At 42.7% G+C, this 59,481-nt stretch overlaps 1 protein-coding gene across 1 annotated transcript; it reads right to left on the bottom strand.

The window, feature by feature from the left end:
- Window positions 1-9,272: 9,272 nt before the first annotated feature.
- Window positions 9,273-55,231, bottom strand: MSH2 (mutS homolog 2). The gene is made up of 16 exons (XM_068186529.1): window positions 54,974-55,231; window positions 52,729-52,883; window positions 52,051-52,329; window positions 51,599-51,745; window positions 50,443-50,592; window positions 47,454-47,587; window positions 30,215-30,414; window positions 25,101-25,210; window positions 22,947-23,070; window positions 21,745-21,895; window positions 19,446-19,543; window positions 18,162-18,407; window positions 16,468-16,672; window positions 15,892-16,139; window positions 11,673-11,845; window positions 9,273-9,671 (listed from the first exon to the last, which is right to left on the bottom strand). The coding sequence occupies exons 1-16, from the start codon at window positions 55,191-55,193 to the stop codon at window positions 9,501-9,503; spliced, it is 2,811 nt and encodes a 936-aa protein (XP_068042630.1). The 5' UTR covers window positions 55,194-55,231; the 3' UTR covers window positions 9,273-9,500.
- Window positions 55,232-59,481: the final 4,250 nt, after the last annotated feature.

Below are 59,481 nucleotides of genomic sequence, written 5' to 3'. Positions count from 1 at the left end.
TAAACCATGTCCCTGAGTGCCATATCTACATCACTTTTAAATACCTCCAGGGATGGGGACTCCACCACTTCCCTGGACAGCCTGTTCCAATAGCTGACAACCTTTTCCATGAAAAATCATTTCCTAATATCCATCCTAACCATCTCCTCTCATCCTGTTTACCTGGCACATTTCCTCTCTGCCCATCAGCCCTTTGGCTCAGCAGTGGCACCATTCCCACATCTCCCACTTCTGATGAAAATGCAGCGCTGACATGGAGGATCTGCGCGCACAACCTGCCAGAAGAGAAACAACCCCCATAAAGAAAACCATTCCAAGACACTGCTGGTACCCACAGATGCACAGGGCTGAGAGGAAGATTTCTCAGGGCAAGAGATGATTTTAATATGCTCAAGTCAGCACCAGTAGCACCCCATAGAGTCAGGAGGGGATGCATTCACTGCATCATTCAGCACTGTCAGTCATCTTTGCTCTAAAATATTTTAAATCTCCAGAAACAGCAGCTGGGTGTTATTAGAATCAGTCCTATACCCTCCAGTATTTTTCTAGTACCCCATAAGTGTTTAATACACCATACTGGCCTCTCTGGGAGCCTGGGAGCATCATCCTTCAGAGAGATTGCTCCTGCTTGGTTCAGTGCTTTCTTGCACAGGCAGGAAATTTGTTGTGGGTGGTATTTAAAGCACCTGCAAGGGGGATGTTGAGACCATGAGGAGAGCTCTGAGTAGGCAATATTTGCCTTGGGGGTGGTGTGGTGTTCAGTTCAAACTGCAAAGTTTTCCTCTGCTCTGATTAAATGACATGGGCCATGGAGACACCCCAGGGAGAGAGAAGTGACAGGTCCCCACATGGATTTTCTTCCCCCACTGCTGAACAAATTTAGTCATTCAAATCCCAATATATTATCAATGGACATTTCCATCTGGACAGGCTATAGAGTTGCAAGCCACTAAAAATATGTGCTAGAATAAATGCTGCTCTCCCCAGAGAGGGGCTGAGTGGGGAGGCGAGGGTGACACAAAAGTGGTGATTTATTTAGGGTCCAGCTTCAGGGGGGAAGCAAAGAGCTTGTCTCCTTTCAGGACATCCATGAGGATGCCTGTCCCTCTGCTTTTCCACTCTGAACTGGATAAAGACCAACATCTTTCTATACAGTTTTTCCAGCAACCATTTTTGGCCACTCAGTCCATTTTAAGACAGGAACTGCTGACTTTCAGGGCACATTGAAGCTGAGAACTTACTGCTGTTAGGCTGGTTTCTAGCTGGTCTCCCTGAAACTGCTACAAGCAGAGCCCAGCCAGGGTTTTTCCACAGCTCACACTCTGACATAGTCACATCCTACTCACCACAGCCTGTCTGCTCTCATGGATGTTTTTAACATGGCCTGACAGAGGGTGCAGATCAGTGGGAAAAAGCATTTCTAGAAAGGTGAGTTTCCAGCAGGCACAAGACCACCTGGTGGCCTCAAGCTTTCTGCCATCCAGTTCCTGGAGCTGTTCTGCCTGTACACGTTCAGGAGCATCAATCTCAGCAGCCACTTTCCTCCTCAGCTGGAATTGAAAGAATTTGCTAGTGTATACATTTTTTTAAAAGAAGAAATAGGAGTACTTTCTGTGTGCAGACAGCTTTTGTTGGTTTGTTTGTTTGTGTGGCTTTTTTAGAGCAGCATGTGGAGGGCACCCAAAAATTACAGCCTCTCCCACCTGCCCCACACTTCAGGTTCAGCACCCCATTCAGTTTCAAAGGGCTCAGGGCTTGTTTTCACTACCCAAGGAAGTGAGAAGTGAAACACCACACACAGACTCACAGTGAGCTCATCCTGCTCTATTCAAACTGGTGCAAATTTTGTCACTAACTCACATAACAGCAAAATCAAGCAGCCTGTGGTACGTGAAGTGAAAACCCTGTGGTTCTCCCTTTGTACCACCTCAGTTTAAGCACATGCTCCTCGTGGCTGGGCTCCTCCTCTCCTCCCTGTTTGCCTATCCAATTCCACAGCACTAAAAACAGAGGAATTGGCATCGAGCATTTGCACTGTGCTGGCTGCAGTGCAGAGCAGGACTGTGTTTGGGCACAGACTAAACTGCAGGAGAGGCACAGAAGAGCATCCCTCCTTCAGCAACCAAAGGTGTCCAACACCATCCTAAAGGTGTACAAGGCACTTGGCCACCACAGCCATGGGAGGGCTTTCCAAAACCCTCCTGACTGATGGTTATGGAGGTTTCTTTGAGCTCCCTGTGAAATGCATCCTTGGCTGCCTGCTCCCTGTAGACCAGATGCATTGCAATCTATTTTCTGGACTAAAATTTCCCATTTGGATAAAGGCACTGGCCCAAAGCAGGCACAGCAGCTCAGGATTTCACACCAGGCATCCCTCCCATGCTCCTGTGTCCTCCTGGAAGGGCCAAAGAGCAAGCTCTCAGGCATTATCTGCAAATGTCAGATTACTGCACCGGTTACCATAGTCCCCCAAAAAAACTCCTTGTTCACATTAAACGCCTTCAAGCAGCCTGATGCCTTGCATGATATCCTTTGATAAGGGTAATAGGGGGACAAAAATCCTAAGTGCATGCCTCAGGATGCATGGGAGGTGCAGCAAAGCCTTGGATGGTTTCATTTCCTCTCGTGTGCACAGGATAAATATGTGTCTAGTCACTGATGGAGATCAGTTCTCATTCTTAAAAAAAAAAAAAAAAAAAAAACAGTAAAACTGAACTTTGTAATACTAATGGGTAAGATACACATCAGCTTTCAAAGTTTTCCAGTAAGAAAATTACACTTTTATCTACAAACTACACTCCAGAGAGAAAATAAACCATTGAGAACTACTGAGAGCACAACAGCATTAGCGTGGATTCATGGGCCAAATCAACCAGCCAGCCAGTCTAATCTCAGGGTAAAAAAAACATCTATTTCATGCAGCTCCTGATTCACACTGAATGAGCACATCTCTTACAAGAGAGATGACAGATTTGATCCTGTGTCTCTCTACAACAGGAAGATAAACAGCACTGCAGCTTTCTCATAACCAGTGTTGTATCATACTACATGATGCTTGATATGCAGCCACAGCAGCACAGAAAGAGGGGCTTCTGCAAGGTTTCCCTCTCAGAAATTTATTTTCTTCCCGGAGTTCAAAAAAAAAGAAAAATATAAAATAAAATAAAATAAAATAAAATAAAATAAATAAAATAAAATAAAATAAAATAAAATAAAATAAAATAAAATAAAATAAATAAAATAGAAAAGGAGCTGGTAAAACGCCGCTGTAGGGGAAATTGGAATATGACTCAGGTCTGCTAGAGCCAGGTTAGCTCTGCTCCAGGGCTGTGTCACGGCACTGCAAGGCAGGTCCAAGCTGGAGTCTCACAGGAGATTCCCCCTCAGAACATCAAATATTTTAAGCAATCCAGCCAGCCATGCAAGTGTTCCAGAGTGCTGGTGGCCCCCTGCCTGCTTAGCAAGTGCTGCTCATCTTCTGGGGCAACCTCAATCAAGTGGTTTTGGTCTCAGATGACTTCCTTTAAGTTAAAGGCAATAACCAGAGCAGAACAGCAGTGGCCAAACGAGTGCTGAAATAGCACCTTCCAGAGAAAGGTGCTATTTTTTTTTTTTTTTTTTTACCTTTTAATGTCATTGACTGCCACCAAGGTGGGAGTGAATTGCTACAGTGCATCCCAGTGTCCCTGAATGGAATGATAATGCCACGGCAGAATGAAGACATGAAAGATGATTTCCTGCAAGCAGAAAGGGAGTGTGAACTTGAAACATCTGTTACTGCCCAAGGTGAAAAGAGTCAGTAGGAACAGCAACCAAAACTCCCACACTGCCCTCCCAGGTCATGGCAAAAAAAGACTGCAGCCAGAGCATCTGCACTAAAACAAGCATCAGAATCATCTTGCTGGTAAATTGGATATTGAACATTGACATGAAGCTTGCTTTTTATTTTTACCTTCTTCATTACTACAGGAAAGCATAAGGAAACTATCTGCCATTATGTTGAGACCCTGAAAACCAAGAAAGGGACAGTCAGGTCAGCAAAAACCTCCAGCAGAAAGGCACAAGGAAGAATTGCAAATATCCAGGCAGGAGGGAACTGCTCCTGAACGGCATTTCCCCAGTCACCCAAAACCCGCAAGGCTTGCACCATGGTAACACATCCTGTCATTCCTTGCAAGGCTTGGGACCACACGTTCTGACAGCTACATTTCTGATCCTCTGTAGAGTGTTTTTTGTTGAACCGCAGGCCCTGGGGAAGAGGTGCAGCACGTGCAGCAAACGTGGCACTGTTTAGTGGCTCTGTCCCCCTGCAGTGCCACTCTGGCTGCACCTGCACAGGGAGAGCAGGTGCCCAGGCAGCTCTGGATGGGCTCAGGTGGCTGCAGAGAGGTTTAAAAGCTGGGACTGTCTGCTGTCAGAGGCATCTGGGAACAGCCACACAAGGGAAACCAGCAGGCATGCTGGAAAGACTGACAATCTCTGGTCTGAAGTCCACAGCGGTGGATGCTCTCCTGAACTTTTGTGCACAAAAAGAAAGGGGCAGGACAGAAGATATTTCAAAAGCTCAGTATGAGACAAATTCTTGTTCCTCAGGATACAAAGCAGCATCTTCAGGCAGGCACAAACACACTTTAGGAGTGCTGCCCAGCTTCCTGCCTCCCCCGCAGCACGGTCCAGGAGATGGGACCAGACTGCCAGAGTGACGTGCAGCTGCCATCCCTGGGCAGGTCTGCCCTTTGCCATGGCAGCTGGGCCCATTGCCAGAGCCCACAGCAACTCACAGGGCAACAGCTGCCTAATTTTTGGAGAAAGAGCGAGCATATTGAAGGCACCCACTGTGCCTCGCCCTGACAAGCCGTGCCTTTGCAGCGTGCAGGACGGGAGTGGATCAGCAGGGGAAATGTTCTCATGAGCACAGGCTATTTATTCACAGCTTCTCCTTGTTTAGCACAGCTGTTTTCAGTTTTCCAACCGTCCCCATAAAGGCAGAACCATTACATCCTTAAGGAAACTGCCACAGAAATCAAGCGGCTCGAAGCAGGTGCCAAGGCACCTTTTTCCCACAAGGGCAAAAAAAGCAAACACATTCTCTCACCTCTAGGAAGGCACTACTCGCTGCAGCTGGAGGAGCAAACGCAACCTGTCATCAGCTACAGGCACTGCTCGGGTGACAGGGGACACCGAGTCAGGAGGGCAAGTCCCAGCTGCCACTAAAAGGGATCAGAAATTGTCACTTCCCTCTTTAAGGGCAGAGGTTGGTCCCTCTCAATTTGACTGGCAAAGCAGCACATGCAGGGATGTATTTGGCCCTGTCCCACCCCATGCAAATCAAAATCTCCGCTGGCAGCTGAGAGAGACACACGTCCAGAAATGAAGCACTGCATGGTGCTCCCCTGTGTGCAGGAACAGCGCAGGAGCTTGGCAGGAACGGAGAGGAGAAAGGCAACAGGCTGGGAAAGGAACAGGAATGTCTGAGAGACAACTGCTAGCATGGCTTTTCCAGCAAACAGCATCAAGAGCCAAGTTACACCTGCAAGGGTTGCAGCCATCTCAGGAAGATGACAGCACCCCTCCCCATGTATTTTAAGGCTTCAGGCTCCTGAGACCACTTCTTTTCCCTCTTCCCATGTCAGCAAGAGGCAAAGAATTCAATGCATGACCTCACACTTCTTCAGATGCACAGCAGCAGCTGCTCTCCCTTGATTTTTCAAATAAAGCTGCCCCAGTGCAGAACAGCAAGAGCAATTGTCTCACTGCTTTGTAGCCAGAGAAATTGCTCAGCCTGTGTAGTGGCTGGGTGTTCGAAAACTCATTAAATTAATGCCACGAAAACCAGTTTAAACCATCATCATAATCTCACACCAAACCAGATGAAACTGCTCACACAATCCCAGACCTCAGCAATGAGCTCTCCCCCAGGCTTCCCTGGATCTGGAAAAGTCAGACCACGAGCACTCCCAGTCACTTACAGGGTGCTTGTCAGCCCAGAACAGCTACATGCACTAAGAGCTGATGCTAAGTCTTTCTGCTCTGCAAAGCCAGGCCACCAGCAGGGATCCAAAGCTCTCCAAGGACTGGAAGTCTCCTCAGGGCAGTGTCAGTGCAGCTGCCAGTGGGCAAGGACTCACCTCAGCCCTGTTCTGCCATTTCTGATTCCAGAACCACCTCAGCTCCAGGGGAGGAAAGAGACACAGAGCCGCTTGGTGACTGCATTATTGTTTGAGATGAACAGGCACAGCTGCAAGCTGGAAGCAGAGACGAGTCCAGACGTGACAGGCAGCATTCCCTGGAGATATCCAACCCTACCTGGAGCCTTTGACCACAGCCCAAGAGGTAAACCCAACACTTTCTCATCAGGCTGGCTACCGGGTGCTCCTGATCCCTAAAAGGGCAGTGAAATCACCAAAGGAAAATGAATTCCTTCAGTGTTTGCTCATGTCCCCTCTTTTGTTTTACCCCATCTAATGCAGTTGTCTTCATTAAGAGCCTTCTGGACGAACAGTAAGAGCAGAGACCAAAAAGACCACTTGCCTGCAGCATTCAGTGCCAAGTTTTCTCAGGTGAATGAGCAAAGAGACCCCTGCATCTTTACTGAAGGCTAACAGTGCATGGCCCCACCGCTCCTCAACAGCCTCGTTCCTTTCTTCTGGAACTCTGATCCTCTCTGCATCCCTGGCACAGCTCTGTAATAAGCAGACAAGTTGTGGAATTGCTGCTGCCCCATAGGTACATTTCTGAACAAAAAGCTAAATTGGAACCAGCAAAAATAGCCACCCCGCCTGCTCACATGAAATCACAGTACCTGTAACCCAGTTTGCAAGCAGCACTGACATATGGAGACTTAACCCTGCCTGATCTCCTCTTGCCTATATCCAGCAGCAGAGGGAGGGGGAAGTGTAGGGTAGAAGAGAAAAACAGTTCAAAAGATTAGCTTTAAAATCTTGTTAATTTGCACCTTCCTTCCTTGTGAGTGTTGAAGGGCATGAGAAAAACTGAACCTTCCTTGCTGCAGACACACGAGACCCTTTCTGAAGCGCACAGAAGGTGCTGCCCAAAGCTGGCCCATCACTCCTGAGCAGCACCTTTCACCCTCGGGCAGGCAAATCTGGCCACGGAGGTGTTCACACCTCTATCAGCCTCCAAGTGCAATACAAACATGAAAGCAGCCTGTCCTCAGCACACTGCACACACACAGAACTGAGGCGCTGCACCCAGCGAGGAAAGAGTGGACACAAAGAACACAGAGGCGACTGAGGGAAGCACAGAAGTGGCCCCTCTTGCTGGTGGCAGCTCAGCGAGGAGCTCCTTGGCCAAGCAGACACTTAAAGTGCACACCGGGTCAAAGGGAAAGCAGAGAAAGTCCTGGAAGAGATGACCTCTGGTGGTTTTATGCCTGTTCTCCTGGCCACATGGACACGACACTGAGCAAGGGGCACCTTTGCTCAGACCACAGGGATCTCAGCATGCCCAGGAAGAGGCTGCCAGCACCACCCTTCCAGTCTCACAGGAACTGCCCCTTTCCAGCAATACCTAAAGCAGTTTGAGCCAACATTTAAGGATACTTTGGAGGTTGAAACAATCAAAACTGCAAAAACTTACACTGTTACTTTATGCAACGTTATTTTTTTCATGAGCACACTTTTCCAGACCATGCATCAACTGTGCTGTTTGTAAATGCAAATCTGTTTTTGCCTTTGTGAGCAAAATGCATTCTAATTTAATGGCCAGAAAGGTGTTATGCAGCACCCCAACCTCTCAAACAAGCCTTTAGTGCTTCTGGTAAGCAGATCTAGTATGTCCCAGTCCTGACCTAAGTACAAGCATTATCCAACAGCAAATTGAACATCACACCTCTTTTAGGACTACTTAAATGTTTAAACGCAGACCACTGCAACACATTAATCCCTGACACAGCACTACAGCACAGCCTTAACAGCAGCACTGCTGTCCCCAGCACACACCCACCGATGCAATCTCTGAACACAGCAAGAGTTTGCCTAACATCTTCAGTATGACTTTATTTCTATCATCTCCTGCGATAAACAACTTTTCCCATTAGTCTTTCAACGCTGACAGTTTTAAATATAGGTAGTATTCTTCAGTTACAATTTAAAAAGCTACATTTCAAGGAGAAAAATAAACTTGTACCAGCATGCTTTCAAACTGTCTCAATGTGAGAAGCACATCAGATAAAAATCAATGTATTCTTATTTTGTAGACAGCCTTCACTAATCATGATCAGCTCAGACGTTCCAGTTAAAATGTAACTTCACCCCAGCCTCTACTTCCATTACAAAACCACAGCTCGGGCAGGAGGAGCAGGCCTGTAGTGAGCATTTCCATTCACAATAGCAAACAAAAAATTCCCTCCCACCCACCCACCCACCTCACCCCTCCCACGCCCTGTGCAGGTACACATGCAAAAAATTTCTGCCGAACCGCAGAGACATCTGGTTGGAAAAGACCAAAGATTATGGAATCCAGCCACTAACCCAGCACTGCCAGGGCCACCACGGAGCCACGTCCCTGAGAGCCACATCCACGTCTATCGTCAGTACCAGGGTGGTGATTCCAACACTCCTCTGGGTGACCTGTTCCATGGCTTGACAACCCTTCTTCTGGGGAAGAAGTTTTTCCTAATACCCAATCTAAAACTCCTCTGGTGCAACCTGAGGCTGTTTCTTCTCGTCCTATCACTCGTTATTTGGGACAAGAGACCGATCCCCCGCTGGCTACACCCTCCTTCCAGGGACTTGTAGAGAGGGATAAGGTCTCCCTTGAGTCTGCTTTGGTCCAGGCTGAGCCCCGCTGCTGCTCCTCCTCAGACTTGTGCTCCAGACCCTTCTCCAGCCCCCCTGCCCTTCTCTGGAGTCTCTCCAGCACCTCAATGTCTTTCCTGTCGTGACAGATACAGAACTGGACACAGCACTTGAGGTGCACCAGTGCCAAGTACAGGGGGACAATCACTGCTCTGGTCCTGCTGGCCACGCTGGCTGACAGAGGCCAGGATGCCACTGGACACACTTAGATATTTTTATTTTTTTTTTTCCTAATGGAGCACTAATACAGCATTACTAAATCTTCAGTGAATTAATTATTATAGTTGCATCACACAAAAAGGAATCATGGCCTAGGACAAAGATTCTGTGCATGCACTGCTGCTTTCCAAGGCTCTGGCAACTGTTTGACACCTCAGCTGTTAAGACTTTCTAGCACACTCCTGGTAAAGTATTACACATTCTGTTTGTGCAGTCAATAACTCTCAATATTAAAAAAAACCATTTTATTGCAAACTTCTAAAGGGACAAAATGATCCCAACTACAGCAGGAATCTGGCACGTAATGTGTTCAGAATTTTTTACAAAACAATTACAATCCAAGAAAAAATGCCTAAAAAAATGAGCACAAGTATCATAAAGTATAAAAGCTACAAGACAAGAAAATTACAGTTCTTGCAATACAAAATATGCTTCAGGAGCTGTATCCTGTTCTCGCACATTTCATGATGTAACTTTCGTTCGAGAAATTATTTCATTCACAAAACTGTTGTTCTTTGCCAGCACATCATTTCTCAGCTGTTTCAACTTGACTTTAATGTCTTCTTCTGACATATCTGTCAGGGGCAATGCTTTCACTTGACAAAGAAAATCCTGAATCATCTTTTCACCTTCCTGAAATGGAGAGAAGGGAAGGAAAAGGTGTTTAGACTGCAAGCAGGAATTTTCCAAATTCCCTGTAGACACAAAGTATTGTTCATCAGCAGAAACTCAGTGCAGGCAAAAATCATGGTTATTTTTGTCCTTCCTACCAAGTTCTGAACACCAGAACAAACCACTTATGCTGGTACCAGAAGCTCTTTTTCAACGCATGAGCAAAGAGCACCATTGATCAGCAAAAATACAGTATTTAACACTGTAATCTCCTCTACGTGTTCCTAATTTAATCCCAGTGTGCAGCAACACCAGGTGAGGACTGCCAGCACTAATAGCACCAGAATGGTCATATTACCCAAACTAGTTACTTTTAGGAGGGACTGTCAATCAAAAGCAATGCTTCAATATGCAAAAGGAAAGGACAAATTGTAACCAGGCAACTGCAGAGTGGCCGTCACCAAGGAGAACAGATGATAATTAAGCTTTATGCATATGCTTTTACACCAACAGGCAAAGTGGAAGTTCTAAACAATCTGACTTGAATAGCAAGAACAAACATTGCAATGAACAGTATTCAGAATCCCTGTATCGGAAACAACTGGTCCAGAATGCAGAGGTTTGTCCAGTCCTCTGCATTGTAGAATTCTACTGAAAAGTTCACTTCGTTTTCCTCTTATCGTTTAAAACTGATGCAGTAGTTTTCAGTGCAGAGGTTTCCAAAAATAATAGCACCCCTTTCCCTATACACACGATGTTAACCATGGCAGACAAATTCTCTAGGTGTGACATCTAAAGCTCTGCCATTCTATTGCTGAGAGGGTTTATGGGTTACTTTGTATTACTGAAACACCCAAGAATAAAACACGATGCTGTAGTTGTCACAAGTGTTTGCTATGTCCATTTAATTTACACCCACTTAGGACCATGCAGCCAGGTCCAGCTAATCTAAAAATCCCTTCACCATGATGCCTGACCCAGGAAAGGGAATAGTGGAGCAACTGAGATAGCTGAAGGGAAAGCCTTCTGGCAGTAGAAAGCGGAACAAACCACAGATTGCTCATCTAAAGCATCAGATCCACTTACTGAGCCAGGAACAACAAATGCAGTTGACCTCTGAAACTGAAAATAAAGTAACAGGTAACAGCCTCTGCCTAGAGCAAAGGCCTTTCAAATGTAGGAAGTGGTTTGGATGTGGACTAACACTGGAGTAGTCCGGAGGCTGCCAGAAGGAGATCAAGGTGGTGCAAGGCTGTGGAGTTTCAGGCTGACTGCTGGAACGCAGACCTAAGCTCTGTTTGTATGCACGCAGCAAGGAAGTCCCAGCTACACTGGACAAAAACCAGTGCAAGCCACAAAGCAGCAGCACTGGATTTCCCAGGAGGCTGCCACAGATGCCACTGTCAGGACTCTTCATCCAGCACCAAGACTACACAGGATATTCTGTAAAAGCTTCCTGCAGCCTTTGTTTTCCTCTACACTACCTGCAAAGGAAGCTTCTCTAAAGAAACTGTGTTTTGTGACACCCGTAAATCAGGTGTAAATCAGACGCTCCAGGTACTGATTGCTGTGTTCTTTGGTAGGATCAGCTTCTGAGATGTGACAGGTCTGATGGGACATGGAAGGGCACAAGGGAGAAGGCTGGGTATTCAGCTTTTCTCTGGTGTGAACAGATCTGATCACACTGGTCTCTAAGAATTTGGCACCAATGAACACTCAAATAAGGGGGAACAAAACCAGGTGTGACCCAACTGCAGAGCCAAGAATATTCTACACAATGGTAACAAAAGCTGTATCTTAAATCTACATTTTTAGATAAAATTCTTGCCTGTGTTAACCTGAAATTACTCTAAATCAAACCCCTGAACATCTCTTCAACCCCTAATGAACATCGTAGCCAAGCCATTTTGTTACGGAAAAATACATTACAGGGTAATTATCCTCATGCTTTGGGGGAATCTGAATCCTTAAATGATTTTGCTTCAGCAATTCAAAGTTAAAAAAATATTTCTGACAGCAAACCTCTCTTTCTCTGTATAATTTCTTGGCTGGTGGTTCTCCTTCAGATTCCTTGGACTTGCCAATGTTTTGAAACTCCTCCAGCTCCAATGCTTTCTCTCTTGCACTTTCTATCACATGTTTTGGGAAAGCCGCCAACTCTGCTACATGTATTCCAAAACTCTGGTCACAAACACCTGGATGCAGAGAAAAAAAAAAAAAAAAACCCAGTTAAGAATTCTCAGAAGATAATATGGCTACACAGAGATTATATGGGCATGCGTGTAATAGTTCTGTGTTCCGAAGAATTAAGTGTGTGACATTATTTGGTTCTCCTCAACATTTTCTGATTTACCTTTTCTACTGAAAACAATAACACAAAGCATATGCTCTTATTTAATTAAGCTCTATTAGAGCAGTAATTGCAGAGCTCCAAAGTGCTTCAAGAAGAAATGGAAAACTCTTCAGGCAGAGAGAATTTCCCTCTAGTACTTAAATCAAACAATCATGTTTATTAATGTATTTTGGCACAGTCTGTAGAATATAATAATTTGCATGTTTTTAATAGGTATCTCTGACATTTACTCTATACCTATATAAATATATGTGTGGGTATAGATAAATATTAGAAATGTTGTATTCTCAATTATCCCTCTCCTCCTTTGCATCTGTACCGCATAATTCCTCAGTCTCCAGGAGTCATCTTTAATTATACCAAAATCTCTCAACTGTAACTTCACCCTTATTTCAATTAATACACTCTTTATAACATGTTCGAGAAAAGTCCTCATAATTGCTCAGAATATGTAAATTATACACAGTTACATAAAAATTTTCACTTCGGTATCAAAAGCTTTCTGATAAAATCTATCAACTCTTACTTGTTTACATTATCATAATTCCATTTGTCCTCCCACAGATATTACTACATCCTTTTAATTCTGGTCTCCAGCAAGGAGTTAAGAATAAATTAATTACACTTGCAAAATGACGGTTGTTTTTTTGTTAAATATTCATCTATTAAATACCAGGTAACCAAAGAATAGGTGAAGGAAAACTCAGCGTTTAGACTTCTTCTATTTTATTAACCCTGTAATCTCTCAAGTTTCTTAAAGGAAATGAACCCATTTAAGCAGGAATTAGTCTTCTTGACCTTGTTTTAAAAAGACACACCTCCCCAGACCCAGAGCTAACTCAGTTCTCAGCTCAGAGAATCCTGAGCAGAGGCCTGGAGAACAGTACTTCATGTGTCTCCTCTTCCAGTGATTTTGTCACTCTTGAAGCCCAAAAACATGGTTGAAAATACTGTATGCATGCTTTTCAGGTTTGGTTATACATTTCAAACAACATCAAACCTGCTATTTGCTTCAAAACACAGCTGTATCCGAGCTGGTATATGCACATCCCTGAAGGAGCAATATAACAATCCCAAAAGGGAAAGAGCACAACACTAAATGCAAAAACTTAGGGGAGAGATGGATATCTGACTGGAGACCAGGTATTTAAAGATGAAGATTTCATAGTGTTGCATCTCCTCTGACAGAGGTTTAAGTAGATAAAAATACTGTGTCTCCATGCTCAATAGCACTTCCAAGAAAATGGATGGAAGGAAAAGACATCACGTGTACAAAGAAAAGATGTGCATGACTAAAAATGGCAAAACTGATTGAAGAAAAATATGGAACGGGGCCTCTACAGTTCTTATCCCAACCAGAACGGCTGAATTAATACATGTTTTAAAAACAAAAGAGTGGGTTGAAGAAAGAGAACTCACCCAACTGTCTGGGGAATAGGGGGCTTCATTGTATGAGCTGCTGTTCCAAAATTGATTCCCTCCTCAACCAACATGCTCAAACGAAGGCACCTGCAGATGGCTTGTCTGCAGATTCTGTACATCACCATCTCTTGCTGCACCAAAACCACTTGGTTTCCATGTACACTTGCAGCAGTTTGTGACTATTTTTATTCAATTCCAATGCTACACCACATCACCTTTTAAGCACCAATTTGAGCATGAACCTTCACTTTGTGGAAGGAGCTCAACATATGCTGGAGAAGATGGGGAACAGCAAACTAGGAAAGAACCACAGACACCTCCTCTCCAGCGGGCCTGGCTGGGAATCAGGGCCACAGCAATTTGGAGTAACATTCAGGCAAAAACTGGGCGTTGTTTTAGGAAAAGTGCACCCACAGAACCCATTTCTAAGGAATAAAGATCCCAAAAGACAAGGACACGGAGTTTAAAGGTACAAGGCTGTGGCAGATAGAGCTAATGCACCCAGCTTTGAGCAGACTCTCAGCAAAGGCAGAGGAGAGCTTCTGCTCCTGCTGTGACTCCCCTTGCTCAGAGCAGTCTCCCAAGCTTCACAGAAAAGTACCCAAAGCCTAACTGCAAGATCACAGCCAGAGGGGAACACAAAATTAGAAGTGGTCATACATGTAGTCTAAGGGCAAGAAATGAAGTAATACCATGGATTTAAAAGCAGAAGAAGCCAGTAAGAAATAGGCAGTTAGTGATGTCACAGGACTAAAACCAGCAAGGTGTCAGATGCAGGATAGCCAGGGTTCCCCAGTAACCCCGTTCTACCATTCCAGTGTTACCTAACTCACTCCTCTGCTGTTGGAAGAGGAAAATTAAGAGGTACACAGAGTAATGAGTACTCTGCCCACATTTTAAATCAAAACCTCAGCCCAGAGGTTGCCAACTGGACTGAAATACTCCAGTGAGAACAATCCAAAATCACTGTTGAGCTCACAACTAAATTAGAATGTCATAAATGGGCACACCTTGCAAGCCACACTTACAGCTCTGCTTTATTTAGCAATAAATACAGGCTCCTGGTGAAGGGAGCAAAAACAAATGATGGGGATATAGGGAAGCAGGAGGAATAGATGAAATTTATACCTAATTAAAAATTGTTTCATTTAATACTGAAAGGAATAAGTGGATCCACTAAAAAACTTTAATGAAATACATCTAACTGATAATATACTAACAAAACAGGCTGCTTGTTTCACTGTGATGCCACTTGCTAAAAATCACCCACACGATTTTTCCTACATCAAACTGGTGTATAAATTGGGCAACATAAGACTAAGTCTTATTTCATTGTAATAAGACTTATTACAATGAAATAGACATTATTAAAAAATGTCAGCAAATAAAAGGTGCACTCATTTCTTTTAAAAGAACAGTTCAAGAAATGTAAGTCTCTTCCATCAGCAGGTTAAAATAGCTGTTTTAGGAAACAGAAAATAACCTCCTGGAACCCTTCTCTCTGTCTTTAAAAAAGAGAAAGGGAGCAACTCAAAAGCATCAACCTGAGTGGCAGAAATAGCCTAGAAAGCTTAAGAAATAATCACTAACATTATCACCTACTGTGCTCACACATGGACAGAGCTCCAGTCACACACACTGTCCGTGGACAGAGAAGAATATATGGATTAAAAACCCCAAGCCTGGAGCATGACATGAATTTTGGGGTGAATTTTTTTTTCCATTCATGTTGGAACCCTGCTTATTGAGAATTTTAGAGTTTCTGTTGCTGAAAAGCACCGACCCCCAAGAGAACACTACATTTAATCTGAAGCCATGGAGAAAGCTTCCAAAATTGAATAATAGAACTAAGAATATAAGCATGAAGTTTGAATAGAAATGTATAATATCACATGGTAAAAAACTTGGAGTTTAAAGTTTTTGAATACAGCAATATATATAAAACAAAATAGAAGTTTTAAAGCAGAAGCTAGTCCTTTTTCTTCATGAGGTTAAGTAATGTTGTGTAATTAGATAAAGTCCATATTGAGGGTCACAAGTAGTTAGTTATTAAGCTAAAAATAAAAATAATTTAAGTGCCATTTCTTAATTAAACCATTTATCCTTAAAAGACATTATAGAAAAATAAATACGGCTCCATTTTTTAATTTTCTAGTAAAGTACTGTAGAACTCCCAACTTTTAAGACTGCAGTATAAATAAAAACTAATAAACATCTAAATCCAAACAAAAAATACTATCTCACACATTTAATCCCAACCTTAACAAAAAACGAAAAAAAACCAAAAAAATCCACTTTTTTAAAAAAACAAAATTTTTTCAAGAAAAATCTTTAATTTTTTTTTTTTAATTTAAAAAAAATTAAAAAATTAAAATCTTAAAAAAGCAGAATTTTTTTAAGAAAAATCTTTAAAAAATAAAAGATTTTTCTCTCTCAGGACAACACGAAGTCGAGACACAGCCTTACCTTCCTTGACACGATAAAGCATCGTCAGTGTGTCATCGCTGGTCAGAGCAGTGACATGGAGGTTGTTTACTGTTGGCACTTGGTCAGCAAGAGCTGTGAGCTCATGGAAGTGTGTAGCAAACATGGCAAAGCCACAGATTTTGCTGGCAATGTACTCTGAGATAGCCCAGGCTAAGCCAAAGCCGTCGTAGGTAGAAGTTCCTCTTCCCAGCTCATCAATGATGATCAGGGAGTTTTCAGTTGCTGTCCTAAAAGCACAAGAGCATTTGTTAACGTTCGACACAGCAAGTTGTGCTGTGGATGCAGAGCATGGAAGAGGCAAAAGATCCTTCTTATTTACAAATATAGTGCAGACACAGCATCACACAGATCATTCCACACCAGGTTCCTTGTGCCATTTTAGACTTTGGCCTCTTGGTAGCAACTCTGTATTGACCACAGGAATAAAGAGAAGGCTACTTCCATAACCATGCACTTGAGACTCTCCACTAAGATTCCTCACAAAAGAAAAACCCCAAATGCATCTCTTTCCCATCAACCCCAACCAAGACAATCAAACAAAAGCCCAGGACTTGCCTAAGGATTGAAGCAGTTTCCAGCATTTCAGCCATGAAAGTAGACACTCCTTTCAGCTGGCTGTCTCCTGCTCCCACCCGAGCCAGGATACAATCCACAATGGTTATTTCTGCAGACTCACACGGCACAAAACACCCAATTTGGGCCATGAGGACAATCACCCCTGTCTGTCGGATGTACGTTGATTTTCCCCCCATGTTAGGGCCTAAAGAAGAAATTTTCCAAAAATTAATTTAAAAAGCATCATCTTTTCACAGTTCAACAGCTCTTTTAAAGCAGAGCAGGCTCTAAACTAAAATAAAGAGTGTTTAACTGTATGACTCTCTTGCCAGAAAAGAGCAGCAAACTTGTCTAGCAGGTACAACGAGTGGCTCCAGGGCTAACAGGGCTTGTTTGCCTTACTGAATGCTCCTTTTTCAAAAGAAAGGTGATCACAGAAAATCAGGGACCTTCCTAAGTTTTGGGACTTTTGAAAAGTATAAGCAGTCATCTAAAACATGTGTTCATACCTAAAACTAAAAAGCTTTAAATTAAAACATCACCGGTATTTATTTCTGCTTAAGAATTGTAATAATTTGTTTTCACCTCAAGCAACTATTAAAATTTCTCTGTAAAAATGAAGCAGCTTAGTTACACACCGGGTACAAGCTAATGGGTCACTCAGAATCAGCAAACCCAGATATTAAGCAGTCAATTGTAACTGAAATACAAATTAAATAAAAAGTATTATCCAGAAAACTGATAATTAAAACCAATTTTACACTTTTGCTAAACAGAAAAAGAAGCGTGTTACCATGCATTTATTCAGATTTTCGATTTTTCTTTTTGATTATGTTAGAAGTGCTCATTAATCATTCTCTAATTTCAGATCTTTGCTACTCAGAACGTATGTTAAGGACATCTGGATGGAAATTACGATTCAATTAAATCTATAAACACTAAAAATGTTTTCGTGTGTAGTAAAATTATCTTAATTACACCAGAGAAAAGGGTAAAAAATGGTACAGTCATTGAAGCATGTTTTGCATTTAAAATCAACTTTAATACTTCACAAAGAAAACACTAACAAAGTACAATTGATGGATGCCTAGTGGAATTTTCCAAATCACTTTAGCAGGGTCAGGCTTTCCAGTTCCTGAGGTTGCCTGGCTTGTGCAGTCACATTCACTAAGGTCTTACTTTAAGGAAGGAATAATTTCTTTTTTTTCCTACTGTCCAGCAGCTTCTATTTTCTTCACAAATGACTTTTTGTAAATTAGTGATCACCTTCTCCAAAGAGTGCACTACAACTAAAATTACAATAACCAATTCCATGACTGATAGTTTGGATGATGAGAAATATTGCCTGTATGCACAGAAACATGTAGAATATCCACAGTCAAAGGCAACATTTCACATGAACACTGTGGACACTTTGGAAAAAAATATAATCAAAAATAACAATAAATAATAGCTTACAAGTACCCTCCCTTCTTTTCCAGAGCCAAATCTTATTCCCCTTGCAGAAAGATGAGTAACTCAGTAGCTGCTCGCCCTTGATGAGAGAAATTGTTTTGACAGGATTTTATTAGGTTGCTGATTTGTTTTGCTTGTTGTTGGTTTGGTTTTTTCTTTCTAAAAAGGCATCATTATTGGAAATACTCGAGACATTTATAAAGCAAACAACAAGCAAAGAAGAGAACAGAGATATTTACCAGTAATAATGTGGAACATCTGCTTGCCCTTCTCAAAGGTGATGTCATTGGGGATGAAGGCCACCTCGTCCTGCACTTCGATGCAGGGGTGCCTGGCACCTTTCAGCACAATCCTGCCCTGTCCCTTCTCCAGGACGACGGGCCGGACGTAGGGCACGGGGGCTCCGTTGGACACGTGGGCAAAGCTGACAATGGCATCCAGCTGAGCTATCACATCATTCATGGTCTGTATGGGCTCTGCATAACCTGGTTTGCACAGAGGAGATGGAAATTCAATGCCACTAGCTATTCTTTCGCTCCTGCTGAGAAGGTACCTTGAAGCCTACACCGAGTCCATCAAGTTAATTCATCTGCAGTAACAATTTTCTCCAAGATGAAAGTCACCTCCTGGGAGAGTCTAGGAGGCAATCCTGAAGTTTCCGTGCCTTGAATACCAAGGAGACTTCTTCAGACTAAGAAAAGGAGGAGGTGAGGCCGTGATGATTATTTTCCCTCACCTGGAAATCCAGTAATTTCCCTTCATGAATAATACACTGCATTCTGATGCTCATGCAAGCAAAGACAGGAGAGACACAGCACAGACACTTCAGACACAGCAGCCATCTGTGTCTGTGTGAATGACGGGAGGGAGAAGTCGGTCAGATACACCGCCTGTGACATCAGGCTAGGTGGCCCAGCACCCCTAGTACCAGCTTTTGAAGTTTTGGTGTTTGGTTTTCTTCTGTGAAAGGGATGAGGAACTGGAGTCCACAGCCCAAATTCCCCAGTGTCTCTTCTGCTTTTGGTGAAGGACAGTAAAGGAATGCCCTGTAAGTAGGCAATCTTGGAGCAAAATATATGGAAATAACTTAGGAAACCAATAATTTTTATTGCCATATAAGCAGTGTCCAACTTGATCTTATATTGCTTATCAATGTTCTTAGACCTCCTTCAGTTCTCTGTTGTCCTTCACCTCTCCTGGTGTCTGGGTGAAGATGCCCAGAGTCAGGGAGGAGTCAGGCGGAGGACAGACGTGGCCCTTATGGCCTTAATTTTGTTCCTGTTATGGGATTAGCATTTGCACACACCTCATCACTGCACATCTGCAGCAATGCCAGGAAAGGGGCTGGTGACGGAAGACAATTCGTATTTCGAACTTTCAACAGCTGTCTGAAAGCCACACTTCACTTTTCACACCAACTCTTTGGGCAATATTACAGTTTGTCTCTGTAAAACACCCTCAAAAAACCAGCAAGTCCTCCCAGCACTCCAGACTGTGACACACATCAACAGTGGCATATTCACCTGAGGCAATGTTAATGATTTCCTTAACGATTGCATCCTGAGCCTCTTCATACTCTTCCCTGTTCCTTATATATTCCTCGTTGATGGTGCTCAGTTTGCTGTGAACAAAACAAGAGTATTTAGAAGCTGTGATGTTCTGCCTTCACCTACAATGCCAAACTTTTGGCCTCCTCATCTGAGTCTATACCAAGTGCCCCCACCTGTTTTGACAGCAAGGTTCAGCACAAAGACCACAAAGCAACTGAGCCACACCAAGGGAGCCTCAAGATTACTTCCAAGTTTAGGATCACCCATAAGGGCCAAAGCAGAAATTGTAGCATCGACACATGGCATCACCTATGTTTGTTATAGAGCTGCTATGTGATAAGGACTAGCTCTTCACATTGAATTTCTGGCTATTTTGCTGCTAAGCAACTGTGTAATTAGCCCAGAGTCCTACAACAGGCTCCTCAGATCTGAAGGCATCGACTTATTTCATTTAGTAAAAACCAAAGTTAATTACTGCCACTATGAACAGGTTCTGGTCTTCAAACTAAGGTAAGCTGAAATAAAGACAAGAGTTTAAACAGGTTTTTATTCTTCTCAAGCTTGTCTCCTAAACAAAGAACAAGAGTCTGCAAGACTGAATAAGAAACACACCCAAGTAGTGTGCCCACACTATAGGCAGAAGTCAGTCTTGTGCTTCCAGTACCACCTACAGAAGCAACTATCACTTAACTAAGCACAGAGAAGTCTTTTTTATTAGCGATGCATGGGCTGCCTCACTAAGGGAAAGTAACAGATGACAAAGTACAGGTTCTAAGTACATCTTCTCAGTTACAGAAAAGCCTAACTTCATCATACATTCAGATTCACAGCACATTTAGAACCAGAAAAAGCTGTTTTGCATTTCAGGGATGTTTTTAAAAAATATCCTCCGAGTAAATGTTAAAACAAAATGCAATTAAGGTTTACACTTTGTTCATTTAAGTAAATTGGTGTGAAATACACCAACATATTGGTTGGTGTGAACCAATATGTTTGCCCTCCTTTTCAAAGATAAGGATTTATAACTATGGAAGTGAGTGATTAACAGAAAGCAGTCACTACACCGCCAAGAAGCTGAACACAAGCCAGCAGCGTGGCCCTGAGGCAGAGAAGGCCAAGCCCATGCTGGCTGCTCTAGCTAGAGTGGACCCAGCATGTTGAAGGAAGTCATTCTTCCTCTCTATTCAGCACTCCTGAGATGACATCTCTGGTTTTGGGCTCTGTCTTCCCAGCACTGTCACCACAAAGGCACAGAGGACAAGGCTCGGAGAGATGCCTGCCCAGGCTGAGAGAATCTGAGCTCAGCCTGGAGGGAAGAGGCAACAGGCTCTCCTTGGAGGTGCAGAGCAAAAGAATGAGATCCTAAGATCTCAAGTTTCTGCGAGGATAATTCTCATTAGATCCGATTAGGAAAGTTTTCAGAAATAGTAATTCAGCGCTGGAACTTGTGCCCCACGAGGCTGTGAAGGAATACTTAGAGGATGGGCTAGCCTTGGACTACCCCACCCAAGCTTGAGATAGGATTTAATTTCCAAGGTGCATCAGCTTTGAGTGAGGGATAAGAAGAAGCCTTCAACCTCAGTTATTACCCAGTTGTGCACATGCAACTTTCTACTTCGTCTGCTCTGTGTAAAAACACGGAAGAACAGAGGAACATGTGATGACTGATGCAGCCCTTGCTCCTGCTAAAATGCTCTAAAAGAGCTAAAATTCAACAACAACAAAAAAAATACAGACTTTTCAGCTGATCTGTGTCAGAACTGCTGTCCAGACAAGAGCACACTGAAACAGCCTCAATTCAGCAATTAGGCTGAAGACTTAAATTTAACAGCTCAATCAAAAGAAGCACAGAATTGAAGTTCAATGCACAGGACTAACAGAAATTAGAGAGGGTTTGGAACAAAGGGAAGAAAAAGGTAATCAGCAGCAAAACTCTGCATGTCACATTTGGTGATAAACATAAATAGCTCTTTCCCTACTGCAGCTTGTGTCTGTATAAACACTCACAGTAAAAGCAATTATGATACTTGCTGCAGCTAAAACAGAGAAATTAGCCCAAGTCAAAGGACCAAAAATAGATAACAGTTGGCAAAATAAATGGAGAACGTAACTTTTAACATAAACTGTATGCGAGTCCTGCTCAATGTTTCAATCTGTGAGCCAATTAAAAAGGTGACAATTTATATGGAATGCAGTTTATCACCATAATTATAAAGGAACAATTCCATTACTTTCAGAACAGGCTTTAAAAACTACCAATATAATTTCATACCTGTTAGTAAATTTCACACCATTCTTCTGTGTATCAATGATTCCATATTTTGAATTGTTACGGAGAGCTTTTTCCTCCTTACAAGTTACCCTAAAGTGATGCCCAAACTGTGAGTTTGTCTCCAGTTTGATACTTTTGCCAGCTTCCAAACCTTTCAGATGAAAACAAAAACAAACAAACAAAAAAAAAGAAACCAGTTGTATCATCACAAATCCTGCAGCCTGTGCTATTCCTGCTCACTAGCCCTCAGTTCCCATGATTTAGCCTCTCTTACATGACCTAACTGAGTAGACTTGCTTTGGTTCTGTACAGGTATGAGAAATACCCAGACCAAAAACAAATATATGGATTCATTCTCTGCTCTTACTTTGAAATGCTCTCAAGCTGCATATTCAAATCAGGCTCACAATCATTGCTAAGAATTCTCCAGGAAGGTAAAAATTGCAAGGACATTCTGCATTGCTGCTGTTAGCACAGCACCTGTACTCTTGTGATCCTTCTGCTAACAAATAGCTCTCTTACAAGATTTCTCATTCCATCCCTACAGAATCTTGGCTTCCCTTCTTCTCATCCAGGTATCATCTTTACATTGAAAAAAAAAATAAATCAAGACAAAAAAGAAATGCAAGCTCTTAAAGGTGCAACCCAAGGCCAATTCTCCTTGCCATATTTGCATTAAAAGTTGGTGGCTTTTTCTTTTTCTTAAAGTTGCTCTTTCAATGCCTGATTCATCACCTGCACATGGAATTTTCTGCATAGGATGATCAACTCTTTAAATGTCTAATTTGCTTATGAATTACATTTTGCAAGGAACATCAAAAGAAAGCTGAATGGACAATCGGGATAATGCACGGGGAGGGGGGGAAAAAATCTCAGTGAAGGTCCTCAGAAATGTAAAACAGAACTAAACCTAGCCAAGAGTGTGATGAGTTACAGCCCTGCAAAATGGATTCCGCAACATATACGGTATTTTCTGAAACAATTTGGAGTGTTGTTTAAAAAAAAAAAATTAAGGCAAAGTTATAAACCAAAAATCTCTCTGTTTTCAACAGCTTGTACTGCGACAACAAAGTCAGTCCAACTCAACAATATAAGAATGCAAACATCCCTTAACCCTTTAACTTCTTTATACCAGTTTTTATCACCTGATTGCAAAGCATTTCACAAAGGAGACACAAATCAAAGGCGATTCCAAACCCTACCTAGTTCTTTGGCAGCAGTCTTTAGTAAGGACTGCATTTTTTCTTCCAGTTCATTCATCTTCTCTCTTAATTCTGTTAAATTAGGATCAAAAGAAGCCTTGACAAGAAATTCATGATTCTCCACCTAGAGGAAAATAACAAGAAAAAAATTATATGAACATAAGCAATAATAAAAAAATCATCTTCCTGATGATACACAGTGAAATGAAGTTACTTAACAATTCACACTCAATTTTTTATACACACATAATGGTGTCATGCAATGTTGTTTGTGATAGTTGGTGTCTGGTTCAACTGCAAAACAAGCACATCTCAAACACTTGTTTTCTCACATAATGTACTTCATACATGCAAAATATACCAATTTAACAGACTCCTTCCTGCTGAAATGGAGTTGTCTGCACATTTATTGGCAAATAAATGACTGAGCAGCAGGCAGGGCAAAAAGGGAAGTCAGAGGGAATGAAATTGTCATGTACATGATCTGTCTGCCACCCTGGACTTAGGCAGCTAATCAAGACAGAGCATGGGGCGTTTCAAAACAAGAAGCCTTTGGAAACTCAAGTTTCTGAATCAGTAATTTCTGCCCCAAAAGAGACCCTAGAGGTTTAGGAAGGAACCTACAAAGCGCCACAAGAAATCCTACCAATTTCAAGCTCTTGAGTTGAAAAGCAGATACAGTTCCTTCTAAGCTGAACATTTTCAGAGGCAAGGATGAAGCACTCCATCATTTCCGTTGTATTTCATCTTTTTTCTCTCCCTTCCCTGTGCTTCCACTGCCAGGTGGCTATGTACCAAAAGCACCACCAAACTTTGAAGCTGCCCTGACTTGAGGAGGAGGTTGGAGTAGATGGTTTTTCAAAGGCCCCTTATGATTCTATGATACATAGGAATGGAAGTGACAGTTTCTCAACTTTTATTACAGCTAGGTAAATGAATAACCGTGTCCCACGCTTTTTGAACTTAAATGTTTCTTTTTATATTAGAATGGATTATTGACATAATGTAGTTGCTATGACAACCTATCCTTCAATTGCACTCAGAATAGAACGGCGTTTTTTATTTGAACTCCCTCAAAATCCAAGAGGAATTTCAAGTCAAAGTTCAAATTGTAATGTTCACAGGGACAAGGTTTATTCTTCTGGTAAAACCAGTGCTGGCTTATCTACAGACATTTTCCAGTACCTTGAAGGGGAGGAAAAACCAAATCCAACGTGCCAGATTCTATGGGATTTGACTAAAAATAACTGACTTGTTATTCTGTTTAGAAGGACAACAAAACACTTTTAAAGTAGAACCTGAAAAGAAATTTGAAGAGCTGGACTATGAAGGGTGAAGGCTTAAACAGATGTTACTTTTGAAGAAAACAGAGTCCCAGGGCACACAAACTGCATCAACAGATGGTCTGTCACTGGTATAAAGCTATAAATTTCTTCATTACCATACATCACAAATTACAGCAACATGTCAATCAAACAAGTCCTTCCATAAACAGTAAAATGCAGTTGATAGATGCACAACACAATAGAAAGAAAGAAAACACAGTGCTCCTGCCTTTGGAGAAAAGTCTGCATGTTCAAAATTTTAAACCCACTGCAGTTCTCACAAGTTCAACAGATGGCCCTTACTACCATGTCTGGCACAAGTTTAGGTAGTTTTCTTATTTCTACAGTAACCTGAGACCTTCACTTAGGATAAACCTAACCCCTGGTTAATCAAAAAAAAAAAAAAAGAAAATCCTAAAAGACTCCCCAAGTAATAAACATACCCTGGGCTACATTCTAGGTTTGACACACATCACTGTAACTTTAAAAATACAAAGAAGTAGAGAAATGACAAAACTACTTCTCCACTTTTAATACTGATGAAATCTTTAAAAAATAGTTTCAGGTCCACAGCATCAATGCACCCACAGCATTTTTTCACTGGCTAGATAATTTCAGATAATGGGTGAATATCCTGTTGAGTACCCTGATATACTAATAACAGCCTTCATGTATTTCTAAATGCAGCATATATTTCTATATGCAGCTAAATTATCACTAGCTACTTAATACAGAAGATCAATTAAATTTAGTTCACATAGAGCAGATTGCAAAGCTCAGTAAGAAACTTTAATTGCTGAGTAAACCCAGCCCACAGAACATTTCATACCTTTTCCATGTCCAGAGTTGTTTCTATCATCTCCAGAAACTTTGAAAAGTCAGAGCAGATATCATTAAGTGGTGTTATAAATACAGCCAACAACAACATCTGGTGAGCTCCTATTACAAACAAACAAGAAAAATTATCATTCAGAAACCCCCAAGGATTTACCAGAATTCACTTACCCAAGATCAACAACACAACTGCTTAGCTGGTTAATTTTACAAAGACGGGCTATGACTATTTCACTCAAACACATGTACCTTTTTCTAAAATTGGCATTATCCCATCTACATTATGATTAAGCTTGTACCTATTCTGTCACCTTTGTTCATAACTGGGGGTATTAATTCCCTTCTACTATGAGTAAAACAACAAACAACAGTATAAAAGCAAACCTGCTGTCTGAATATTACCAATTCTTGCACATAAAAAGCTGACATGCCTTCTGCAAAGAACGCAGGCCTTGTCTTCCACACTCACAGCTTTTAATTCTTCTTAAAAAATACTACATAATACTGGGAATATTTGGTAATTATAACACGGACATAGCAACTGAAGTGTATGTTGAGAAAGACCACAAAAAAAGACCACATATTATAATCAGGTCTTTACAGCCACTTCTTCCCACTAGAGAGGAAGGCATCAAAATTAACAGAGATACTCTGCAGCACCAAGTCAAACTGCATAGAGCACATATTGGCTGAAAGCACTGAACACCAAGAGCAGTTCACAGCCAACTTAACATGCACAGATATTGCCAAATTTGTGAAGGAAGTATTTTCTCCAGGTACACATAAGCTACAAATAAGCACCTATATCCAGCAGCCAGCTGTGGAAACATTCTGTCAGTAAATGCATGTTTACATCTTTGCAGCCACTCCAAATTATGATTTAATCACAGAAAGATTAGCATTATTGACTACATGATTTACAAAAAAATGCCTCAAAATGAATCCAATACTATGAGCTTAGACTCACTGAATTACGTAGAGAATTAGGTTGCTTGCCTCTAATGTCTACAGGCAGGGCTTTGCACATTAACAGAGAAACACAGAATTAAGCTCTGGATATTCCAGAGCCTCCCAATTTCTTACCAAACTAAGAAAAAAGCCCTAACCTCTCCTAAGAAAAAGTGCCATAGAAATTTATAGAAAAAATTGCCACAGAAATTTGCAGGAGTTACACAGTGAGGACCCAAGTGAATCTCTCGTCTCTCAGCTGAAGTAGAAAGAAAAAGTTTGGTTTGATTTCTTTTTCTACCATGCTTTTTTGCTTCCCCAGTCCCTCAAACTTTTTAAGTGAAAGCTCTAAACTGACTAATTGCTATTACTAGAGAAAAAAAATTACATATTGTTGAGAGATTACTGGAGTTGCAAAATGGAGTTTTCTGCTGACTAAAAACCTTCAAAAGCAAGAGATATGAAATAAAGATTGTTTTCAATTCCAAATTCCTTGCTTGCTCTCTTAATATCTTCGTTTTTTCCCCCTCCTGTAAGAAGACACATCTAAACCAACCTATAAAATAAAAGCATTCAACAAAGAAGAAAGAGACTGAAGAGCAGAAAAAGTTTCGTGTCCATTCTTCAGAGTGGGCTTAGCAGTTCTCAGGGCTCCAGCTGACAGAAGACATGGCACACACAATGAAATCATCTTCAGTACTCTTGAAGCAATGAAAAACAATTGTGCTTGAACTTAAAATAGTATTACAATTTGTCTTCTTGAGCAGGGAAGTTTCATGATGCCATTTCATTATTTAAGCTTGAAGGGTCCATCTCGGACACCATAGGAAATGTCACATTCAAAAGTTAGAATATATTAGATTTAGAATATATTAATTTATGAAGTAAATAAAATACTGATGCATTTACATACATTCATTTATATGGATCCAACTGATACACTGCAAAATTTATTTTCACTTTTAATCCAACTTCAAACTCTGTATCCAGCACTTGAAGGAAGTAAAACAGTGGATTCAGTGAATAATGAGGGTTTACAAAAGTTATTTGCATATGCTTTTCTTAAAACACCTGGCATTATGAGAATATGAGCAAGAAACACCACTGAAAAATTCTAAATTAAACTCCAACATACCTTGCACCTGTATTCATAAACTCATAGAAAAGGTGCATAATAAGAAAAAAATCCTCTTTTCACCCACTCAACATTATCAGGATGGAAACTAACCACTGAGAGAAAGACTAACAGAGCTATGCACCATCAAAAGCTGAGATGCACATTGATCACAAAGCCCATCTGTGCCCAGGTGCAGTTTTTAATTTAAACCATAATTTACTCACTGAAGCACAGACAAGTGTTTATAATACATGTTAAAGACTTCACTATTAATACTGTTTTAACATGTTGCCTGGCAATTAAAACAAAACACTAATCTTCAGACTTGGAACACACAGTTAGTCTGGCAGCAAAATGACACTGCTCTACCCAGGCAAAACAGACAAATCCCCATGGCTAATTGCACCAGTCATTTTGATAGTGCAATGGAAAGTGGGGCAAAAGGACAAGAAAAAGGAAATTGGGGTAAAATATAGTATAGGTTTACTACAGGCAGATAATATCCATGTAGTACAATATCTGTCTGAATTACTGAATGCCTGAGACAAAGGGGACTCTGCAGACCTAATTTAGGCTCTTCTAAAGCATTCAGCACGGTGTCACAGGAGGTGCCAGGGTGCAAGAGCTATGATTTATGCCATGACCAGAGTGCAGATAAAGAGGACATCACCACTTGCAAAAGACAAGCTGAAAGGACATCAGCTCCTCCAGAGCTCACAGAAGGATTTATCTTTTTAAGATGTGTGAATTCATAATGCAGAAAAGAAGGCTACTTATAAATTCACTAAAATATGGAAGCTATCAGTAGCTTATATTGGAATAAGATAAATCAGAAATAGATCAACACCTTGAAAACTGGGCTAACAGAAATGAAGTAAAGTCTAACACTGAGTAAGATGACACATTGATAGATAAATGTGTTTCCACTATGAGTAAAGGAATAATCAGTTGGATATGACAAAGGATGGGAAACAGCCAAGTTTGATCACAACGGGCTGTAACACACCAGTGCAACAGTCTGGGAAAGAACAGGACTGAAACAAGCAGTAAGGGGTATTCAGTTACTGTATACAGCATGGCAAAAATACACCTGACACCCAGCACACAATTCCTGTAGCCTGCATGTTTACAGACTTAAAGAGCGTTTGTTTGAGATGGGAAGGAAGATGCTTCAGCAGCTTCTTGAAGACAGAAATCTTGTAAGGACCCAAATTTCATGCCCCAGCAGACAGAGTAATGAACAACTGCTCTCTTTCGCCAGCTAGAGCAAAATGATTTGATGACTCAGAGTCCTTTCCCACCTTATGCAGACTTCTTATGGCCAAACCAGAAAAAAGCCATCCTCACTCGTCACCCGCCTCCTCAGGTTTCACCATCCATAAAAACAAGGATTTCAACAAAACAATGCTTCATTTTGAGGGAAAGGCAGTCACAGCTGATGGCTTTGTGGTTGCTCTATATCCCCATAGCTGCTCTATATCCCCCCAGCCATTCATAGGCAAGGGAGTTCTGAAACTGGCACATACTCAGAATCGTCAAAAATCTTTCTGACTTTCCACCCCTTGATGAGTTACAACATTCTGTACAGTCAGAAACAGAGAAATTATCAGATCCAGTCTGAATCACTCATGTACATTGAAAATTACCAGGCCATTCATATACTTTGAAAAGGTGGTACAAGTACAAAGAAAAATAAAAATAACATGCCACCTATTTTAAACTATCTTTAATACACTGCTGGTGACTGCCCTACTAAGTCCAACTGATTCATGTGTAGAACAAGAAGAACCTTTTGCAGTCTATTATCTTTTCCATATGGTGAGCTTAGCAGCTTGCCTTACACAGCTTGCTCCTCAAAACTCTAAAAATGGAATTGTTTTCCTGCCCCAGTGTTATGCCAGAGGAACTCTGTGGATCCAAATGGCAACTAATATAAAAAAGAAGTAAATACAGGAAGCCAGCATTCTGAACAAACACCTCAGTACAGGATGGGAATCCAAGAGCTCCATGTCAAAGCTAAAACAAGCAGAGTCTTTTTGGAAAAGCCAAATGGACACAACTGACACAGCTGAAGAGAGACACAGCTCTTTAAAAACAAAAACAAACAGAGTTACATCTGTCAGTTCCTTCAGAGTTTCAGATCTTAAGTGCTCTTGGAAATAACACAGCCAATAACAAAAAATTGATTTATTTTTAGATTAATATTGTAGAGGTTTCATTACTTGAAGTTGTAAAACTGTAGTACAGAAAAGTATAAGACACTGGGTAGCTTTATTTTCTACTGAAATAGAGGAAAGAAATGTTTGTAGCCATACAATTTCTAACAACGTTTGTTTTTCAGGCTTTGGTGCTTGCTTTACACAAAGGGCATTTCTAACAAATTAATGGGCTTCTACAGAAATGAGCTTTCTGGTAGGTTAGAACTGCTATTGCTAAATTGAATGCTGATCTTATCCTGCATTTTCTTGGTAATACACAGAAAAGGGGAAAAAATAGCACCTTTTTACTTTCTAGACTTGCCTGTCACAGCATTGTGCTTCCTACTAATGAGGACGGGAAGAAATCCTGCCATGTTACTTGTATCAAATACAGGAGCATTATGATTAAAGAAACCCAAACATTTGAGTCATACCACTAATACTTAAACTGGGGGGATTTTGTGTTTAATTACAACACGAGGTGGACGACAACACCGTTGTATGAATGGTATCTTCTTTGTAAGATCACAGTGCACACACAGCTGGTCAGGAATTCCTAGAGACAAGTCGGTGTCAAAGATTCCCACACCACCACCCAACAGTTCAAACATCCCAGCTACACACTAATTGGAGCACATTTTCCTGCAAAGATTTGGCTACGAATATTTTTAAGTATCTGACTGGTATTTTGGAATTTCAGCTCATGTAAAATTCAAATGTGCTTAAGCTTTATTCCTGCAACAAAAGCACACAGGGGAAAAAAAGTCATCTTGGGAAATCTACCCTCTATTTCTTCGCATCATCAGAATAGCACAAAACACTGAGAATAGATGGGGGTAGCAATACCTTCATGTTTTTCTAGTGCTTGTACAACATTAGGCAGTTGATTGATAGCCTGGAACATTCGGTAACAGTCTTGTAAGTTTGCTGCTTGTCTCTGAAATTTCTTTGCCAGCCGGTTGAGGTCTGGAAAGCGACGTAACAGATCTTCTTGAAGGCACTGACGTAGCTCTGGATCCATCACAAAAGCTTCAACCAAATTCAACCTACATAAGAAATTCATAACCACGATTAGCATGGCATGATCTGTAATTCTTTTACGTCACCAGTTATCTGACAGTTTCTATTTGTAGTTTCTCCATGGCTGTATCCACTGGCCAACTTCCCTGGTTAAAAAAAAATAAAAAATAAATGAAAACAGGACAACATATGAGCTGAGAAAGCAAGGAGATTTAACCCATGTCAAGCTTCTGTAGCTTTGAACAGTTAGGGTTTCTAATGAACAGCATTGGAGTGCAATTGTTCCAAGTGCAAATACCAACATCTGTCCTGTAGGTAAAGCTGACTCAGAATTGACTTTGAGATTAATCCTTTCCCTTCACTACCAAAAAAGTCTTCCAGTAGTCTATGGAAGAAGAGGTATTAAGCAGGAAAAACCCCACTGCTGGCCGAGTTCAGCTCCCGGTGGTCAAGGCCAGCATGGACACTGGGCAGCAGTGCAAGGACCACAGGATGGGAATCCTCGCGGCTGGAAGGCACCGACTCCTCCAACCCCTGCTCAAAGCAGAGTCACAGCTAAAGCCAGCTGCACATGCTGGGGATCCCCAAGGTCGGGCCCAGCGTCAAGCCCTGGAACACAGCCCTAGTGACTGACCTCCATGGGGACTTCATGCCCCTGAGCCCGGCAGCTGAGGCAGTTTTCAGGGCACCACTAGTCCCTGCCCCGAGAGATGGCACAGGAGACAGTGACAGCTCAACCCACAAAAAGCAACATTTCCTGCTCTTCCTTTAGCCAACCGCCTAGTCTATTTACTGGAGCAGGTTACGGGGTTGGCCAGCCACAATTTTCCCTCTGTAAATCCATGCCAACTACTTCCAAACTACTGTTTGCCTAATGGCAGGCACTGGGGGACTGCATTCTTCTCACTGAGGGTACTGCCTGCCAGCCTTGCCACCGCTGATTTCCAGCTTGCCTTCCCTTGCTGTGGCTCCCTGACATTTTGGTTTGGTATTTTGTTGCTTGTTTTCTTCTTTAATTTCTTTTTTTTTTTTTAATTTTAGGTATGGGGGCTTTAAAATAGTGAAATAAATATTCAGCACTCAAGTGCTGAAAGCAAGCATAAAATCTCAATAAGAAGTGACAGAGCATTAAGTTGTATTTCTCCACTAGAATGCAAGCACATTTTCATACAATTTTTGGGTTTTTGCATCAGTTAGTATTGCCATCTCTACACATTTTGCATTTGCAGTTAAAAGAAGAAGTCGGATATTGTTAATTTTGGAACGCCAGGGAGGTCAGGGTTCTTTGATCACACTTTCAGAACACCAAGGAAGAGCTCTGCCTCCTTCAGAGACCTCCCCATATTACGTACTGTGCCGATTTCTGGTTAATAATATCTATCAATATCTTTGCTCCAGCAGAGAAGTTATTTTTATCTAGAGACATGCAAGCAAGGAAAGGACAGCTTGCACCACATTATTCCTGCTGGTTTGCTTACTGGCAGAAAAATGCATTTGTTTCAATTACAGTAACATCTGCACTTGCAAACTGCATTGGAAATGGCAATTTTTTTTTGTCATTCTGACAGCAGTAATCTCTACATTGCACACTGCAGTGCTGTGCAGAGTGCCAGGCACTGGCAGCACCACACAGGGGTTAACGCGGTCCACTGCCGCAGGTAATTAGCAAAGCCAGGAAACAAAGGCTTTGGCCAAAGACACGCAAGAGGTAGAGAGCCCTGGACAGGTAGTGGCAAACTTCTGTCAACAAAAATTCCTTCTGTTTCAAAAAGTATTCTACTCCCACACTCCAGGGAATCTTCTGTATTATACCCCCCAAAAAAAATCAATGAAAAAGATGAGAGAAGGATCCTTTCTCTACATTTATCCATTCAACTGCAGTCTTAATACATAATTGGAGAAATTGACATTACTGACACCTAAGGGTGCTTTACTTCCAAAAGAAACACTAAAGTTTCAGCACGTACACAGAGCTTGTCAGAAAGAGAGAGGAAAATACCAAAGACACCTACTGCAAGAACACAGAACAAGACTTTTATGAGAAACATCATAAAAGCCAAGCAATTTTCCATTCTGATCCCTGTTGGTGTTTCTGAGCACGATTTCTAGCTTTCAGATTTCTGTCAAATGGTTTGGAGGAACAACAAGAGCACACGATCTCTTCACAGCAGATACATTGCCATGTTTATCACAAAGCCCTTCAATTTACCCAGCAGACCTCACTTAGGGCTCACATCACAAACTCTTCTCTCAGAAGTGCCAGCAGCAACCAGTGACCAAAAAAAGCTTTTAAAGACCAGATATTGTTTAAATATTGAGGGGAAAAAAGCATTGAGAACTAAACCAAACTAGAGACGCCTGATACAACTGCTTAACAGCCTAAATAACCAGATGTGCTCCTTCCCCACTAAGGGATTAGAGAAAGAACCAACCTGCCAACGTGAACCTCCCCACAGGAACCAAGCAGCTTGGTCATTTTTAGTCCTGTAATCTGGAAACAATTCCTTTGGCAAAAACAAAGCAGGATTTATCCGTCTGGCATACCCATTTCTCCCACTGTTACCTTCCCTGGCCTTGTGCAGTTCTAGTCATGGCAAACACACAAGAGGTTGTGCTATCCTGGTGCGATGTCCTCTCACTTCCCAGCTATTATGCAACAACTGTAAACTTATTTATTATTTCTCCGTTATCAAAATATCACCACACCATCGACCCATAAAGAGGAACTCGTTGCAAATACCTTCAAGTTTCATTATGAGGAAAATTGCATTCATTTCTTGTTTAAAACCACCTTACTGCACTTCAAAAAATCCCAATATTTCTCCACTTTAAGAAAGCACCACGAAGAAAGCAAGACACATTTAGAATGTTTATCCATTATCAAAGTGAATATTAACCCAGAGAAATGCTATTCCTGCCTGCAGCAGGAAACAAAGAGTTTGAGTTTTCTGGGTTTATCCAACCTGCTTAAACTACTGACTACTCCATGATTTCAACTATGAAATTTCACATATAGAAACTATTTTTCTCATTTTGGTGACCAATTTCACACATGCAAGAATGTGCAAAATTCTAGTTCACCATCAACATCAGATGCTATCTTGCCCTCTCATGGCTTATGTTTAAAGTCAGAGAACTTAGATTCTCTTCCAAGAGGTCCTTAGAAAATCAATAATCCTAGCATGCAGATATATGCACAGAATCACTTCTGAAAACTTCCTAAATTCTGCACAGCTGCTGTAAGTCATTCAAGAACATCTCAAGCACAGCTTCTGCAGTCTTGAGCTTTTCTTTACCAGGATCTAGTGTTTTTTTTTTCCCCCCGTTTGTGCCCTTTGCACAAACAAACCCTTCACTTTCATCCCACGACTCCCTCAGCTTGTTCAACAGCCTCTTGGATAAGACCTGTCAAAGGCATTTTGAAAGCTCTAATTTATTTTTTTTTTCCCTCCTCTTTTGTCCACAATGACAAGTTCAAAGAGTTCTCAGATCAGCACAAACAATTTTCCTCTGCCAAAACCATGATAATTAGACTAACATTTCATGACCTTCCTGGTGGTGTTCTATCTTCCCCCTTACATTTGCCAGCCACAAAGATACATCTGACAGGTTCGTGTTCACGCCACATTTTACATAACAATTTCCTTATTGGTAAGAATACATACAAGGTTGCTGGATAGAAAGGTAATGCAACCATAAGCCATGAATAATGCTCACAAGTCATGATGAAATCAAATGACAGGTTGTTTTTAATATAAAGTTCAACTGAGAGGGAAAAAAAAAAGGAAATACAAAATTAAACTAATTTTAAAAATCCAAGAATGTGTAATCAAACAACAGCTGACACTAGATAACTCATTTCTGCCACAGAGCCAAAAGGAAAGGAAAACAGGGCAAAACTTTCCCCCACAGATCTAAGGCAGCACAGTCAAGATAACAGAAACAATTATAAGTAGTGAAACCACACTAGAACATAAAGGAAATCTCTGTTTCAAGACAGTTATTTAAATTTGCAAAACCAGTGCGCAAGACTGCAGCTGACGTAACTGAAAACCAGCACCAGTGCTTTTAATTTGGAAACAGCAACCACCACCTTCTATTCCTGCTAAGCACAACCATGGCTGTTTACCAGCTGTGAATTCTGTGCTCTAACAAGTATCATTAGGCTTAGTGTGCTCTGGGGGACAGAGAGAGGGAAAAACCCACTCATCTCCACGTTTCTGCTGCATATTCCAGAATCCAACTCAAACCATTCCACCTTCTCCACGCTTCTACTGCTGTAAGAGGCATCTCTTGAACCAGCTTCTGACAAAAAGCCAATGTACCACACACACACACACACAGAGAAAAAGACAACACAAATGTGGTTTTTTCAATCTAATTTATGTCACACACTTTCCTGAGCCTCCACACCACTGCTTCCCTTCCGCTGATGTTTGCATCACATCTGACAGCAGAAGAGATTGCTGCTTCCCTTGCCACACCCGTGCAGCATTTTTCATCACCCTTTTAAGGTGCCTCAACACAGGCATTGTCAGGAGGGTTTAATTCTATTTCTAGGTTCTCACACAGCTGAATATCAAAGTTTAAGTTAACAGGAAAACATGACCCATGCCAGATCTGTATATAGATTTTTATGAAGAAAGAAAAGAATTCTGTGTGTAGAAATAATAACTAAACTAACAGACGAAAATAAAAGGCCACAGTTAAAAGGAATATTTATAATTCCTGAGCAAGATTGGCCAGCACCAAAAAAAAACCAAAAACAAAAAAACAAATCAAACAAACAAACAAAAACACAACAGAAAACAAACCAAAAACCCACAAACAAACACAAAAAAAAAAAAAAACCCAAAAGCAAAACCCAACAAAGCAGTGTGCAATAAGATTAGTTAGAAAGCATCTGGAGTTTTAATCTCTCCTCTGCCAACATCCTACAAAACCCTGGACAGCTCTGCACCTCTCTGTCCATGCAGGAAAGAAAACACCTCCCTCAAGCACCTCTGCTCAAAAAAGGACTCTGAGGGGTTTTTTTAATCATTTCATGAAACTGGGATCCATATGTAATCACTAATACATATTTGAAAATGAGACATATATATTTAGTTATTACCTCAGCATAGTGACCTCAAATCCCAATTACTCATCAATGCTTTCAGAAAAAAACTGTACTAAGAATTCCACACAACACAAGGAAAAACGTGTTAACACTGAAATAAACTAAGAATGCACTCTGTTAAAGGAGAATCTCACTTACTTTTAAGAAGACTTTAAAGTTTGTAACTCTCCTGACTAACAGCTGAGTCTTCTGAAGAGCACACATTTGTATTCTCTGCGTGCTAAAGGATTTTTGACTGCAGATTTAACACCAACTCCCCTGTCCAACTGTTCTACTTGATTATGCAGAATTTTAATCACGAAATACCACTTACAAAAGCAGCATATTAAGGACTGCTTTAAAATATACTGAGACTTTCACCTCACCACAAGTTACAGAATGTGCACAGCTGTATCAGTTTAATTTCCTGTTTTCTTTATACAAAGGAAAGTGGAAAAATACCTCACATACCATTATTTTGTTTCCCTCAGGTTCCTTTCAAACTGAGACCTCTTCTTAATCCATTGTAGCCAAAGCAAATCCTCCCTGGACATGCTTAACCTAGACATGTAAAATGATACCCACCACCTTACCTGTTCCAACTGGGTTTTCTTTTTCACACAAGGCACACGGTATTTTAACATCCTGGAGGAAGCCCAGACTACAGCAAGTTGCTGTAATAGATAAATACTTCAAATTCTTTTTTTCCAACCAGAATTTTTTTTTTCCAACCAGAAATAAGCAAGGCACTGTCCCCTAAGCTCCCTTTATAAACTTTTCCTGATGACCAAGTTGTTCCCTAGACAATCATTTCTCTCCCAAAAATCAGCCATAATCCAGTCTGCTGCCTCAGGCAAGCAGTAGAGACCTTAAATTTACAAAGCCCTTTTCATGCCAAAGAACTTCAGTATGCTTTACAGCCTTTGAAGTATTAAGGCAGACACCTAAGATCAGCACATGGGAGCCTAAATCAGAAATCTGAACCCTGGCAAGTAAAAATTACTTTAGTAATTCAGCACACAGCAGCATAAAAATCACACTGACTATCCCAGGTCATTTTGCCTCAGACAAGCAGAGCTGCTGCATGCATTTATAAAAATAACACCCAAAATTTCTCAGACAAGCGCAAAGAAATAACAATGCAAAATAGCTAGGCAACCCACGCGTGCTTTTGGAAGTGCTCAGTTATGCACAAAAGACTTTTTTTAATGAAACTAGAGCGGTCTTTGCAAACAATTCGAAATAAATGTAACACAAGCCCTGAGGAATAAAGAACCAGCAGCTTTAGAGAGTCGAATACCATCAAAAGCCATTTTATTTTAGTCATGCATCACAGGCTTAGGATCACTGATCTCAGTCCCCACTCAGCTCATACTGGAGCCTCTGCACAGCCAGAAGTTGCTCTGGTTTCTGGCAGCTCCAGCTGATGGCAACGTTTACCCAAGCCACAGCAATAGCCTTGGGAGGGGCTCACCACAGGCACCAGTTCTTCCAGTGTTTGAAGACACTAGATCTGAATCCAGGTTTTGATTCTCCAAGAACTCAGAACATTGCTTTCTGGATGAGATGTACACACACCTCTCCAGCACTTCTTACACGTGAGACAAAACATCCCATGCAGGGGTCAGAATCTTGCTGCTGTTTTAATGAAATTGTACCAATCTGGAAATACAATATCACTCAAGCTCCAAAATCTTGTGTCTGAGTATCACAAGCTGCTCACCTGAGCAAGCTCTCCTCCAGCTCTCCCAGATTTGCATGGACACACGAGGGCCTGTAATTCAGAAGCAGACAACCCAGGCAATTCCAAGACACCCAGGTGGGAGGCTTGTGCCCAGGTAGTCAAGACTTCTTCCTACTGTCTGCCAAAAAAAAAAAAAAGCAGCCTGCACCTTCACAGGGACTCCCCTCCATGCTAAATGGCTCAAAACCTTCCCCACCTGCCCTTCCCAAACCGTGCAACCTTGTCGTTGTTTCCTCCTGCCAGGTGAGCACCAAGCTGGTTTTGTTTCCTCAGTCCCAGAATTATCAAATGACCTCACAGCTTCCCTCCCTGAAAATCACTGTCACAACCTAAACACCCCCAAAAAGCTAAACTAAAAGATAGTTGCTTACAAAAGAGAATTTTGAAGATGACAGTGAAGAAGTAGAACAGTGTATATTCTTCCTCAATTCAGAATTTGAAGTGCATTACTGTTTTATGACAGGGATGTGAAATTACAGGCTTTTAACAAATGAGCAGATGTTGTTTCACACAGTAGATTAACAGAAACAGCAAATCAGGAACAAAGAGCCCCAGGGGGATGCATTTCTCAGTTCACCTGTAATGCCTGTGTTCTTAGAGAGACAATGCTGGCACCCTGGGACTCTGATCATCTCTCCAGCTTCTTAAAAGCTTTTGCAATCATTCACAGTTCTGGACCCAAAGAGAGTACCACAACTTCCCCTCTGCCGAGACACAGAAGCCAGAGGGAGCGAACAGGAGCTGGCCCAGGGGAACAGCTGGAGAGCTGTCCTGCTCTGTCCTCCAGCCACGAAGCTGGAGGAACAAAGCCTGGGAGAGGCAGCTGTGGGCACCTCAGCTTGACACTGAGGGTGATGCTCCCAGCTGCAGCCCCCTCCCCAAACACACACCTTCATTTGCTGTGGCTGGGTTTGCTTTTCACCTCAGCCTGGGGTGGCCCTGCCGGCTGCGGACAAGCCCAGCCGTGTCCTGACGTTGGCCAAAAGTGGCTAGGAAATTATGCCCTCAAGCCCCAGGTGCCAGCAACACTTCCCAGCTGGCAGAAAGCAGCCCTGCCACCAGGAGAAGCGTGAGGTAGGGCTGCTACCCGCTGCTCTTCTACCTGCCACGCTCTCTCCATCAGGTTTTAAATGAACGAAGCCAAGGGATCTACCTGCAGGCACGGACGCGAAGCCCTGAGAGCGCACTGAGCGCTAACAACTGCCCTTCACTCCACTGCAACAGTGCAGCTCTTCACAACCCGCTCCTCTTCTCCTTTAATCCTAAATGTAACTTGAAGAGAACATGAATATCCTATTTTTCACAGCCCTGCTGAAGTATAATCCCTTGTAATACAGAGTGCAAGGTTTGAAGAGCAGCTTTAGACCCTAGGAGAGCCACAGAAATCAAACTGCACACTCTTTCCACAGCTCTGGGTACACAGTGTGCTACTAAGCAGCTGCACAGATCAGGCCCCCTGCTGTTAAACTTCTAATATTAAGCAAAGTAAGAGAAAGCCACAGTCAAATATCAGTCTCATGCCTTTTCTAGCTTCCCTAATTAGTCCCTAAATCATCCTACCATGATAACAATAATGGATATTGCTAACTTCAGGACAGTCCATTTTCAGAGAAATTTTGTAATTCAAATAAATGCAGTCTTCCAAACAAAGAGAGTTCACACTCCTCTATATCAGTTATATTTATGTAACATAAAATTAATATGGATCAGGGAAGCAACAGACTCTTTGCCACCCTACGCAAATTTCTGAATACACTATTTGAGTACTATGTCAAAGGCTAGAGGGCAAATTAAAGCCCTGGGATTCTATCAGGGGGACCAGGCACAAAGTAACTATTTTTTATAAAAATCAAGCATGAAGATTTTTTACAAAAATCAAGCATTGATAACTGCATGTATTGACCACGAGGCAAGACAACAAGATCAGAATAAAAAATAAAACAGAATTATCAGGAAAAGCAGTTAAAATAACATTGGGTTTTTCCCTCACAGGATACTTACCCAAGTCTGATGTTACCAATAATTCATTATTTTTGCACAAGCGCTTATGAACTTTCCGACCTCAGCAGATTGAGCAAAGTAAAGAAGAAAACAATTCTTCAGCAGAAAAATAAAATATTTGGTCTTAATCCTTGTCAGCAAAGTACCACTTGATGCAATTAAGACTTTGCTCCTGAAGCAGACTGCTGCAACAGCAATATTTTTAGACCCTGAGGGAAGCGAGTGCCTGGCATGGTGCTGAAGAACATGCAAATAAAGCAGCACCAGAGCAGCAGAGCTCTGCCTGGCCTCCTGCAGCCAGAGCTGAGGAGCAAGTGCAGGACTGGGATGCAGGAAGGGAGGGAGGAGAAGGCACAGGGAGGAGAAGGCACAGGGAGGAGAAGGCACAGGGAATCATCTTTCCTTGGTTTACAAGGCACTGCTCATTGACCACCACCCTGCCCATGGCCAAGAGCTGCAGGACAGCTGTGAGCTGTGTTTCACTGCAGTAGAGGGGGACTGCAGGAGCATTTCTGCAGGCAGGAGGTGCCCAGAGCTTGCCAGGGCTCCAACGGCTTCTCTCCAGGTGAGACTGAAGGCCACCTGCAGCAGGGACACAGGGACATCTGCCTGTCACCACCTCCTGCTGAGGGTTCACCTCCTGGCTGGGACTACTCCACATTCCCATGGCAGACCAGAACTCGGGTCCTGAAAACATCACAACGTTTAAAACAAGAAGTATCGCTCCTGTCTAGACTCTGAAGAAACTTTCATACACCTGTTCATCCCAATTACACCTACACAATCGCAACAGCCACACTTCAAACCAGAACCAGGTGTCTTTTATTTCCCATTCCTCAGCCTGGGTGTGTTACATACAGGAACGGTCACCATCCTACTGATAGACAAGGAAAACAAACCATTACTTTCTTTTCCCAAAAGCTGTATTTGCCAAATAAGAGCAAAGTACTTTCTGATTCTACTTTTTAATTATTACCAAGACCTGCCACTCAAACCAGTTTTATGTAACAGCACTATTTAGATTTGATCCCCCTCCCCTTTCACAGTGAAGGAATAACAAAATTATTACCCCTAATGAATTAAACAGCTCACCTGATGAGGAACTAGCATAAAAAGGGGAAATTCTCACCTTATAGTAACACACTACTTCACAGAATGATAAACAAGTGTTCCCAACTTTTAAACATGCATGTTTACAGAAGGAAAAAAACAGAGTATCTACCAGCAAAGTTGAATTTTGAATATTCAACACAGCAAATCCTTTCCCACCTCAAACCCCATTGCAAACTTGCTGGACTAAGCAGTCTCTTACCCTCAAGGAACTGTACAGACAAAAGTGATATGAGGGCAGGCTCATAAAACAAGACCTATCTCCCAAAATCTTTGTCAGAGACAAACTTTTCGTCTTCCCAATGTTTATTTCCATGCATTTAGTCCTGTTCATAAAATTTTCACAGTCTGTTTTCTGTAGGAGCCAAAAATATTCTAATAGCATCTTCACAGCAAATTTGCCAGGAAAGCAGCAGGTTTATTGAGGAATAGTAGTGCCCAGCTCCATTTCACAGATTCACTATTCCAGCCCAAGGATAGGCAGATATCCATTCTATCCTCCTGCAGCAGTTTGGCAATCTAACTCACAACATAAATCAACTGGCACAATCTCTAAAACCGTCAAAGTACCAGCAGAAAGCAAACTCAAGTCAGATTATTGAATCTGAACAGATCCTGGCTTCTGGTATTTGTTGACCTGCACTTAGGATGTTCATGATAATAGCAGCCTATGGACCAGCTGCAGAGGAGCAGAAGGATTAATTTTTGTTGACAACTTTCCCCACTTTTTCAAGGACTAGTTTTCATGAGGTGAACAAACCAAATCAAATTATTCTTTAGCTGTGAGACCAAAAAAAAAAAAAAAACAAAAGGAAGCAGGAGGTATGGAGTGCCCCTTTTGGCAACTGCTGAGTTTTTCTGGATTATCTGCTATCCAACATAAATGACACCTTTGGTTGTTTAAGCATGATAAACTCTCCATCAAAAGATGAACGAGTCAGCTACAGAACACCAGTGCCAGTGCCAATTACAAGGGAGCAGGTGGCAGTCCACAGTCCATGACTGAACCCTTTGATTTAAAGTGATTTTAAGTGTGAGCCATCCATGAAACAACTCAGGGCCACAGTCAAAACCAAATGAAAAAATCTCACACTAAATCCTGAAGACCAAAGAAACCCTACATACAGCACAGAGAGTGTGAGCAAGCGATAAGGACAGGAAGGCAAAAAGATCCTAATTTGAATAAAGACAAGAACAACACAGTATTTAGGCTTCCAGACAAAACAACAACTGCCCTTCTCTTAGGAATTCCTAATAAAGCTCCAATTCTTCTATCCTAACAAAGAACAATGAAGAGGATGGAGCAAGGACTCACCAAATACTACCCAGTCATGGGCACCTTCATTAACCCCACACAGTGAAACTGCTCCACCCAAAACCTGCCAGAGAAGCCCAAGATGGAAAGCAGCAGAGGCTGTTTTCCCAGCTTAATGCCTTAAACCATGGAGGTTTTCTGCCAGTCCTGCTTTTTAATTAAATATGGCATTTTGGGATCCAGTGATAAACCGTATTACTGCGTGGTCTTCAAAGACTACAGTCAGCTGAGGAAAAGGTATTTTCATTATTATTTTTTGGGCTTTATTCCTTACAAGTTTCCATATATTATTAAAATTAAGAGGTTACATTTATTACATTACTCCATCAACATTAATAACCTTTTAAATTGCTAACCTGTGCATTTCTTTAAAACTAAAAGCATACTGAACAAGTTGTATTTCTTAGCTGTTGAAAAACAAATATTTCTTAATTTGCATTCATTCTGTACAGAAGAAACTCAAAACTGTATGTCAACAAAACATTAAAGACTCTTACAATGCTCATACATGATAAATAAAATTAAATTACAAGTCAAGACAAAATTTTCTCGCCAAGAGCTTCCATTGCAGTGTCCTAACATGTCACCTTTCTAATGTTCTTGGACATAAATTTAAAAAAGCAGAAACAATAATGTGGTCACTGTTCTTTCACGGAGAACACACCATATTCCTGTATCCAGTGTTCAAAATAGTGACTACCAAGGACACTGTTACAAACCTGGGAGCTTTGCTCCTGTGCATATTAAGTTTCCACAGAGTCCTGAATATGTAAACACAGATTTTAATCAAAATTTAACTATGGCAGTAAGTGCCATCCACCTCCTTTTGGCAGGATGAGAGCCAAAGAACAGTATGGCAGCTACAGATTCACATTTCCCTAAATAAACAGCAGTTTCATCGTGTCTTACGAGTCTGAAAACCAATCTTGACATTTCAGTCAAATTTTAGTTTAATTTTCATTTCTGTTGAGCCTCAAAATTCAGAGACAAAGAAATGACTAAAAGCTTAAACCCTCTGTTTATTTTGTGAGGACTTGCGTGGAAGAAGCGGGCAAGCTGGAGGTATCAACTAGGAGATACTGTGACTACCTGCTCCAGTGCTGCACCACTCAATGCCACCTGTAATTTACAGATTTGCAACACTGACTGCTGATCCCTGACCCAGAAGATAAAGGATCTGGGTAACACACAGAACACAAGCACCGACACTGTCTTCCCCACACCTGAAGGTGTCATGAAAGGAATTTTTTCAGCAGCCAAGAAAACTAAAAATAAGTCTTTCTGCAACACAGCAATCTCAGCCTTTGGATAGGTTTTGAGAGCCTGGGATTTTGATGGCCATTCCTTCCTAGAGACATGGCCTGTGTGACGTGTGCTTGACTAGTAGAGTTCTTGTCTAATTCTCTAGACAGCACTCAATGGCTACCTCAGTTTTACAAGCAAACCCACATGAAGAGGTGAATTAGTAGTTTTGAAAACAGTAGACATAGGTGAAGAGGGTTAAAGAAGCAGCACTGAGAGCTTCAAGCTCCAGATATTTCTCTAGGGAGCTGAGTGATGGTAACTTTTGGAATGACAAAGGTGACATTTTCCTAACATTTCCAGAGGCTTACCGGAAGCCAACACCATTTTCATGTCACTGGAATGACAGCTTCTTTCATGGGAAATGTTTACTGCACCACGACAATAAGAAATCACATTTCTGTCTTTGAACAGATTCAATCTGTATTTCAGACGCTTCCCTAGAGGCATTAGGAGCACTCCCAGTGCCTGAAAGGCGTTTTAAAGAGGTGATTTGGACAAACCTCCAAGCTGGTGACATCTTCTCCTGCCTCAATGAGGACACAGGCCACCACCCACTGCTACTGCAGCTGCCTGGGCTCGGTCTGTGGCTGTGGAGAGCTCCTGACCTGTACTCAGGAACACCGAAGGTCTTTGCACAGCTGCTGACCAGAACGACAACAGCAACAAAGCCTATCTGCAATGCTTTGCAGGTTAGAAAAGAAGACAAAAGCAGTGAAACCTTAACAGCAGAACAATTCCCAGTGGAACTGCAGGCCTGTGGTTACAGCCCTTGCTCAAAACAAGGCTGACTTCAGTCAAACTGAGCAAGAGCACAGATCCCTCCACCTCTCCGAGCACACATTCCGGAGTCTGACCATCCTCATGCCTCACCCAAGGTGCTCCAAGAGAGCCAGGGCCTTTGATTATGTTTCTTCTTGTCTCAAGGCAACAAGCTGGGGTTGGGTTTTCTTTATTTTTTAAACAAACTGCTACTTAAATAATCATGATGCATGAAAACGTTCTGCAAACTTGGAAGTTTTACCCTTCTAGCCATTTATTCACCTTGAGCTTCCCAAATGTATTACTTCCTGACTCTGCCAGAGACAGGATTTGTTTCTACAATGTGGCCTCCATGCAGCATGATATTTAGAAAGACAGGAGGAAAGCTCAAAACAGGCTTGGATCAGAGCAAGTGATGTTTGAGCACGGCCTTTAACTCCTCAGAGACCCCTGCACCTTTTCCATGGGACACGGGCACATAAGAGGTTCAACCACAGTACACATAAAGCATTAAAAAGGTGAGCTGGAATGTTTTATTTATGTGCATAAATGTCAGAGAGAGTTTATCCCAAATACAGAAAAAAAAAATTAAATATATTCAGCATGAGCTCTCTTGTCAGGACATAACAGAACAAGCACTATTTTACACTGTGCCACATGCCTCAGACTTTCCAGTACCTGGAGAATAAACATGACACACTGAAGCTGCCTGCTGTATTGCAGTCAATTTGGTTATGCAATTAATATTTGTATTTGCACATGCTGGCTCTGCAACTACATTTTCATTTCAAATATGCTGACTGTGAGACAAGGAGCAAGAACCTCATGTACTTGTCTTCTGAACATACCACACAGGAGAAGTAGGGCTGTATTGTGTACACTCGTGACTGATAATTATTTTTTTTAATCAGGAAAAACCAAACAGATACTGGCAGAACCCCAAGTCTTACAAGACACGCAGCTATCAGGTGCCTCTGTTTTCTCAGTTCTCATCAGGAGCTGCTCCTGCCAGGAAACACCATTTTATCTGAACCACGTGCACCATGTACTTTAATTTGTGCTGCTACTGTATCAAGAGTTAATATGGACTGCTGATTCAACTCTGTGTTCCATTTATCCATGCAGGTTAACAACACGCTGCAGATTACAAACTACAGGAAGAAGTGGATTCCTTTATCTCCAAAAGATGGCTTGCACCACCTGCAGGTCTTAGCAGAGCTTTACAACAGCCTAACTTGTGAAAACAAAAAAAAAAAAAAAAGGTGAAACTTTCAGACACCAATTTTACACTACTGGGACAACAGTAAAGTCCAATACCTCCTGCATAAGCAAAACAGGAGGCTTCCTTCGGAACAGCCACTGAACATCCGCCCAGCTTGGGCAGTTCTGCTTGCTTTGAGGAGTTCTGCTCTGGTTAGTGTTAAATGGGGTCCTTCAACATGGCACAACCCAAGTTAAGAAACAATCAGTAGCTCACCTTGATGACAAAGGAGACATAAAGAACAGCAGTCCAGGTATTTCCTTCTCAAGCCACCTTATGTACTAAACTGTGGCTTGCAATCCTTAAAACAGCCACAATATACTGTAAAGTCTTCAGAAAACAACTTGGCAACTGCATATCTTTCAAAAGATATTTAAATCTGCCAGTACATCTCACTAACAGATTCTCTTATCATACTTGTTCCTTGGGATTAAAAAAAGAACAGTTCTGCACTCTTTGAAAAGCATAAAGTTTGGGAGGATGAAGCTTACAAGTAAATTACATTGCTTTTATCTCAGAGAATTGAGCTCATCCAAGTAGTACTTGAAAGCAAGATGCATTCAGACAGAATGCAGCAGAATAAAGAGACAAGGTGTCTCTATGGTATTTCAGTGCCCATTAGTAGAGGTTAAAGCAAAGTACTTTTAACAAATTGCAGCTCCAAGGTCTCTGCAGCTGGGCAAGACACAGGAGGTGATCAGTGGACTTCCTGCAAATTCTTAACACTTGAATATGCTGACCTTTAGAGCTTCGCAGAGCTTAACTCCATTTAATTACTCCGCTCCTCCTTTAAATACACCTCTTCCTACACGCAGCCAACATTAGCCACAGAGAATCGCAACACAAAATACAGAAGTGATAGTAACTCTACAAAACAGGTCAAGTTACATTTTCTGCCTACAACTCAACCCCAGTTCTATAAAGAAAACACTGTCTCTTCCAAACTTGGAAGATTTCAGATGTACAGTAATAAGCAAACATGTCACATGAAAGTTAAAATTTCTAATGTTTACTTTGACATAAGAAAATGACAAGATGGGACTTCTAACTTTCAAAATTTTAAAAACAATCCCAAAATTAAATTTGATTCAGATCTTAGGATCCAAAACTGACAGACACAGATGATCTTGGGTACTTGGTCAAGAACCAGCAATGAAAGCTTTTGTAACACATGCTGTAAGATACAGCATTCAATAAACCTGGGAACAAATATTTCAGCGTCACATTAACAACATTTCTAAGTGGGCTCTGATCAAGTTACTACACACCATTCTCCAAAGGATGAGGAAAAGCAGAAAAACTTGTTGAAAAGAAGCAGAATAATTCAGTCTCCAGAAGCCTAGAGCGAAAACTATCATCCTGATTTTGGCTGGCACAGAGTTTATTTTTTCTCAGTAGCCGGTACAGCGCTGTGTTTTGGGTTTTGCCTCTCCTCCCCATTCCACCAGGGAGGTGAGCAGACAGCTCTGTGCTTAGCTGCCAGCTGGACTTAAACCACAACTACTCTTTGCATAACTTATTTAAATATCAGCACGTCCAAGCCAAGATTTCTTTTCTTGGTGGTAGGGATCTGTGCCCGACAGCATATACAGACATATCTGCAATGCCTTATCTGAAATAAGAGCCTCACAGAATCTGTCAAAGTTGAATTCAATTTTCCAGACTCTTCTGCTTTGTCAGGATATACTTTAATACACGTTTTGTAGCGCTGGTTGCTAGAGTTGCATGAAATTTGGGCTTAGATCACTAAAGGACAGTATATATAGGAGCGGTTTAAGAAAATGTGTAACCTGTATTTGTGTGGTGAACACACTCAAGACAAACAAACACAGCAGGAACACAGCCCTTGCAGTTATCCCCTCTGAAGGACTGAGAATAATCCGTGCATTCTCAGCAGAGATTTACCAGATTCTGTAAGGCTTCTAATCAACTGGTACTGTTACCCACTGGCAGGGCAGCACCAAAGGGCAAGAAAGAAAAGGCCCCCACGGTATCTAGGCACGATTAGAGTGGCCCACTGTGACCAGATGTAGCTTTCTTCTGGGAACAGGAAGACCTCACAACCGCTTAGTTGTTTGGGTGTGTTTTTGTTGATTATTTTTTTAACTGGCAAACTTGAAGAGACATCAAAATATTATTATACAGGCTGAGATTCTGCATGTGAACAAAGTCAGTAAGTGGCTGCTGCACTGCCTTAGCCTGTACCAAAGCATCATTCACACCATCTAAACTTATTGTACCTCCTCTTTAAAATGTATAATTGTAAAAAGCATTTAATTTAACACTAACCTGTCAATTTGCATCTCAAGGAAAAATAGATTCGGCTCTAACTGCAATGCATTACAGGGCAGCACACAAAAGACTCCAACCACTAATATTTCTTGGTTGTAGCATTCTGTGCTTAAAGAGAAAGGGCCTTGTATAAAATAGTTACTAACGTGTTTAGCTCTATTAAAAACATAATATTGTTACCTTTCTTCAATTCTGGTCTTGTCCATAAGTGGTTGCTTGATCCACTGATTGACTAGTCTTTGTCCTTGAGGGGTTCTGCATTTATTCAGTAAACCAGCTAGAGACTGTGCAGTATTTGCATTTTCCACAGAACTCTGGCAAGAATGAAAGGAAAAAATATAAAGGAACAAAAGGAAAAACAAAAAAGTTACTGAAGTTTACTGACACCCACTGAATGACACACAGCTACTTAGGAACAGAACATGTTTGTTTTTTTTTTTCCATTAAACTTGGCACCCACCAAAAATGGGAAATGAAACAGTGCAGCATTAAGGTACTTACACTCTGGTCCCTGGAAGATAGGAAGGAAGGAAGGAAGGAAGGAAGGAAGGAAGGAAGGAAGGAAGGAAGGAAGGAAGGAAGGAAGGAAGGAATAGGTTTGTCTATTTTGGAACCAACCCTGACTGAACAGCAAAGTTTAAAGTGTACCTAGTCATGGGGCAGTTTGCATTTTGACTAGCAAAAGTGGAAATACATCTATATATTTGCTAGATTGCTCTTCTTATGGTCAAAAAAATATAGGGGTCCTGTCCATCACAAAAAAGCAGCAAGAAACAGGACTCAAGTTCAAGGGGTTTGGTTTGAGAACTTTAGGGGTTGCTGGTGGGGGGAACAACACAACAGAATCAGGCAATGGGGAAGAGCAGTTCCTTGAATTCTCTCAAGCTTCCCCAGATTACCTCTGCAGTGCTATAAACACCTCCAAACTCAGCTCTGTTCAAATTATAGTTCATTACCCATAACTCAGGTTTAATACTAGCTGGACTCCAGACAGCCTTTTGGGCATTTTTGTTGCGGTTTGGTTTTCGCACAAACAGCTACAAAGCAAAAATTTTGGTTAATATTGAACAAACAAGTTTGTTTCAACTCTTGACTTTTGAAATTAAAATCTCAACCCTCTCTACACAAGAAAAGCTGCAACTAAAACAGCAAGCAAGCATTCAGGTCTGGATGCTCCTGTATGTAGAACCAGAGTCACAACAACAGGAAATGAGCGCCATGAGAAGCAGTACTGACCCATTCAGCCCCTGGAAGATCTAATATCTAAAGTGCATGGGCCAATTCTCAGTGTTCTGGGCAGTATGACACACTAAAAGCTTCTGAAAGTAAGGAAGTGCCACAGAATACATAAATATGCACAAATCACCTACTTCAGCACATCCAATGTGTAAGGTACAGTACATTCCAGAAAATCAACTGCATCTGCTGCACCGCAAGAACTTTACACCTCACAGAGCAACTCAAATTACAAAATAATTTGACTTTGCTTTACTGCTGTCCAAAAACCTCCACACACACATCCTACCACGCAGGCAGCTTCCTGCTCCATGGAAAAATCTTTGTTCCAAGGCTCCCAACAGCCCCTGAAGGCACAGCAGTCTATTTCCTATCACAAAACATGTAACACCTGCAAGGACTTGTAAAGGAATGTAGCTAAAACAGAACTTCCTAGAACGCCCTCCATAAAGCTTGAGAAGAGATGTACTTTTTGCTTCATTCCCTAGAGAGGTGCTCAGCAGCAGGAAATAAAAAAAAAAAATTAAAATTCAGAACATCTCTCTTCAGGGGCTAACCAGCTCAGATGCTGAATATATGCTCTGTTTTCCTGCAGAAATTCCTTCATACAGGAGCCATAATCTGTGATATCTTCTTATAAGTCTGAAATGCAAGATTAGGCCCAAGCAAAGATCATTAAGCAGGGCTTACTAATGTGGAAACAGGAAAAAAGCTGACACAGCACATGAATTCGAGTCCACATTTTCCTCTAACTATAGAAATGGGCAAAGCAGAAAAACAGATTTGGCAGGAGGTATGAAGGAGTCTGTCACAACCTGTCTGGATTTGTAGAAAATGTGTGTAAAAAAGGTAAAACTGGCATCAAAACATGACAGTTAGCAGGACACGGTGCTTTCAGAACGTTCTCAAGTGCTGTCCTCTTCACTGCCAGCCCTCCTTTCCTGACACCACTGCCATTGCTCCTGCCATGTGCTGCATGTTCCACTAACACCATCTAACTCCTGTGGCCACTTCCCACCTCCCTGATGATCTCCTCTCCCCTTCTACATTTAAAATAATCTGTCCCAGATTGAAAGATGTATTCCATTTGCCATCTGTATGGCAGTTGTCTTCTGTTAAGTGGGCAGTTTTCTTCATCTCTTCCACAAACCAGTCCTCTCTCAGGGGAGACATCTGCTGATAATGGGCTATTGAATGTCACTGCAGGACTGATAAGAAGTAGAACATCCCACTGGGAGATGCTCTGCCTGGAGGGAGGAGCCAAGCATTCCTACCTGGATATAATCTTGAGTTTCTGGAACACCAGCATGGCTTTTCCTGCACTGGATTTCCCAGAGGAACAGCTGCCTCTTCCACTGCAGGAAGACTGCACCCTTTTCTACAGGATCACTGCTCCAACAGAACCACACCTGACACTCCAGGAGGACTGCAGCCACAATTCCAATTGGACTGCTGCCAACACCCTGACCAACAGGGTGTCAGGCTGTATTCTGATTCTGTCAGTGTTGTTTTGGTCACTGCATTGTTTATTTTATCTTTTTCTTTTCTTCCCTAATAAAGAACTGGTATTCCTGCTCCCATATTTTTTGCCTGAGAGCCCACCCTAATTTCAAATTTATTCAAATTTCAATTCAGAGGGACAGAGTCTACATCTTTTTTCCATTTCAGGGGAGGCTCCTGCCTTCCTTAGCAGACACCTGTCTTTCCAAACCAGACATAAACCAACAAGAAACAGAAATTAAAAAGGTGGTAAGAGTATCTAAATGTTTAAAACACACATTGCAGGAGAGTAACTGAGAACAAAGCTATAATGTAGAAGTCACCATTAATCAGGATCTGGGGAACTGCAGTTGGGCAGTCAGGCTCATTATCAAGCAGCTAAGTAATTAAGTATATTGTAAACCAGTTACTAACTGAATTATGTATTTCTTACCTGAAAAAGGTTGAGGGCTTGAACAGCTGCATTGTCTAGAACCATATATTGACTAAGATCAAACGTAGTCAGTTCAAACTGTCCAAAATTAGACTCATCTGACAGCAACTCCAAAAACTTGATAACAGCTGACAAAGACGAAACAGCAACCTGAAGTTGTTTAAAAAAAAACACATCACATTCTAGTTAGAAACACTCATGAATCCAAGAGGATTTGATAAATGCTCCCAGAAAATTACAGCTGGGGAAGACTTTGAGCCACGTCAATTCTGGCAGGGCTATGAGAGACTCATCCTGTTTGACAAGACTTCATTTCCAAAGGGGCGTTCTACGGCACTGCGGCGTCGTTCTAGGCAGGTGCAGGAACAACACACGAGCCATCTGCATAATCTGATCAACAAAATGTGAAGTTGCACACCTTGCCAGCTTTCCAAAGCTGTTATCAGGATGCTTCCAGCTCAGGAACACAAACAAGTTATACTGCACAGATAAATGAGATATGCTGGATCATCTCAGGACATGGTTTCAGGGTTAGTTTTCAGCCAGAACAAGCATCTGATCTGACTCACTGCACAGCACTGCTGAGTGCCAGCACAAAAGAGAAGCAGCAGCGTGACTGACTTGTTCAGCTGCAACACACTTCAAACAACTCTAATCTGTTATGAAATTACACATTAAGGGAGCGTAATTGTGAGTCTTACACCTGCAGTGAGCATCAGCAGTGAAGGGCATTTTAAAACTTGTTTATCTCAACAAATTGCCTCTTGTTTGCAGCTAAGAACAAACATGCAGGCACTAAATCATATACTTAAGCCAAAAAATATTATCATAAACATTACTCTGTTTTCAAATACCAATTTTCCTATCATGCAAAATAACCAGAGTATTGTATTTCAGTCCTTAGGGTAGACAGATTATGAACAGGAGGCACCTCTTCTGCAGCCTATTTGCTTAGCTATTTAAAGGAGTTTCTCCTTTAAAGCCATAAGTGAATGGTTTTCTCCATTTCTTCCAAGAGCCCTGGTGTGCAGCTCTAACACAGACCCAAGCTAGCAGAACTGCTGAACACTTCAGCAAGAATGCAGAGGAGATCAGCTCACATCAGGTGCACACACCACTCCACTTTTTAGAAAGAGGCACACTGAACACTGCTCACCTGCTTTTCCATCTCTGGCAGTGCTGCACTGTTCAGCTGCTCTTCCTTTTTTGATTTCAACAAGCGATTGAGATCCTGAACAATGTCTTTTGTTGTGAAATCTGCCTTCTTCCTGTCTGTAATCAGGATTCCTCCCCTCTGAACGACCTGTTGTTCACAAACACAGTTATCAATTAATTTCAGTATTTAAGGGACAGATGTTGACCACACAGAAGCAAACCCCGCAGTGGTACTTATTTACTTCTAGGCTGCAGGGAGAGGATTGTCAGACGAGATTTTAGAGCTTTTGTTGATTAAAGGGCAAATAAATCCACAAGCAATACATTCTGCATGCATAAATCAAAACTTCCTCGAATTTAGATACTGGTCCTTGGTTTTTCCACAAATCCGAGCCTGGCTAAAAAACTGAGCTTTTTAGAGGTTTTGTCTGTCAGCCACAGTGGTTCCCTTACTTGTCTGAGTTTCCCCATCTCCCCTGCGGTCTCTCCTCCTGGCAGCACACACTCCTTCGGGCCCAGTTGAACCAGTAGAGCTTCAAGGTTGGAGAACTGATCGTTATCCGGGAACTCACAAACACTCAATTTTCTCAGAGTAGTGTCGACATAGCCCACTCCTACTACTCTCTGCCCATCAGCAGCAGACAGCTTCACCCCCACAACCCCAATGGCTGTGGACATGTCATTGTTGGCAAAGAGAACTTCCTCAAACTGGGCAAGATTTCCTGGAGAACCCTACTTAGAAAAAGAGAAACACTTTTTTAAAAGCAGCGTACACACACACTTTCTTTCTTTCAAAATAACAACTGATAAAACGAAGTACCGAGCAGTCCATTCATATAAAATACACAGCTCTTCTGGTTTTTTAACCATCTGAATTTTACATATCACCTACACAGAGGAAAGCACTTCAGGTTTCCTTGATTTCCCAACCTATGGCAAAGACACAGGTCAAGCTCTTTCAGCCTTAAGAGCAGTAGAAAAGACAGTGATATTGTACAACTGCCACATAACCAAGATACAACAATCAGGTGTGATTTTTCATCACCAAAAATCCCAAAACTCCAAGCAGGAAAAAGCTATGGGGCTTTTTTCTTTCATCTCACAACTATAAAGAAAGGTTGAAAATTGTACCTTGTAAGCTAAATACCAGTCATTTTCTTTGACAGATTTGCTCCCTGCTTTGTTCTTGTAAACTTCAACTCTGTAATGACGAACCAGAAGCAGGTCCCTCACAAAAGATTCAAAGTTCATTTTACTAAGCACAACACTCTCAAGCTTCTCAGTTCCTACCAAAAAAAAAAAAAGACAATTATGAGATACCTGCATTTTTTCATAAAGCTTATTTTCTTATTTTCTGTAATCAAAATCCCCAAGAACTGCCTTCAGAAGGCACTGTCTTAATATCAAAGAAGCAAACACGTAGATCCCATGAAACAACACAAATCCACAACATTCAACTGGTTAATACTAATGAAGAAAGCATTCTCTCCAAATAAAAACAATGTTCAATTCCTAATTTCAGTTAACAAGTATGCTAATTTATACAAAGGGATATGTTCCTCCCCTTCCCCTCTGACAATATTCTTGCCTTGGTTTGTTTACTAATTAATATTTCACATATTTTCATTTAATAAGGATTAGAAGTCTGCTACAGGTCCTCCTGTTGTACATCTTTTCTTTCCTGGATAAGCAGCTTCTGTTGACAGAAAAGACTGCCGCCCTATTCACACTCACACAACACGTGCGCCAAGACATTCCCCTTTTATCATAATGTATCCAGCAAAAACAATATATCATCAAAAAAAATAGCAGTTTACATTAAAACCTCACTTAGAAAGTGCCTAATTGACAAATTTCTTGCTTCTGCTCCTGTATGTGCAAGCAGAGGATGCAGCTGAACAAATTTAATTCCATGTAGCTGCCCAGAGGAGCAATACCACTTCCACCTCCCCAACGCCAGCAGCAGCCCACTCTCAGAACAAGCTAATTCCACTCCTGAGCAAATGAGGATTTCAGGTGAGTACATCAAGCTTTCTGCCAGGCTGGGAAGTGGAACTAACTCGGACTGGTGTCAGACACACTGGAGTCAGACAAGCCACCAAGCACGAGCAACAGGGAGAATCACATCTCTTTCAGCAGCATGCCACAGTCGCATTTCAGGCTCTTCCTCCCTTTCCACCAAGGATGTTAAACAGCAAACTTCCACACCCATAGGAACTTATGGGCTTCTCTTAAGTAGGATTTTTCATTTTCTTTCCTCAAACATCTAGTAAGATTTTTTTGAAATAGGCAAAAAAAACCACCCTCATTCTACATAATTATATTCTCTTTCCCAGTGTAGAACTGTCCCAACAAAACACAATTTTTCTTATTTTTTTCAGCTGAGACAATACACTAGCAGGGGGTGGGGAGCAGCTGAAGTTCATATGTACTTTGAAATCAACCTGAAAGCAAAAAGTGCAGTTTTATGCTTTTAGTTGGATGTGGTAGATAAGGCTTGAGAGGGTTTAAAACTGGAGCTGGTAGTCACGTCATTGCACCTGCAAAATAACTGCAAAATAACAAATTGAATACAACAATAACACTGATGCATGTCTCCAGCCAGGAAGACACATCAAGCTTCGGGGAGAGCTGGGGTTTTTAAATGTTTTTCTTTACCTATGACCTCATCACTCACAATAGAAAGGAAAAAGCATATGAGAATGCCATGTTTTCAAAAAAAAAAAAAACTGGTTTATTAAAAGAGATTTATTTTGTAAAATCTGAGCCAATAACTCAGCAACATTGTGATCCTCGAGGTCAAGGCTAATACTAAGGTTTGTACCTTCCGACAAGATAATTTATCGTGATGCTCTCACCCCCGACATCTGCAAGCTGCCCTGCCTTATACCAAGTGACAAACGAAAAGCAGCACGGCGCGGCCGCCCGAGGAAAGCCCATGAAACACACGGGAACATTCCAAAGCCAAGAACGCCACTCCGTGATTCCCGGCCTCCACGAACCAGAGCGGACACCGGAACACGGGCACCGCTCAGCATCTCCCTTCCCGCACCCAGCCGCCCCGGGAGGGCGGGCAGGGACCCGCAGCACCGCCCGCCCTGAGCCCGGGCCACCCACGAAACGCCGCTCTGAGCCCCCTCCTCGTGACACCCGCAGGCCTCGGCCTTGCCAACGGGGCACCGGCCGCCACGGCGTCCCGGGGGCTGCCAGGGACTACCGGGGGCTGCCAGGGACTACCGGGGGCTGCCAGGGACTACCGGGGGCTGCCAGGGGCCACCTCCTTCCTCCGCTCCCCCTCGAGGCCCGCCGCAGCCAGGCCGGGGGCAGGCGGGCCCCCCCCCGCTCCCGGGGCTCCCCCGCGCACGCCGCCACCCACCCGGTGCCCCCGCCAGCTGGCGGATGACGGCGCGGGTGCGGAAGAGCTCGCGGGCCGCCAGCCGCGCGTCCGCGCCGTGCACCGTGTAGTAGTCGCCGCGCTCGAAGAAGCGCACGGTGGTGTCGGGCTTCTCGGGCAGCGAGAGCACGGCGCGCACGAAGCCCGCCTCGGCCCCCGCGCCCTCGGGCCACACGGCCTCCCGCGGCGGCTCCACCGCCATCTTGTGCCGCCGCCGCCGCCGCCGCCGCCGCCGCCGCCTCCCGCCAAACACGCCACGCGCGCGCCGGCGCGCCGGCGGCGGCGCCCAATCGCTGCGCGGTCCGCGCCGCGCGTCACGCCCCGCCCCGCCCAATCGCTGGGGCGCCCGCTCCGCGCGTCACGCCCGCCCCGATGGCGCGCCGCCCCGCGCGCCGCCGCCGCGGCAACGGCGGTGGCGCAGGGCCGGGGCTCCGCGCTGCCTCCATCGCCGAGTTACAGCGTCCCTTGGGCTGGAAAACGCCTCTGGGAGCATCGAGTGCAACCCGCGGGCGGACACCGCCGTGTGGAGCAGACCGCGGCACCGAGTGCCGCGTGGAGCCTTTCCTTAAACGCCCCCCGGGACGGTGACTCCGCCACCTGCCTGGGCAGAACTGCTCCGAATGCCCAAGCACACGCCACGTGGAGCCTTTCCTTAAACGCCCCCCGGGACGGTGACTCCGCCACCTGCCTGGGCAGAGCTGCTCCGAATGCCCAAGCACACGCCACGTGGAGCCTTTCCTTAAACGCCCCCCGGGACGGTGACTCCGCCACCTGCCTGGGCAGAACTGCTCCGAATGCCCAAGCACACGCCACGTGGAGCCTTTCCTTAAACGCCCCCCGGGACGGTGACTCCGCCACCTGCCTGGGCAGAACTGCTCCGAATGCCCAAGCACACGCTGCACAGCCAGCGTGCCCCTGGCGGCCGTGCCGAGGTGGTCACTCTGTGCTCCGTGAGGAGAAGAGGGTCCTGTCCGCGCTGCCAGAAGGAGCGCAGGCCGAGAGCAGGGCTGTCACCCCGGCCACTCACACTGCCAGCGGCTGTGGGTGACAGGCTGCCCCTGCTTACAGCAGGAATGGTGTCCAGAGTCCCCATGTGTTCCCCCCAGCAAAGAGAGAGCAGCTCTTGCCCTCCTTCCAGGGGGGTTGCTCCTTCCAGGCAGCACAAGGAACAGGGCAAATGGCCAAAAAGTCCAAGGCTTGACCCCCATTTACACACAGGGATTACCCAGCCCAGGGACAGAAAGGACAGGGACTGCCCTGTGGCACTCAGAGGTATCCCAAGCTCTGGCTACATGGTGGTCCTCATGCCCAGAATGCTTTAGGTTTTTGGTTTTTCATGCTCTTTTCCTGGCACTATCCTTAACGTTTTTCTTTTTTGTTTTGTTTGCCTGGTTTATCTTACACTGCAAATGCCCAAAGGAATAGAAAGAGTATAGATGACAATCTTTTGGTGATTATAGTCTAAGAATTGTCAGAAATGCCGTGTTTCATCAGCTAAGTGAAGCATTCTTGGAAACTTCTCTTACCTTGCACCGCTTTTCATCTTTCCAATCAGAAACCATGGTATCCCAATTCCCAAATTCTTGTATCCCAATCCAGCTGCCTGCACACTATCACCTATGGACAAACCACATCTTCTATTTTACATGCCTCAGTATTTCTTGCATAAATGTGATGTTCTGGTTTGTGTACCTTGTACAGAACATCCCCTTGTTTGCCCACCATTGCTTTCTCCCTCATTTCTTCCCTATATTAGTCAGCCTCTCAAAACTCATCTCCCATCCTTCCTTTCTTCCTCCCTCCCTCCCATCTGTTTCCAGCTAAGGAATGCTTTTGGGACCTCTGTTTCTAGATTTTCTCACCTGGCTTCTCTCTTCTTTGTAATTGGCGAACCAATGTGCTGATCTTCAATGATTCTTGGTATCAATATTTGCTTTCCGAAAGGCCCTCAGATGCCCACTTAAGAACCACGTCAGGTGTTCACACTAAACTAACTTTTTACTGGGCCGCCCTGGCCTGAAGGTGTTGCCATGTGCTGCCTGTTCCAGCGCAGGGAACGCTTTGGTGTCCCCACCTCACTCCTGCCCAGTGTCGCTCTTGGCTTCCCATCCCCACTTCAGCCTTTCCCTCCCCAAACCCAGTGCTGTATCCCTGAGGGAACACAGCTTTTCCAGCTGCCTTCAGAGCCCTTCTGTAAGTGCATTTGCTGAAGGATCACAGTGGCTCTTGTGGGGGAGAGGAAGTCCAATCTGCCTTAAATTGACTTAGGAAGGAAGGAGAAAAGCAGGCAGGTCTCTAGAGCTTTGACAGCTTTGTAGTGGCCCCAAATCTTCCTCTTATCTCCATAACAATAGTAAAAATGGCACTGCTCTGGCTAGCCAAATATATTTCTTTTCAGTATGAATAAGTGTGCTTCTTTTCAGAAGCAGCTGAACTATCTGATCTGACACTTCCCTCCACCAAAAGAGCTTGCTTGCAGCAGTAGTCACACGGTAAATTCAGCCCGAACAGCTGTCATTTAGCAAGTACATTGCCTTGGGAATGCCCTCACAGTGTCAGGCAACCTTGCCCAGCACCGATAATACCAGGTCAGCCCAGAATACACATTTTGAATAGCTGGGGCTGCTTGTCTTTGCACGCACCGATGGTTGCGGATGAGGCAGGAGCCAGGACAGGGAGAAAAGGAGCGTCCCACACAAACATCTGGAGACAGGGTGGACTCCAGGGACCTCACTGTCATCTTCAAAAGCGATAAAATAATGGGACCTCACTGTCATCTTCAAAAGCGATAAAATAATGCCTGCTAAGCTGTAATTGCTGCGTGTGGCAGCGTTTCCCAGCCCTGGGCTGGTTGCACCTCCTCGGCCAGCCTTTGCTCGGGGCAGCTCCGCAGGCTGGCCTCGCAGCGAGCCTCCACCCAAAGCGGCCGCTAATGCCCCGAGCGGGCTGGCCGCAGCCCGTGAGCAGCGCTGGTGCTGCGGCGTCCCTCGCACAGAAGAGCTCAGCCCGCGGAGCCTTCCCGCCGAGCTCTGCCGGGGTCTGCGTGCCGCGGCTCCTCCCGGGCAGCGGCAGCAGGACCGCGGGTCCGCACGGGCCAGCTCCGGGCAGGGAGCGATGGCTCCCTGTGCTCTTGCAGGGAGTTCCCTTTTCCCTTGCCCATCAGCAGCGACGGGAATGGGGTGTCTGTGATTGTTATGCCCACGGCAGGTGGAAAACTGCTGCTAATCTGGACCTTAAGTAATTTTTTTTTTTTTTTTTTTTTTTTTTTTTGCGTTCTTAGGCGTAAGGAGCGTAGAGAGGAAAGTTACAATAGGTTTTCAGTTAGGAAAATGGATGTCCTGTAACCACTTCGCAGGGAAAAGAAAAGAGAAAAAAAATAAATTCTGTTTCACCAGTGGTTAATTGGTACACAGCTGTGATCAGTGGCAGCTCTAATGCTTTCGAGCTGGTGGGGATGTCACCAGAAAATCTGGTGTGTAGCTGTGTGTGCACTCGTGCCGTGCAGCAGGGACTTAACATTAACAGGATAAGAATATTTAGATAATGTAAGTTTGAAAACAGAAAATATGGCTGTTGCCTAGTAGAGAAACTTTTAACTTTCTTTTGTTTGCATTTTTCATTCAGATTTGGCACAGCCATGCTCTACTTGGCAGGCAAGTGGAAAAATTTTGCGGTGCATTTAGAGGATAGTAGAGGGAAAAAAAAAATCACTTTTTACATGTGTGAGGTTTTCACACACTATCCACTGGTCAGTTTTTCCTCTGCCATCACATACCACTTCCTTTTTGTGCAAGTCTGCCCTTGCACGTCCCTGCTAAGACAAGGATTTTAACAAAATCCATAAAACCCTCTGCGTTTGGGATCAACTATTCCAAACATACAGGGCACGCCTGTATGCCGGACTGCCTGCATGCCCTGGGATGGACCTGTACCAGACTGCAGCCTCTCCTGGGAGCTGCTGGAATTCCCTAACTAGCACTTGTAAAGTTGGAGCAGCAGAGCTGCTAGCACTTTTAGTTTCCTCGAATATTTTTCTGGCTATTTCATGCCATCCAGCGTCACTGTATTCTGGTGATCAAAGTCCAGCAGGTGAGGATATAAATAAACATGGTTCACAAACAGTGTTGTTCCTCTTACCAAACTACTCTGATTGTTCAGGAGGGTAATGGGTACAGTACTGTCAACAGACCCCACACATGCAACACTGACCTTTCATTTTCTAGCTGTGGAAACTCTGCTTTGGCATTACTCAGGTCTTAGAAGAAAGTTGTATAGACTTTATTTGGTCATGCTTTCTCAAATATATTATCAACACACCCTCTTCTAAAAAGTCTGTCATTGCCTTTACATAAACATATATTTAATTTTACTCTGCAGTAATAATAATATGTACTTGCTAGTGTAATAATTCACAAGGAAGCAACAGATTTGCACTTGCCTATACAAACACTATTTTCCCATGTTGTACATAGGCACTAAGATATGCGATA

This window comes from Anomalospiza imberbis, chromosome 3 (assembly GCF_031753505.1).
Source record: "Anomalospiza imberbis isolate Cuckoo-Finch-1a 21T00152 chromosome 3, ASM3175350v1, whole genome shotgun sequence".
NCBI classification, from domain to species: Eukaryota; Metazoa; Chordata; class Aves; order Passeriformes; family Viduidae; genus Anomalospiza; species Anomalospiza imberbis.
The sequence above is the reverse complement of the archived record's forward strand: the minus strand, read 5'-3'. Positions and strand labels throughout refer to the sequence as shown.

Bases quoted from the DNA above. Each gene is read 5' to 3' on its own strand.
- MSH2 (XM_068186529.1), bottom strand. From the start codon at position 55,193: ATGGCGGTGGAGCCGCCGCGGGAGGCCGTGTGGCCCGAGGGCGCGGGG. The intron at 52,330-52,728 runs GTACAATTTTCA...TTTTCTAAGTAG, and splicing joins ACTGGTATTTAGCTTACAAG to GGTTCTCCAGGAAATCTTGC. The intron at 11,846-15,891 runs GTAAGGCTGTGT...CTCTGCATCCAG, and splicing joins GCTTTATCGTGTCAAGGAAG to GTGTTTGTGACCAGAGTTTT.